Source organism: Sphaerodactylus townsendi, linkage group LG02, assembly GCF_021028975.2.
Source record: "Sphaerodactylus townsendi isolate TG3544 linkage group LG02, MPM_Stown_v2.3, whole genome shotgun sequence".
Taxonomy (NCBI): Eukaryota; Metazoa; Chordata; class Lepidosauria; order Squamata; family Sphaerodactylidae; genus Sphaerodactylus; species Sphaerodactylus townsendi.
Window position 1 is genome coordinate 9,114,714 of NC_059426.1, and position 70,348 is coordinate 9,185,061.

The 70,348-nt window shown below is 54.0% G+C and overlaps 2 protein-coding genes across 2 annotated transcripts; one reads left to right on the top strand and one right to left on the bottom strand.

Annotated features, from left to right (window-relative positions):
* Positions 1-4,129: 4,129 nt before the first annotated feature.
* LOC125427012 (major facilitator superfamily domain-containing protein 6-like) lies at positions 4,130-52,347 on the bottom strand. Its single transcript, XM_048485965.1, has 7 exons — positions 52,317-52,347; positions 26,357-26,454; positions 15,422-15,583; positions 13,764-13,862; positions 10,751-11,031; positions 4,482-4,500; positions 4,130-4,273 (listed from the first exon to the last, which is right to left on the bottom strand). Exons 2-7 carry the CDS (start codon positions 26,370-26,372, stop codon positions 4,260-4,262), a joined length of 591 nt encoding a protein of 196 aa, XP_048341922.1. The 5' UTR covers positions 26,373-26,454; positions 52,317-52,347; the 3' UTR covers positions 4,130-4,259.
* LOC125427011 (major facilitator superfamily domain-containing protein 6-like) lies at positions 30,449-32,067 on the top strand. The gene has a single exon (XM_048485964.1). It carries the CDS (start codon positions 30,499-30,501, stop codon positions 32,065-32,067), a length of 1,569 nt encoding a protein of 522 aa, XP_048341921.1. The 5' UTR covers positions 30,449-30,498.
* Positions 52,348-70,348: the final 18,001 nt, after the last annotated feature.

A 70,348-nucleotide genomic window follows, 5' to 3' on the forward strand; every position in this document is an offset into this window, starting at 1 on the left:
TGTCCTCCTGACTGCCCCGCCAATTAAAGTCACTCATTTGGTGTGTTCATAAGACAGGGCCTTTTCCGTGGTGGCCCCACATAAATGGAGCACATGACCCCCCCGGCTTGTCAGTTCTCAGGAAGTAGTTGAATACAGTTTCATTTAGGGCTGAATTTTGCCTGATTTAGCTTTTGCTATTGGGAGCCTTAATTGGAGTTATTAAACTGTGACTTTTACGGATTTCATAATTCTTTTTACTGTTTTTTACAATGTTCTATTTATATGGTAGGCTGCCTTGACTTCTGCCAAGTGGGAAAGGCGGCTAATAAACATTGAAAATAGAGTGAAATAAATGGCTGATTTTCAGTGAGTACTTGTGCGCTCTTTAAAGGCCAAGAACATAAGAACATAAGAACTAGCCTGCTGGATCAGACCAGAGTCCATCTAGTCCAGCTCTCTGCTACTCGCAGTGGCCCACCAGGTGCCTTTGGGAGCTCACATGCAGGAGGTGAAAGCAAGGGCCTGCTGCTGCTGCTGCTCCTGAGCACCTGGTCTGCTAAGGCATTTGCAATCTGAGATCAAGGAGGATCAAGATTGGTAGCCGTAGATCGACTTCTCCTCCATAAATCTGTCCAAGCCCTTTTTAAAGCTATCCAGGTTAGTGGCCATCACCACCTCCTGTGGCAGCATATTCCAAACACCAATCACACGTTGTGTGAAGTAATGTTTCCTTTTATTAGTCCTCATTCTTCCCCCCAGCATTTTCAATGAATGCCCCCTGGTTCTAAGCCAAAAATCATGTTCCAGCCAAAATCACGTTCAGCCTCCCATCTTCATGGCACTTTGCCGCTTATTTTAACAGACAGGCTATTTGGCACCCTCGAGCCGTTACAGAAACCAGAAGACCAAAGAAGCGTCCGTACGCAGCCATGAACAGTGCATCGTTTCCTTTTTATTTCATCACTACAGCTTAAAACAAATTTCACAAATATGAAAACCCGTGTACAGTTCCGCTGCCCACCTGGAACGAATGGACAGATTCAAAAGACAACCCAGGAGTGTAAACGTATATGCACTACAGCCTCTCAAGACGGGCACGGCCCTCGCCTTCCAGCGGGCAAGCTCTTTACAAGTCAGCCGGCCCGTTGCTTTTTTGTTTTTAAATAGCCCCCTTTAAAGCCCACCACCTGGCTCCTCACTTCCTGTCCAACCCTGCCCACCCCCTCCCACAGATATAAACAGAATAAATACATTTTTGATTTTTTCTTTAAAGGACACTTAGACGAGTCATGAGAAATTTACAGTACAGTACATTTAAGTTGAAGTGCAAAAAAGAAAGCTAGTGGCTACTCTCTGGTGTTTGATTCCCAGGTATCCCTGGGCAAATTCTGCTTCAGCTCCCTCAATCTTCCCTTAAGGCCGTGGTGGCGAACCTTTGGCACTCCAGGTGTTCATGGACTACAATTCCAATCAGCCCCTGCCAGCATGGCCAATTGGCTATACTGGTAGGGGCTGATGGGAATTGTAGTCCACAACATCTGGAGTGCCAAAGGTTCGCCACCACTGCCTTAAGGCTTAGGGAAACAGAACGCCCCGGGCTACGCCTTATTTCCCAGTCCGTGGGCTCCCTTTTCACCCCTCCCATCCACCTCTGTGGCATCTCCGTTGTGGATCCTGCAGTTAACAGTCAAAGGCAGTGCGCACGTCTGTTGACCTGAGGCCTCCAACTCTAACTTGGCCTAGAGTTTGCGAAGGATTCGCTGGCCTCTGCCGCCACGGCTTTTCTTGACCACATCGAGGACAGCCGTCGGTTAGCTCTTCTCAACAAACCAGTCCAGGCAACGCTGGGGGGGACAGCTCCAGCACAGATATGAGCAGGCAAGAAGGCAGGCAACTTCTAGGACCCACCTCAGCCATTTGCCACCTGACTGGGTGGGAACTAGTGAGATTTGGCTCCACGCAGGGCCCCTTGAAAGTGGCGATATAGCCAATGCGGCATCAGAAGGGCTGAATCAGAGAAGCCCACCAAAGCTATAGACACCACCTTCCCCCAAACCAAAGGACTACAGCAGGGGTGGCCAACCTATGGCGCTCCAGATGTTCATGGACTACAATTCCCATGGCAATTGGCCATGCTGGCAGGGGCTGATGGGAATTGTAGTCCATGAACATCTGGAGCGCCATAGGTTGGCCACCCCTGGACTATAGCTTTGGGCTAAACATCTGGTCTCAGTAGTACATGGCAGAAGAATCATCCAACACACAAGAGACCAACTCGGTCAAGGTCTGACAAAATATAAAAGCATAAAACAATTGACTCTAAAAGGCAGAGTGGCTCCTGTTACTCCTTACATTCGCGCCTATAATTCTGTTATCGTAACCGTGTTCTCCCTTTCCTCCTCGCTCTGTTACGGCCCGCTAGGCCTTTCCCGATACTCCCTCTGCCCTCCCAGACGCTTTATTTACAGAGAAACGCAAATTTAAATACTTAAATATAAATATTTAAACATAAATATTGAAATATTTCCCCAAATTAGCCAATTTTATTCGGTATCCTTAAATTACAGCGCCTTGACTTGCATCCTACCACTCTGGTCAGCAACGTCAGAAGCTTTTCTCCCACGGAAGGTGGGTCTTCTGTGGGTAGAAGGCCTCGTAGACTGGAGGAAGGCGTCAGCAGGATACAAGCTGTTGGTTCCTTCAAGGGACATCTTCAGCAGTGTTTGGTACTACCTGCAACTGACAGCTGTCTGGAGTCAGCAGATGGCACACACCCCGTATGGGCTAGAGCCAGGGGTCTGCAACCTGTGGCTCTCCAGATGTTCATGGACTACAATTCCCATCAGCCCCTGCCAGCATGGCCAATTGGCCATGGTGGCAGGGGCTGATGGGAATTGTAGTCCATGAACATCTGGAGAGCCACAGGTTGCAGACCCCTGGGCTAGACTCAACATCCCCCACCCCACAACCGATAAAAGTAATTGGTACTAACCATGTTGGGCCACCTGTATGAGTCCCAAATGCAGGCAAGGGGGTGTTTCCCCCCCCCCTCCACAAGTTCTACACCGACACAAGAGACTTTTTGTAAGTGAAACTCTTGCTGTACTAGGGCTGCTGTATCCCCTGGGAATGCCCTCAATCTAAAACAATCCCACTTGCAGCTCGATGTCCCGCTCGAAGTCCTATGCCTTCAACTAGCACTCGTCAAAGCAAAGAAACACACACCAAAGCACTTCTCGATCACTCTCCTCTTTCTGAAATTGTCCTTCTCGACTGTCCTTGGCCTGGGGACAGAAGGATAAACGGCAACCTTGTCGGCTTGAGGAGTTCCCAGTGTATGTTTAACCCGGAACCTTACCAGCCAAAACTTGGTTTCCAAGAAGTCTTTATGAAAGACAGATCTCTATCCTGCTCCTTCATTTCGGTACTGGCTGGTATTTTTCTTGGACATTTCAGTCGTTTGTCAAGTTTTGCAGCATGAAACTTAAGACGAGCGGAGGAAATGTACCGATTTTCCCTTCCCTAGAATAGGTCTGCAACTCCGCGTAAGCTTCAGATGTTCGCGAGCTACATATTCCCATCAGCCCTCGCCACTGGCCATGCTGACAGGGGCTGATGGGAATCAGTTCCATGAATATTCTCCGGTTTTAGGTTGCAGACCCCTGTCCTAGAAACTAACGCAAAGCATTCTCTTTTTTTCAATCAAGCTGGAGGTAACTGCGATGCAATGCTCCCCTTGGGAAACTTAAAGCACACTTTCATTTCCCTCCCTTTTGTGGAGAACAAATTAAAGTAAAAAAAAAGAAATCAAGATCAGCCTTTGACGCCCGGATATAGGCCAAGCCAGCCTTTCTATAAAGGTTGCAAAATTGGTCAAGTGAAATATCAGAGCTGCTGGTTTCTAGTGACACGTCCTCTTCCGCTGAGCCGTTCCCAGCTTTCAGCCCTCCCTAAAACTGGCCAGTCGCATTCAGTCACAGAAAAGGCCTTAAATATTTTAAAAGCTTGTCAGGTTACCGTGGCGGTGGTGGTGACGGGAGCCGCAGTTTCAGGCTCTCCGGCCAAGAGCAGGATTCGGTGTAGCAGGTAGGATGCAACAGACTCAATTTGAGTGCTCACCCACAGGAGGCGGAGCTTCGCTGTCCGAAGGAACTGGGTCCGGTATGGGGTTGTCGGGGCTGGATTGGGGGCCGGGGGGAGCCGGAGCGTCTCCAGAGGCATCACCGCTTCTCAGATTCGGAGACTGGTTTGAAGGCGTGCTTGGCACACAGCTAGGGCTATTGTTGGCTTGCTAAGAAAGAGAGAAAAATAGGAAAACACACATGAAGTGAACATTTGCCGGGGCGAAGGAGGTTCTCCCCAGGGAACACAGGTATTGTGCCATTCCAGGTAAGCCAGGCAGGTTTCCTTATAAACAGCGCACGAATCAGACAGCCACACAGACATGAAAGCAAGAAGTAAAGCCGCCGAGAGTTCAAAAACAAGGCCGCCTGACTTACCTCCCTCATCTCTTCCTAACTGCTCTTCCGCAAGCAGCATGTAGGGAAAAAACTCATTGTATTTCAAGGTTAAAAACTACGGATTTCTTTAAACATGCGAGAGAAACAAAATATTCCAATGGTTTGTTGACGGGTTTCGAGTTCCCGTTTCTGTGTCAAGTGCAGCTGCGCTTAGTTCCTTGACACGTTTTCTCCCCTGTAACCTGTCACATACCCCAGTGAGTCTCAGCGTTATCTATCTATCTATCTATCTATCTATCTATCTATCTATCTATCTATCTATCTATCTATCTATCTATCTATCTATCTATCTATCTATCTATCTATCTATCTATCTATCTATCTATCTATCTATCTATCTATCTATCTATCTATCTATCTATCTATCTATCTATCTATCTATCTATCTATCTATCTATCTATCTATTCGATTTGATAAACCGACCTACCCCCAGAGGGAGCATAACTATGAATATTTCGGTAGGCAGGCTAAGCAGCCAGCAATAACCATGGGATAAGTCGCCATCTGCGGATTTTAAATTGCTATCTAAATTCTGTAAAATTTTAAATTGCTATCAGATTGTTGTACTGTTATTATTTATATTTGATACGATGTACACCCCCCTGAGCCCTCCAGGGAAGGGTGGTCTAAAAATGAAATAAATGGAATGGAATGGAATGGAATGGAATGGAATGGAATGGAATGAATGAATGAATGAATGAATGAATGAATGAATGAATGAATGAATGAATGAATCCATCAGTACATCTTCAAGGTCGCTTCTCTAATATCCCACAAAATGCGCGTTGCTGTCGTTTCTGTCCTAATACAACTGATTCACTTTCTCATATTCTGCTTCACTGTTCAAAATACAACATCAGAACTGATTTGAGAACTGTACTGCCACCAATGTGAGTTTATGCGTTCTTTTCTGAGTATAGGTTATTTAAAATGGCTCACACAGCTTCTCAATAACTCTAATGCTGATATCTCTGAAGCTGTTGCTACATTTTTACTCTGTGTACTGCAAGTTGTGCAATAATGATCTTTTTATTGTATTTGGAACTCATGACACACTCCGGTTTTATGCCTAATAAAGGTTTTGGATTTGGATTTGGATTTGGATTTGGATTTGGAATGAATGAATGAATGAATGAATGAATGAATGAATGATTGGAAGCGGGTGGGGGAAAGAAGACATCTTGGAACCAGCTAACTCCATGGTTTTAAAAGCCATTCCCACCAGAAGTTGCAAGTAGAAGGTTCCCATGAAGGTCAGAGCCTTAATTACTGCATTATCATCTGACATGAACAAATGTTAATTTCTATGAAATAGGCCCACAGAAGAAGAAGAAGAAGAAGAAGAAGAAGAAGAAGAAGAAGAAGAAGAAGAAGAAGAGGAGGAGGAGGAGGAGAAGGAGGAGGAGGAGGAGTTTGGATTTATATCCCCCCTTTCTCTCCTGCAGAAGACTCAAAGGGGCTGACAATCTCCTTGCCCTTCCCCCCTCACAACAAACACCCTGTGAGGTAGGTGGGGCTGAGAGAGCCCCGAGAAGCTGTGACTAGCCCAAGGTCACCCAGCTGGCGTGTGTGGGAGTGCACAGGCTAATCTGAACTCCCCAGTTAAGCCTCCACACCTCAGGCGGCAGAGCTGGGAATCAAACCCGGTTCCCCCAGATTAGATACACGAGCTCTTAACCTCCTACGCCACTGCTGTTGGCCACCCCTGCTATAGTCCTTTGGTTTGGGGGGGAAGGGGTGTCTACTTACTTAGCTTTGGTGTGTTTCTCTCTGAAGTTCAGCTCCTCCCTGACTTATTGGCTATATCGCCACTTTCATAAATTCTGTGTGGAGCCAACTCCCACCAGTTCCCACCCAGAGATTCCCGAAAGCTGTGGTCCACACACCGAAGCCAGACAGTGTGCCGGAATCCTTCTGCCAAACCGGGTCTCATGCCTGCAAGCTGACCAACGTTCTCTGGTTTTCTGCGCTTATACCGCCACTCAAGGACAAATTAGTCTCTCATCTCAGCTCCTCGATATCCCTTCTTCGATCGGGCGGTATACAAATTAAATAAATAATAATAATAAAATAATAATAATAATAATAATAATTCCATGAAGATGCCGATGGGAGCGGAGCAGTTACTGCTGCTGGAGCTGAATGCAACATATTCACAACCAATGCTTTAAAGCAGGGATCGCCAATGTGGTGCCCATGGGCACTGTAACACTCACCGTAACTTCCTCTGTGCCCACTAAAAACTTTTGGAGGGTGGGAGGGGCTAGGAGGGGCTCCTGAAGGGTTATGCAGATTTAAAAGCATCCTATTAAACAGCTTCTGCCTGAAATATCGCAGAGTTACTATTAAGAGATTCACATAAGCTCGCTCTCCAATATTCAGTGGTTGGTCTGCCTCCTGTAGAAGCCATTTTGGGGTGGTGCCCACCATCATGGCACAAAGTCCAAAGATGCCAGGAAACCCAAAAAGGCTGGGAAAATTTAAAGCACAGTCAATGCATCTGATCTGGCTCTTAAATACAGGTCCCTTTTCACGGGGCATGGCTTCCTTTCCGTATCTACCAGTGAAATTAAACAAAATGGAATCTCAGGCTTGGGGAATTCTTTGCTCCCCGTTGCATTTTTAGATATGTGCCAAACGGGTCTCTCAAAAACCAGCTCCACCAAACCCCTTTTCTGGGCATCAGCACAGCTGGGGGGTTCAATCATTTTGTCAAAACCATGCGTAATTCTTTTCTAATCGTTGCAGAAGTTACCGAAACACCACCAACAAATGACTGGGGAGCTTGGCGATGAAATCATTTAAAAGCAGCTCTTGCGACACTGTCAAGTCTGACCGGTTAACCTTTGGATTACCAAGAGGCCCCCAAATAAATGGGCACAATTAAAAAGTGTGTGTGTGTGGTGTGTGTGTGTGTGTATAGTACAGTTAACCCTTCCATATCCCTTCCACGATCTAGAAATCCACGATAAAATATTTTTGGCCCTCTCTTCATACCAGAGAAATCTGATTTTTTTTTTTGCTTTTTTGCTTTTAACTTTAAAAAAGAAATTATGTCTATTTATGGTACCAAAATAAAATATGTAACATGCTGGATATTTTGCACAGCGCCACAATACAGATTTTTTGTATGCGTTTTAAGTTTCTAAACTTTTTTCTTAAGGCCATCTCGCGCTCTCCGCAACTTACTGCCCCAGTTTCTTGCTTCAATTTCGCGTGGCCACTTTCGCTTAATCATATCAATATATTACGAATTCCATTTTCTTGCCATGTTCTCAGCGGCAGGAGTGTTATCAGATACCCAATCTCCTGAGTATTCTCTGATGTGCTCTTTTTGTGAAACCACTGTTGCAAATTTTTTATACTGGGAATTCCAGTGAAGGTTTGACTGCATTTCTAACCCATGTTTGTTTTAAAAATTTCGGTCCCTTTTTATATGCCAATAAAGGCTTGTGTTGTGTTGTAATATATCACAGCTGCGATGGGGAAAGTCACGAAGTAAAAGGGACAACTGTCTAAAACCAAAGGAAGTCAGTCATTTTTTTCCAAATCTATTCATTTAAAAAATACGGACTTGCTAATTAAAACAGACTGACGCTACTGATGAAGCCTGATCGATTGTTCCTTTAAAGGCCAGTCCCCTCAAAACTTTTAATTTTCGCATGCTAATACTTTCTTTTTCTAAGCAAACTCACGTGCAATAATATTTTTGGTCTGAGCAAGGTTTTGGCTCCAGTATTGATGCACAGCAGTAGGAAGTTCTAGAGCCGTGGTGGCGAACCTTTGGCACTCCAGATGTTATGGACTACAATTCCCATCAGCCCCTGCCAGCATGGCCAATTGGCCATGCTGGCAAGGGCTGATGGGAATTGTAGTCCATAACATCTGGAGTGCCAAAGGTTCGCCACCACTGTTCTAGAGTCTTCTTGGCTGTGGCCGAACGGAACATTCTTTCAAGTGAGACCCGGGCCCTACAAAACAGAGCTGATCCACCTGGCCTACAATTGAGGGCAGCAACAGGTTTTCAAACTGGACTGGCCTCCCTTTGCCTTCCTCTTCCCCTTTACTTTTTTATTGCAGTATTGATTATGTCTGTTATTTTGTCCTCTCCTCCCCAATTGATTCTTACCTATTAGTTATTACCAGAGGCGGGATCCAGCAGGTTCTCACAGGTTCCCAAGAGGAGGTTACTAATTATTGGTGTGTGCCGGTGGGGGGTGACTAATGGGTGATTTTGCCGCGATGATTTTTTGCCTTGAATTACGCCCCTCCTCCTCTCAGCAGTAGCAGCCAAGCAGAACTTGAAGCAGCTCTAGCAGGAGGGGCACCGGGCGTGCATGGCAGCCTAAGCCATGGGGCATTCGCTTTCCACGCCTGGCGATCCGGCACAGCTGCGGCGTCCCTGCCACAGCCCCGCCAGGAATGTCCCCACTCCTGAAATTCGCCATGCACTCGCTGTGTGCTCAGCCCAGCCCCATTGGCGCTACACCACAGTTTGAATCCCACCACCATGGGAACCTGTTACTAAAATTTTTGGATCCCACCACTGGTTATTACCCAGACGTACAGGGACATATTGAATGGGATGGTTGATGTCGTTGTTATATGAATAATGTTGTCAGCAGCCCTGAGCCCATTGACAGGGAAAGGCAGGCCACAAATCAAACAAACAAACAAACAAACAAATAAGGATGAACTCCAGAAAACAAGACTGAATCCTTTGTTGGGGGCTTCGGAAATGTTCTCTGTGCAGGTTTTAAGGATGCTTCTCACATAGGTAGCATACAAATCTGCCACAACTGGCAATATAATCCTAGCTGCCTGCTCATATAGTAAAACAGAAAAACAAGGTCTTGTCTACTTACAGGATTATATTATATAGTTTCTGGTGATTCCTAGAGCTACTCTTGTCACTTCCAGGGAGCACCAGGAACTCTATGGTTAGAACTTCCCGAAGGCTGGCAGTCAAGGGATTTTTTAAAATTCTCCCTACGATTTTTCTCCCTTGACCGTAGTTTCTGCCTACCACAACTGCCTGGAGGTCACCTGACATAAGTAGGCAACTGGGAACCTTATACATAAACCAGGGATAATCAGGGGTAGGGAACCTGCGGCTCTCCAGATGTTCAGGAACTACAATTCCCATCAGCCCCTACCAGCATGGCCAATTGGCCATGCTGACAGAGGCTGATGGGAATTGTAGTTCCTGAACATCTGGAGAGCCGCAGGTTCCCTACCCCTGGAATAGCTCAATTCATGAAATGTCCTAAGTCTATATTGTATACACTGGCTACTCCATTGTTCAGCTTCTCCAAACATTCAGTTTTGCAAAACAGGTCTCGGATCTCTCTCTTAACGTTAAAGCAGGCGTACATTCGGCGATCGGTGCATATATAAATAGGCCACAATAACGTTCACTTTTGAAGAATACATTTGTCACTCGAGTATTTTGCCCTGGAATACAAATATTGAAACAGTGGGGGCACGGCTGTCCCTCTGGTGCCCCAAAAGCAAATGCCAGTTCACTGGAACCGACACACGAGATGTCGGATTTGTGGGGTTTTTTTTTGGTTTTTTAAGCCCACTGATTTGTAATCAACCATCAGCAACACGTATGTGAGGTACTATCAGAAGAGCAAACCAAGGTCGCTCCTATCCCTCCCCGCCTAGAAGAAGATAGATATTTATAGGCTACATAAGAAAATACATGACTTTGGACCATAAGAAAATACATCAATTTGGGTCCTTTCAATCTGGCCATCTGCCGCTAACAGTGGCCGGCAGGAGAGAGGCATTCTGTGGTTTGCGGCCGGCAGCTGTTGATGCGTTGCCTCCGAATATAATCAGGGCTGTTTCGTATATAGCTGCGGAGAAGCTGATTGTCTCTAAGTTTCCCTACCTACTTTAAAAAGCTCCGACAGTTCAGCCCGCCACCACATCTGGCGGCGATGCGGCTTGCCGCAGTGCGCATTTTGCGACGCGCGTGTTTTGTTGGTTCGCTCGAGCCAACTGTGCCGGGAGGGCGCCCCAACAGAACTCTGCACCGCTGTAACATAGATGCTCAAGCGACCCTAACTACTTTCAGCTCCTGAGGTTTTTCAAAGAGGGAGCTGGGAGATCCCTATTTGCTGGGAGCCGAGTTCGTGTTTCACCACCTTAAGGCTTCCAGGAACAGACCCTGCAGCTCTCGCTTCTGAAGAGTGACCCGCTCTTAGAAATAGCTTTTCTGCAGTAAGGGCTGGGTTACCTGCAGAGGTTGGTTCTCGAGGGCCTGGCTGCTCTTGGAGAGCTGCACCATCTCCTTGATTTGGTAGATGGCGTACGTGAGAGTCACCCACGGAGAAGAACTGATGCCCCAGGCGGGTTTGTTCACGTCCTCCTGCTCTTCTTGGTATTTGGTCTTCTTGGGCGGGAGCCTGGGCTCTGGCCGAGGCAGGATGTCTTCCGTCTGTTGCTGGACGAGATTGATTGTAGCGATGGGCACCGGGCTAGAAGGCACTGGGATCCTTTCGGCCAGCATGGCCTTTTCTGGGAGGGAAAAAAAACAATTAAGAGGTCAGCCATCACCCTAAGGAAAAGAAATGAAGTAAATTGCTCATTAGAATCCTTCCTATGGGATATTGAAGGAGAAGAAGAAGAAGAAAGAAGAAGAAGCCAATCGAGTACCGGGTCATGTTTAAAGTTTTGGTATTGACCTTCAAAGCCATTCGCAGCCTTGGCCCTGCTTATCTGAGGGACCGCATTTGGCCAGCCGGGATGATGTCAACCCCGCCATAAGAACATCTGGCCTCCCGTGGGTACATAAAGGGGGAAGGAGGGGCTGAAGCCATCTGTAGTTTTAGTATTTTATATATTATTTTATTGTAAATTATGTATTTGATGTTTTAAATTGTTTTAGTGTTGATGGACACCGCCCTGAGCCTTCGGGGAGGGTGGTATATAAATATAAATAATAAATTAATTAATAAATAAATAAAAGAAGGAAGAAGAAGAAGAAGAAGAAGAAGAAGAAGAAGAAGAGGAGGAGGAGGAGGAGGAAGAGTTTGGATTTATATCCCCCCTTTCTCTCCTGTAGGAGACTCAAAGGGGATCACAATGTCCTTGACCTTCCCCCCTCACAACAAACACCCTGTGAGGTGGGTGGGGCTGAGAGAGCTCTGAACAGCTGTGACTAAGTAAGTTGCTTATTGGCTGTTGCTAGCAGATTACTGGAGAGGCAGCGGAGAGGCAGCAACTGCCCGTGTAAGCCAAGCAATGGCAGAGTTCATTCTGACCGTGCAGAGCCAGGGCTGGACTGAGGGCTGCTAACACACGTGTTTAAGATACAATCTTCAATCTTTGAAACACAATCCTCAAAATCAGCAACAGCAGAACACGTGATAAACCAGGCTGGGCACAGAATATTATTTGAAAACACAGGAATTCTGGACTACTCTGACAACCACTATGTCGGACTACACAGAGAAGCCGTTGAAATCCACAAGCATATGGACAATTTCAACAGAAAGGAAGAAACCATGAAAGTGAACAAAATTTGGCTACCAGTGCTGAAAAACACTAGAATCAAGACAGTGATTAATGAACACCCCCCAGACAAAGGATGTCTCCAGGCAGTAAGCAATCAAAGGGCTAGCAAACACCACCCACCACTCTAGGCAGTAAGCAATCAAGGTAACCAAAGGCCAGGCTTCCACAATGCAGATGCCCTCACTAATCTTCATGGTTACTCACATGCTAAATGGGTGGACCCCACCCAACACATGCAAATCAAGCTTGCTAATCGCACCCTTTACACTTTTTAACAGGCAAATAGGAGATTAAGAGCTCGTGTATCTGATCTGGAGGAACCGGGTTTGATTCCCAGCTCTGCCGCCTGAGCTGTGGAGGCTTATCTGGGGAATTAAGATTAGCCTGTACACTCCCACACATGCCAGCTGGGGGACCTTGGGCTAGTCACAGCTTCTTGGAGCTCTCCCAGCCCCAACTACCTCACAGGGTGTTTGTTGTGAGGGGGGAAGGGCAAGGAGATTGTAAGCCCCTTTGAGTCTCCTGCAGGAGAGAAAGGGGGGATATAAATCCAAACTCCTCCTCCTCCTCTTCCTCTTCTTCCTCTTCTTCTTCTTCCCCCTCACCCTGGACATCCGACAGGTGTATACACTCCACTTGTTTTACTCCCATCAGATCCTCTGAAGATGCCAGACACAGATGCAGGGGAAACGTCAGGAGAAAATGCTACCAGAACACGGCCATACAGCCCAGAAACCCCGCAACACCCCTGTCATGGAATGATGCTATCGCTACAGCAAAGGGAAAATCACCTATGACTGTGAAAAGCATCTTGGGTCTTTGATCCTATGCGAAGGTGTCAGGGCGCAATTTCAAAGGCCTAAGTTACCTCATGGCCTGAGCAGAGTTTTCCTGAGAGGGGGAAAACCAAGGATTTTAGATTCCATCTCAGGGGTTTGTCCGGAAAGGATCTCTCTACCAGAAGCTCCTGGTGAGGGAGGACAACGAACCTCTAAAAGGAACTTTCTGCTAAGGGAACTGTGCTAAGATTTTGTTATTTTCGCTTGAAATAAAAAACACCTTATGAAACTTAGCAGGTTGCAGTATGGTTCTCCAGTTGCACAGTGGCAGATAGGAAGGCGCTCCAAAGGGTGATCACTACTGCACAGAGGATTATCGGCTGCCCTCTCCCCTCCTTGGAGGAACTCTGTAATTCCCGAAGCCTAAAGAAAGCCCAAAATATTCTGAGAGACCCGTCTCATCCAGCACACTCTCTTTTTGAACTGTTACCATCCGGCAGACGATACAGGTCTATCAAAACTAGGACAAAGAGGCTTAGAGACAGCTTCTACTCTAGAGCTGTGGCTGTGCTAAACTCCGCAGCTTCGTGTTGATGTGTTTGGGGCTGTGTAGGGATGGGTGGAGGAAGGGGAAAGGGAGGATGGGGTATGAGCCTGAAATTGTGTGCATCGAGGAATGCTGCTGTAAATTTCGTTGTGCGTGCACAATGACAATAAAATGCTTATGCTTATGCTTATGGATGGGAAAAGAACTCACAAGCGATTGCAAGACTGCACCCCACAATCTAGGGAAAGGTCGCGACACCAATCTTCAAACTTTAAAATAATAATCAATTTGAAAGCAAACAAACAGACAAGTAAATAAATACATTAGCGTTCGACATCAACGGGAGTTTCGGAGCAGATTCACAAAGGAGCTCTGCAAAGAGTCCACGGGTAACTGCGGCTGCTCACCTTCAAGTTCGTCAGGAACTGCCAGCCACTGGATCAAAGCAAAAAGCAAGAGGATCACGAGGAAGGCCATCCCGATCCCTCTGAATGTTGACGCCGCCCCTGCGGGGAGAAGACCATTTAGCACCCAGCCTTTATCCTGCTCAAAAGAGGAGGAGGGGCGGATTAAAACAATACAGAACAATCAAGCGGCTGCATGAATCTTGGCAAAACAGGAAAGTTGGCCCACTGTCACGATCAGCCTATGTCTGGTTTGATCCTGCCACGTCTCTCCCGCCTGGGATGTGGGATTCTTTCTCTCCTCATCGCCCCCCCCCCCCCCGCCCTTGTTACTACGGTTGGGTGCATTTTCTCACTCTTTGTGCTTTGGCTTCCCGAATGCTGCCCTATCAGCTCATCAGGCACCTGCTGCTGTTGTTCCGCCAGTCGTTTGGAATGTAGGTTGTTCTGACCACTGGGGAAGGCTGCCCTGCCTCTGGATCTTGCCTCTGGACCACGGGACTGGCGAGGGGTCATTCCCCCCCTTGGGAACAGGTCGTCAGGGGTGGTGTCATGTGACGTGGGGCATGCTGGGCCTTTTCTAGGGCCCGTTTTGACACTTTCCCATCAGTCAATCTAATGGGCAGATTTCAAAAAATCCCACAGCATAGGAGACTATGGCCCCTTCCACACACACATAATAATGCATTTTCAAACCACTTTCAGAACTGTTTGCAAGTAGATTTTGCTATTCCGCACAGCTTCAAAGAGCACTGAAAGCAGTTTGAAAGTGCATTATTCTGCATGTGCGGAATGAGCCATAGTGTTTGCAACTCAGGGGAAGTGGACTCTGTATTACATATCCTATTGCATTGTGAGCTCGATAAAGGGGAAAGGGAGGCTCTAATTTATCCATTGTTCATCCAGTACAGAAATTTAACTATAGCTAATTCCAATTCAGTCCTTATGAGAATTTTACTGGAAGACCGAGTTTCTTTTATATCTCAGCAGGGAGCTAAATTTTGTATGCTGGCACATAATAAGCGAAGAATCATGTTAGGACCAAGAGCCAGACCACATGATGGTGACCGTAATAATGCTACACGCTAGTAATAATACAAGTAATACAATAATAATACAAGTAATAATGCTACAGAGTGACAGTAATAATACAATACAGTAATAATACAAGTAATAATGCGACAGACAGACAGACAGACAGACAGACAGACAGACAGACAGACTGGACTGACTGGACTGACTGGACTGACTGTGGGTCAGGGTCTTGTTACTGGACAGTCCAGAGGCACGATACCCACATAGTGAAATGGGGAGATGAAAGGGCTCCCCAAACAGATCTGGTGATTTCCATCAGCAGCCTCTGGAAGACAGGGGATGGATTTACTTAAAGAAAACCACCAGGACCCGGGGGCGTAGATGCAATGGGGACATCCGGGGCAGCTTGTCCTGAGAGCCGCCATCGCAGTCACATTTGAAGAGCACTTCCAAGGTTTTGGCGTTCTTAAAGGAAATGTACCGGTATGCTATTCCCCTTGGAGAAATTCCGAGAGAAATTCTGTGCCCGGATCATCGGTCTGTGACTGACACCTCTGATGGCAAACAAAGAAATGCTCACAATGGACAAAAGGACCCCCCCCCATACAGCCCCCCATTTCTCTTACCAAAGTAGTTGACCAGGACACCGCCAACCATTGCGCCGCACCCTCGGCCCAAGCCCAGGTGAAGTCCCTGGAGAATGCCCTGAGCGGAAGTTCTCAGCTCTGGAGGCACTGCAGCACTCAGGTAGGAGATACAAGCCGCCCAGATGGCCGCGTGAGTCATACCTGTGGAGAACAAACAGTTTAGGAAAACCAGGCGGGGCTTTTGCTCAGCTGGCCTTCTGATTGGCTGTTGTATGAGGAAATTATGTTGTGCACCGCCCAGAGCCCTCTGGGGGTAGGGCGGTATACAAAACCAATAAATAAATAAATAAATAAATGAACGAACGAACGAACGAACGAACGAGCGAGCGAGCGAGCGAACACAAAAAACATTGCTTTGGCAGCAGCTGCCCCCACACTACAAGGATCTTCACTTGTGAGATTGAAGGTAAGGTGTAGTTGCCTTTTCGCAGCTGGCTCCGCCTCCTGTGGCGGCCATTTTGTGGCAGCTGCACCCACCACACTGTACCAGAATTCCAAAGGTGTCCACAGGCCCAAAAAGGTTTGGGGACCCCAACATGCTCCTTGTGTATTTTTAATCATATGCAAGGTCCTGAGGAAACCTTTGCCCAACTTGTTTATCCTGACCACACATGCCTGTGCCCGAATCTCTGTGCTTTGATCCAAGTGTGGAGAGAATCTGAACCCTATTTTGATTAGAGCCCACAGGTCTTTTATGCATGTGTGGTGTCCTTCACATTAAGTTCACATTCCCTTCAGGTTGAATTCCCAGTTGTGCACACGTTTTGCCCTCTTCTGCCCCCTCCTCCTCCCCCATACCACCCCCATACCAGTGGCGTAGGAGGTTGAGAGCTCGTGTATCTAATCTGGAGGAACCGGGTTTGATTCCCAGCTCTGCCGCCTGAGCTGTGGAGGCTTATCTGGGGAATTCAGATTAGCCTGTGCACTCCCACACACGCCAGCTGGGTGACCTTGGGCTAGTCACAGCTTCTCAGAGCTCTCTCAGCCCCACCTACCTCACAGGGTGTTTGTTGTGAGGGGGAAAGGGCAAGGAGATTGTAAGCCCCTTTGAGTCTCCTGCAGGAGAGAAAGGGGGGATATAAATCCAAACTCCTCCTCCTCCTCCTCCTCCTCCTCCTCCTCCTCCTCTTCTTCTTCTTTGCTACATTACCCAATATTAAAACTATCAGAAGGGCTTTTAAAAAACCAATTTTAATGCTAAAGGCAAAACTGACATGAAATTGGCACGGCCTAGTGAAGTAATGGGCTAAACCAAAAACAGCGCGCGTGCACACACACACGCGCACACAAAGGTGCAGGCAATCGCCTCAAATTAAGGTTGCATGGAAAGAGCAAGGAAAAGGCGGGCAAAATGGTGGGTCAGATACGCTAGAGACACTTCGCAGGCGGAGAATCCCTGTGTAAACAAATAACCCACTGCAAAGCAAACAGCCACTGGGTAAATAGTGCATACATTCATGGCCATATTTTACTTCTCTTTTGCGTTTTTGGTGTGATTTTTTTAAAAAACAAAAAACTCCAAGAGGATTTTTCGGCTCACAGATGCTTTTTAGAGAAAACAGTCTTCCTTCTCCTTGGGCAGGTGGAGAGAGAGGATTTTCCAGGCCCAACAATACTTTGCTGGCATTCCTTTGTGTCGACTGCGGAAGGAACTCTCGTCGTTGGGTGAGACCTGTTCGGACTTATCGCACTTTTACAAGGTAGGTTTGCTACCTATGAGGTGGCCCCGGCTGCTCCACCCTTGGTGCTGGCAAAGAGCCACAGTAAAGAGCCGGTTCTGTGCCACAGGTAACCCTGTTTACCCAACGGGATTGCTACGGCTCTATTTCATCCCTTCCTTGGTACATTACATTCAAAAGCCCTGAGCCCTTCGGGGATAGGGCGGTATACTAAATTTAATAAATAACAACAACAACAACAACAACAACAACATTGTTAAAATCACCAAAGATTCAACAACAACAACAACAACAACAACAACAACAACAACAACAACAACAACAACAACAACAACAACATTGTTAAAATCACCAAAGATTATGATGGGAAATGTGGGCAAGGTGAACATACAGAAGCAACCTTTTCTCACATGTGGGGGTAAAAAAACAAGGAAATATTGGATTATGATTTACAATGAAGAAGGAGGAGGAGTAGGAGGAGGAGTCTGGATTTATATCCCCCCTTTGTCTCCCCTTCCCACACAACAAACACCCTGTGGGGTGCGTGGGGCAGAGAGAGCTCCATAGAGTTGTGACTCGCTAGCCCAAGGTCTGTGAGGGGCTCCGGGGGCAGCTGCGGCTGACCTGCCTTCTCCTGCAAAACAGAGAGGGGAGAAGGGCAGGTGGGCACCACAGTGGCGTAGCACTAAGGGGATGTAATGCACCAGGTGCGGGGGCGTGGTGGGGGCGTTTCAGGGCATGGCGGGGGCATGGCAGGGGTGCAGGACGCACGCATGCCCTGGGCGCAGTTCCCCCTAGCTCCGGCCCTGGGGCACCAGCTCCATCATGCCACCTACAGTTTCATGACGGCTTGGGCAGCAGCAACCAGCCCTCAAGAAAGAGGGAGGAAGATGTCATGGGCTTTGAGCCGGCTCAAAATGCTACCCACAGGCCGGTCCTGATGAAATTACAAGCAGTCTAGGGAAGACAGACAACAAGAACCAGGTTTGGGGGAGCGGCAGGTGAAGAGTTTGGATTCGTACCCCGTATTTCTCTCCCGTAAGGAGTCTCAAGGTGGCTTACGAACTCCTTTCCCTTCCTCTCCTCACAACAGACACCTTGTGAGGTAGGTGGAGCTGTTTGGAAAGAACTGTGACTAGCCCAAGGTCACGCAGCTGGAATGTAGGAGTGTGGAAGCACATCTGGTTCATCAACTAAGACTCGGCTACTCATGTGGAGGAGTGGGGAATCAAACCTGCTTTTCCAGATTAGACTCCACTGCTCTTGACCGCTATACCACACTGCCTCTTGAAGGGATTGAAGAAACGTGGCTGCTAGTATAGACAGGGCCCGCCCAATGTCTGACGTGGCCCACAGAAGAGGCAGCTACAGAGCATGTATGAGTGGGGTCCCCGTGGCCATTCTCCAAGGTGGTCTCGACTTGCCCCCAGCACTCTGCCCTCGTCCCCTGCAACGAAATCAGCTAGCACAGTTTGTTGGTTTATTTATTTAATTCATTTGTACATCCCACCTTTCTCCACAGTAGGGACTCAAAGAGACACATAGCATTCTCCTCTCCTACACTTTATCCTCACCACGACCCTGTGAGGTAGGTTAGACTGGGAAAGCCTGACCGGCCCACAGTCATGAAGCGAGTTTCCTGGGCATGAATGGGAATTCGAACCCGGGTCTCCTATTATCTAAAATCATCTACACTTGTAAAAGGCCCATAATAGCATGCCTTATACATCCAGTACTGCAATTACAATCCACAATGGGTTCCAGTGGGACACTTTTTTGACACTTAAAAACACACGTGTTTTGTCCAAATGGCTTTCTTCAGTGGGAAAAAGTAACACAGTAATACAGTGTTTAGCTACCAGACTACAAATGGCAATTATAATATTTTTTATGACTGATACCAATTGTTGCAGAGTTGTTTATATTGGCACCCAGAATTCATTTGCTCCAGCCTAAAAGAATTTCCTATAACTGAGGATTATAAGATTTTGCCCTAGCAGAATGGGGAATGATTGGCACATGGCATTATACTTTTTAAGAGGACTATTTTGTGTGGAAGACCGGAGTGCCAATATAAACAACTTTTCAACAATTGGTCTCAGTCACAAAAAAAGTGTTATAATTACAATTTGTAGTCTCATAGCTGAACACCCCATCACTTTACCGTATTTACGAGTGTAGATGATTTTAATTGGTAATAAATACGTATGTGTTTTTGATATTCAGTGGTTTTATATTTAGTGGTCCCTTAATTTCTTGACCCTCTAGGTCAGTGACGGCAAACCTTTTCGAGACCGAGTGCCCAAACTGCAACCCAGAACCCACTTATTTATTGCAAAGTGCCAACACGGCCATTGAACCTGAATACGGAGGTCTTCGTTTAGAAAAAACGGTTGGCTCCGAGGCGCGCATTCCTCGGGAGTAAGCTTGGTGGTAGTTGCTGGCTTTGCTTTGAAGCAACCGTGCAACTCTTCCAACAGGTGAATCATGACCCTAAGAGGGTTTACTCAGAAGCAAGCCCCATTGCCAGCAACCAAGCTTACTCCCAGGTAAAGGATCACACTTTAGTTCTTTACCTGAAAATCAGTGGGGTTTAACAGCGCTTAACAGGGTTACCTGCACTGCTTCCCCAAAACTAGGTCTTAGGTTTAATGTTAATAATCAAGCCCAGTGGCCCAGGCCAGCCTAGATGTGTGGGGGATGGGAGGGCGACTCTGTTTGCTCGTGCCCACAGAGAGGGCTCTGAGTGCCACCTCTGCCACCCGTGCCATAGGTTCGCCATCCCTGCTCTAGGTACTTAATTTCAGCTGCATTCTTCCTCAAATCCCACAATGACAGACACTTAGCACATCCTACAAGGAAGATCAAGTCAAACCATGAGGCTAATGCCGGTTAGCCGCCACGTGGTGCAAAAAGCACACGCCATCCCTGTCACAGGAACACAAAGCGCAGGCAAACATCTCACCCCTGCTGCATACAAGCTCAGGTGGGAGGTCAGCCACAAGGCAAAGCTGTGTAATCCATTCCCTGCGAGCCTCCTCTGACGCATGCCGGATAAACAGGCTCTCCTGACATAAGACCAGGCCTGTAACAGACCTTGCTGGGGAGAACAGAGACGGCAGAGAAGGAAGCCAAAGGAAAGGAACTGTGCGAAAAGCAAAGGAGTTGCTGGCAATGAGGCAGAAGCGGAAAGGAGGGACCCCGTAGCTTGCAGAGAAGCAAGCTAGAAGGGGTTGGTCGACAACTCACAGGATCAGGTTCCCAAAAGCCACCTCAGGGGTGCAATAGACTTGGAACTGTTCGGCAAGGACCGCAGAACCATCCTCCAAAGAGCTCCTCGGGAAGAGCATTTGCAAATCCCCAATTTGGAAGGAAGGATACATTGGCTCACCAGCTATTCCATTGCACTAAATTTGCTAAAATTAGATCTAAATATGTCCATCTACACCCTCTCTTCCAATCTGAGTTAACAGATTCGATTAGATTATTTCTCTTGTTGAAGAATTCTGATTCTGTTTTTTTGTGAAGAGGTTGCAAGCTTTGTTATGGAAATAATTCAGAGCCGGTAATAATATGTATTTATCTGAGGTTATCCTTTTTGCCTTTTAAAATTTTTACGTTTGTTGCGTTTTGTTGCTGTTGTTCTACGTATGCCAATAAAGGCTTTGCTTTGCTTTGCATTTGCCAATCGTACGCATGGTGTTGTTTGGATTTTGTGTGAATAGTAACAAGCCTTTATTGGCATAAAATAAACATACAAAATAAGCATACAAAATTTGCCCATTATTGCTCACAGTTATAGACACTGGTACTAAAATATATACATGGTCCTTCTGTAACTATAGGACATTCCTTCAGCTAAGTTGACTCACTTAAACGTCATCGGATACTGACAGAAGCTAGAAAAATTACTGCTGGCTATATGTGGTCATAATACATAGACATTGATTGGTATTCATCTGGACTTACGTCTATTATCTTTAGCAGAAATTTTGCTACATTCTCGCACACTGTGGGATACATGTTGTTCAAAAGCATAGGTATCTTAAGAGCATCGGTTAGATTGTTATACAGAAATGGGATAAGTGCAGATTGCGACATTCTGATTTTTGCAAACCTCACACAATGAAAGAGGGTATGATCGAGTGCCTCCACCTGACCCATATTGCATGGGCATAGCCTCCTCTGTTTATCAATTTGTTGATATCTGCCATAGAGCAGCATAGAAGGCATTAGATTGAATCTGGCCAGTGTTAAGGCTCTTCTTAATTTAGGGTTGGTGATCCAATGTGAATAATTGGCCATGTGTCCTCGGATTTTGTGTGGATTAAGTTATAATATCTGATCTCGGGTTATCTGATCTCAGCCTCCCCCCGAACAGGGAGTACCTGAAATCAAAGGGAGGGAGGCGATGGAAGGAAACGGCTGGTTCTTTGGGTGGAACCACAAAAGGTACAAGGAGTAACCGTACTTTTTGAACAATGTCTCCTTACGGTCAGGAGAGCTGGGAGTTGAAGGGAATTAAACCCCTCCACCAGCAGAGGACGAAAGCAGAAGAGAAAGAGGTTTTTCTGACCTTCTGTCCATCAGTGGCTGGCCACTGAAAACTGCCCTCTCTCCAAACTGCATTCCTCCCAAAAGTGGAACAGGCAGGGATCGCTGACGTAGCAGACATTATTCCACAGATCCGAGCAGGCAAAACTCCCTCTTGGTTATAAGGGCACAGAACTGCCCGCTTGGCTATCAGAAGATGTTAGGCCATGCCAATAAATAAGCAGACAATCGATCCAACTGATACTGTTCAGGACTTATAATAAATGGTTGTGGGGGGAAAACAGGCTGAGTTTCAAGCTCCCAGATTTTTATTTATTTATTTTAACACTGTGGTCCTAGGAAAATGTGACTCTCGAGCACAGGAGACGGCCATTCGTATTAGAAGAAGAAGAAGAGTTTGGATTTATATCCCCCCTTTCTCTCCTGCAGGAGACTCAAAGGGGCTGACAATCTCCTTGCCCTTCCCCCCTCACAACAAACACCCTGTGAGGTGGGTGGGGCTGAGAGAGCTCCGAGAAGCTGTGACTAGCCCAAGGTCACCCAGCTGGCGTGTGTGGGAGTGCACAGGCTAATCTGAATTCCCCAGAGAAGCCTCCACGACTCAAGCGGCAGAGCTGGGAATCAAACCCAGTTCCTCCAGATCAGAGTGCACCTACTCTTAGCCACTGCTCTTAGCCACTACGCCACTGCTGCTCCTGCTGCACAAAATTGCTCTGAACTGAAGGTGCTCAAAGCTAACTGCCAGGCGTATGCAGGGAACCCCCCAAACAGCATGAAGAACCCCACGTTTGCTGCCCTCTAAATGAGCCCCAGGGGATACATGGCCAGCTAACGGAAGACATCCACCTGTACAGTTTTTCATGACACCCGGACAACAGAGTACGGCTCATGAAGCAGTTTGGCACCCTGGCTGGGGGTGAAAGCACAAGTCACGGGTTGCAGTTTGGAGGTAATGACAAACCGTGGTTTGCTGGAGTCATTTTTGAATTCTGCGTGCAAAGAGAGGGGAGTGGGAAAACGACAGGTCAAGGATTCCACAGGCTCGTCTGCCGTCGTCGAGGGACCTTGCCCTCTGTTCGTGTCCAAGGGAGACTGGAAGAGTGGAAGAGCTGGGTAGAAGAGCTGGGGGTGGTCCTGGGACCCCTCTGCCCGGGGACTCTCAAAACCTGGAAACGCCCCTGCGCCTGGGCACTCCTGTGGGAAGCTGTGCTACGTCCCGTGCAAGAGACCGCACGGCACAGAGTCCCCAGCTAGGACTTGGAAAACTGAGGTTCCAATTCCTGCCTGGCCTTCAAGTTCCCTGCAGGACCCTGCTCAGTTCCTGTCTCTCCACCTGCTTCATAGGGGCAGTGTTGCACAGTCGTTAGTCAGAAAGAAAACTGAAAGGTGCGCTTCTTGCAAGAAAGCTATGAAAATCTACATTCTTCAGAGAGTTCACTCGCATTGCAAATGTCCTCTTCTCTTCTGTGAGTATGTGAAGTGCCGTCAAGTCGCCGCCAATTTATAGTGACCCCAGGAAGAACTTTGAAGGCAAACGAGAAACAGAGGTGGTTTGCCAGTGCCTTTCTCTGCAGAGCCTTTCTTGGTGGTCTCCCCTCCAAGTACTGACCCTGCTTAGGTTCTGAGATCTGAGAAGTAGTAGTGGTATGCCATTGCCTGCCTCTTGAGAGTCTTTCTTGGTGGTCTCCCATCCAAGTACTAACCCTACTTAGCTTCCAAGATCTGAAAAGCAGAGGTGGTTTGCCAGTGCCTTTCTCTGCAGAGCCTTTCTTGGTGGTCTCCCATCCAAGTACTGACCCTACTTAGGTTCTGAGATCTGAGAAGCAGAGGTGGTTTGCCATTGCCTTTCTCTGCAGAGCCTTTCTTGGTGGTCTCCCCTCCAAGTACTGACCCTGCTTAGGTTCTGAGATCTGAGAAGCAGAGGTGGTTTGCCATTGCCTGCCTCTTCAGGGTCTTTCTTGGTGGTCTTTCATCCAACTACCAACCCTGCTCAGCTTCCAAGATCTGATGAAATTGGCCTATACCAGGGGTGGCAAACCTATGGCGCTCCAGATGTTCATGAACTGCAATTCCCATCAGCCCCCAATTGACCATGCTGGCAGGGGCTGATGGGAATTGTAGTCCATGAACAGCTGGAGCGCCATAGGCTCGCCACTACGGGCCTACACTGTGCTGCTTTCCCTCCCCCTTCTCTTCGGAACCAACCCAGTCGAAGGTGAGAACCTTGAGGGTGATGTGAAGCCAGGCATCTCCAAACGCCTCCCGATTTCAAACAGCAGATATCGGACCCTTCAACCCAGCCTTGCCTCAGTTGCCCTTTTTGCAGCTGTGAATTTCCTGCTCACGTCGACATCTTACTTTACAGACCTTCACTTCTGCTTTGATATCCGTAAACTGGCTCTGTTTGAAACAGGCTGAATAGGAAAATGGGAGCTGGGAGGGGGAAACGTGGAGGAGAACTGGCTATTACTGAATTTGTCACTAGCTATTCATTTCCTTTAATGGCTAAGAAATAACCACTCTCTTTCAAAGGAGCAAGACAGGAAGCCAAGTGTGCTGGAGACGTCAAAATGCTCTGACAGAACCCTAACGGAGCTTGCCAACCGCCCAGTCTTGTTTGCTCCCGTCTCTCTGTTTGGATACCGGGCGTGTGCCACCCTTTGTGCCCGTTTGCTGAGGTCAAGCCCTGGAATCTCATACCAGCTGCAGAATCCACCCCTGGAAAACAGTATCCTATTATCGCAACCACAGTAAGGTTGCATGAAAAGGTAAGAGTCTCTGGGTTCAAGTCCAATTCGCACTTTTTTTGCCATCAAGTCACAGCTGACTTACAGCAACCCTGTAGGGCAGCGTTTCCCAACCTTTTCGAGGTCAGGGTACCCTTGACCTCACTCTTCATATCTCACGGTACCCCTGCTGCCACCCTCCACCTTCCCCTCCTATTGCCCCTGTTTGCCACACCCCCCACCTTCCCCTCCCAGGGTGAAGGGAAGCACTGGGGGCGGGGGTGGCTGCTGACCTTGCGGCAGGCCCTGCCCCATGGGCCAGCTCCATGTCCTTGCTGGCGCCGGTGGGAGACACCACACAAAAAATGAGGGGGGGGGGGGGCAGTAGTGTTGCCGCGGTACCCCTGGGACATGCTCCACGCGGCACCTCAAGGGTACCACCGGTACCCTGGTTGAGAGAGAAATGAAAGCTGCCGTAGGGTTTTTTCAAGACCAGAAGAGACCTTGGAGAGAGTGGTTTGTCGTCGTCACCGCCTCCAGCCTCACGCAAACTCTGAAGATTAGCGCCTGGGGCGTCTCCCATCCAACAACCGCGGGGGCCAACCCTGCTTAGCTTCCAAAATCTGAGGAGATCAGGTTAGCCTGGGCACCTTTAGAGATCAACAACATTTTGGGGGCACAAGCTTTTGGGAGTAAAAGCTCTTTGTCGGATAGGGTCCTCCATTCCTACTTGTACCTGACAAAGGTCGTTTCAATTCTTCAGAGGTTATACCAGCCATTCTCAAGCAGGATTCCGTGGTACCCTGGGGTGCCGTGAGCGTGTCCCAGGGGTACCGCAGCAACACTACTGCCCCCCCCCCCTCATTTTTGTGGTGTCTCCCACCGGCGCCAGCAAGGACATGGAGCTGGCCCATGGGGCAGGGCCTGCCACAAGGTCAACACCACCCCCAGTGCTTCCCTTCACCCTGGGAGGGGAAGGTGGGGGTGTGTGGCAAGCAGGGGCAATGGGAGGGGAAGGTACTTAGAAAACTGCCTTTATTCTATTAGTTATTGGAAACAGGAAATACAGAAGAGAGTTTAGTTTGCTGCAGATCAGCAAGAAGTTCACAGGATGGGAATTTGGCCAGCAGATGGTAAGAAGAGGTTGCATTTTCAGACTGGAGCTGGATCCAACAGGGGTTAACTTAAAGCTTCCAAAACATTCCCTTACAGTCAAGGTAACAGCTGCTTTTCCCTTGCTCCTGGAAGAGGTATAAGATGAGCTTTCTGGGCATGGTTAAGTAATACAAATGAACTGGACAATTACAAATGGGAGGAGAGGGGGCATCACTCTCCATTTGATTTCATTTGTAAATACACTCTTAAAAAACCCAGAACACCTTACGCAGAAGTTACAAGCAACAGTATTAGGAAATCCAATTATACAAAAAATACTACATATAGGCTGGGGTATATAGATTTATTTTTGGTAACATACATTTAAGTGGCACTAATTACACAGTAACTATAAGGTAACTAACATGAAACCACAGAACTGTCACTTTCCATAGCTGGATGGGACTTTGGTCATTTCAGAGTGATCACATTTTTCAACTACCAATTTATACTTCAGAGCCTTGGAGAGGGGGCAGAAAGAAGGTCAAGCTTTCCTCTATGTGAAAACACTGAAGTTACTCAGGGCCTCATCTGCAGCCATGTCTGTTGCATCTGGATAGGCTAGAACATGTTAGTTATGAAGTAGGGAGGGGAAGGTGGAGGGTGGCGGCAGGGGTACCGTGAGATATGAAGAGTGAGGTCAAGGGTACCCTGACCTCGAAAAGGTTGGGAACATCTTCTTCATCTCTAAGCTGCTAGTGGACTCTCATCTAGTTCTTCTACTACAAACCCTCCTGAACATGAATCATGAATCGTTCAAGCTCCTGGTTTGTGCATTCCACGGCAACGCATGTCCTTACCTTGAAGGAGTTCCATCGGGAGAACAGTCCAAGCATTTTCCAGATAGGAGATGTAAATATATCGAGCTGTGTTGCAGGCAAGGGCGATGTACAGGACCCTAAAGGAGGAAAAGAAGGAAAGAGGTTGGCTCCTTCAACACGTTTCGGACCTTGCAGGGTATAACCAAAATCTACTTCCTCAGAGTTGTTCGCATTAGCAGTTTTATTTTAATCTAAACATTGTTATTTATTTACAAAATTTATATTCCGCCTTTCTACCCTCACAAGGGCTACAAGGCAGCTAACAATGTTAAAACGTACCAGATAAAAATCACATATTAAAAAGCCATTAAAATCAATCCCCCCCCCACATAAATCATTAAAACAAATACGTTAAAATACACATAAAGAGATTAAAAAGGCAATTAGAAACTCTAGTCAGGGAAGAGTCATCGCTGATAGAATGCCAAAAAAAAGAGAAAAGTCTTCAACCGCTGGAAGAAGCCAGAAACTTCTGGTCGCCACATCTGGTCGCCACATCTCATAAAGGATATTGAAGAGATAGAAAAAGTGCAGAGAAGGGCAATGAGGATGATTGAGGGACTGGAGCACCTTCCCTATGAGGAGAGGCTGCAGCGTTTGGGACTCTTTTGTTTGGAGAGGAGACGGCTGAGGGGGGATATGATTGAAGTCTATAAAATTATGCATGAGGTAGAAAATGTTGACAGAGATAAATTTTTCTCTCTTTCTCACAATACTAGAACCAGGGGGCATACATTGAAAATGCTGGGGGGAAGAATTAGGACTAATAAAAGGAAACACTTCTTCACACAACGTGTGATTGGTGTTTGGAATATGCTGCCACAGGAGGTGGTGATGGCCACTCACCTGGATAGCTTTAAAAGGGGCTTGGACAGATTTATGGAGAAGTCGATTTATGGCTACCAATCTTGATCATCTTTGATCTGAGATTGCAAATGCCTTAACAGACCAGGTGCTCGGGAGCAACAGCCGCAGAAGGCCATTGCTTTCACATCCTGCATGTGAGCTCCCAAAGGTACCTGGTGGGCCACTGCGAGTAGCAGAGAGCTGGACTAGATGGACTCTGGTCTGATCCAGCTGGCTTGTTCTTATGTTCTTAAACAGAAGAGGACACAAGTCCCCCTGAGGAGAAAGTTCCACAGCTTTGGTGCTACAACCAAGAAATTGCCACCTGGCTAATCTGAGAAGGTGGGAACACCAGAAGCAGGTATTCCAAAGATGATCACAGTGGTCAAGCAGATTCTTAAGGGAATACACAGTCCTCCAGGTATGTCTCAAACCAAACAGAAGAGGCAGAAGTCCTAGACTCCAGAGCCAACGTGGTATGTATAGCAGTTAAGAACAGTGAGCTCCAATCTGAAGAACCAGGTCAGATTCCCCACTCCTCTATAGGGCTTTCCCCACTACAGAAGGGAGCTAAGGTCGACTCGGTTCCCTTCAGTGGAGGGCGATTCCAGGCTGTCCCCACAGCAACTGAGTTGGTCCCCTGGAACCGAGCTAAGTGGGCGGGATCATCTTGGTGCCTGTTTCGCTCCTCAATCGTGATTGGAGCTTGTGCTACGGTGGGAAACGGGAGCGTTCTCTCTCTTTTTTTACAGTTTTTACAGTTTACAGTTTACAGTTACATGCGCTTTCTGCCCGCCACGACTCTCCTGTTCTGCGCATGCCACAAAAGCGGCTCGTGGTTGGTTTAACGGATGAGGTGTCATTTCGATGCTTCCCCACTTCGAAGCTTCGAAGCGGTATCGACCTTGTTCCGGCAGAAAAGTGTAGTTCATAACTGCGACAAGGATGTCGCAGTTCGGGGGGGGGGGGCTGAGACAAAACAATGTTGAGCTCGGTGGCAGTGGGGATTCACTGAGGCGAACCTAGGTAGAAACCAATTCAACTCTGTCAGTGGGGAAAGCCCCTATATGAGTGGTGGACACTTATCTGAAACTGGATTTGTTTCCCCACTCTTACATTCCTGCCAGGTGACCTTGGGCTAGTCACAGGTCTCTCCAAACTCTCAAAGTATCTGTCGTAGGGAGAGGAAGGGAAAAGGAGCTTGTAAGCCGCCTTGAGTCTCCTTACAAGAGACTCCAAACTCTTCTTCTTCTTCCGGCCCAGAGACTCAGGAGCCGGCAACTTGGTAAGGTTGCCAGCTCAAGGTATATTCTTCCTGTAGATTTGGATAAGGAGCCTGAGAAGGATAGGATAGGGGGAGGGGGCAGAAGGGTCCACCTTCCAAAGCTGTTATTTTCTCCTTGGGAACTGATCTCAGTAGTCTAGAATTCAGCGGTAATTACAAAAGATCGCCAGGCCCCACTTGGAGGAGAACTTGGCAGAAGGGTCAGAGGAAAAGGCACCATAGATCCAGAGGTGGGATCCAGCAGGTTCTCACCAGGTCCCGAGAGTGGGTTACTAATTATTTGTGTGTGCCGAGAGGGGGTTACCAATTGGGTCTGCTTTTCCGTTAGAAATTCCATTAGGTCCAAAAATCATAAAGTCCTGTTGTTTCCTATGTGGCTGGTTAGCGAAGGTAGAAAATGGGATAATTCTTCCTGTTGGGCTGTTTTGAAAACATGTTTTAGAAATATGGTAAAGTTCCTTGTTTGAGGAAAGGATCCTTCTTTTGATTTCTAGAAACAAAATTAAGTATTTGAAAGTATTAAGTATTTGGCAGGCAGTCAATTAGAGGAGAAGTAGTTGTTTCTGTTGGCAGTAGACGATAGGACTTGCTATGATGAGTTTAAATTATGGACAGAAAGATACCAGCTGGAAATTAGGAACTTTTTTTTGTAGTGAGAGTTTTTTACAGTAACAGAGAAATTATTAATGCCCCGCCCCCGGAATGCCCAGCCACGTCCCCGTCGTGCCCCGCCCAGCCCCACTGGCGCTACGCCACTGTTTGACTCCCACCACCATGGGAACCTGTTACTAAAATTTTTGGATCCCACCACTGCGTAGACCTTTTTTCTCTGCCTGTGACAGAGCCCTGCACAAAATGCTGTTTATTCCTAAAATCTATTGGTTAAAGAAAGAAAGAGCAAAAGGAAGAAACAAAAGGAAGGTTGAAGGGGGGGAAATGACCTTGTCCTTAGCTTTTCTGGCAAAGCAAAAGGAAAAACAGGCCAAGCCAGCTTATGACCAGTTTACTATTTAAAAAACAAAACTCCTTTTCAGCTCCAGTCTTAGAAAGCCTTCCTTCTGACTCAGTGAAGGCCTTTTGCTTGACCCCAAAAAAATGAAATACCACCAAGGTCTTCTTCTGTACAGCCCCACAGACCTTGGATCTCATGGGCCGATCTTCCGAGAATCAAGCCAAAGTCAACTTTGAACAGACCCAGACCCAACATCTGAAGACTATTTAGCAAATAAACATTTTCAATGTCTGCCACTAAAAATGGCATCTTTGAAAACGGCCCGGGTATCGTTCTCCCAATCCTGGCATGACCTAAAATCTGCCAGATAATCAAGCACTGTGTTTACAGTTAATCCCGAAATGGGGACCGTTGTCTGTACTCATTTCCACTTTTCAGTTCTCGCTGCAAGTATCCATCTGGAAAATCAGCCAATCCCTTTATTTTCATTTTCCTCTTGAGAAACCCTTTCCCCCTTCTTCCTGCAAGGAATCATTGTTGATACTGGCCAAACATGGATTATCTAAGGCAGGGGTAGGGAACCTGCGGCTCTCCAGATGTTCAGGAACTACAATTCCCATCAGCCCCTACCAGCATGGCCAATTGGCCATGCTGACAGAGGCTGATGGGAATTATAGTTCCTGAACATCTGGAGAGCCGCAGGTTTGGGGGGGTGGGGGGGGGGGGGGGTTGTGGGGGGGGGCTGCCAGGGGGGGAAGGGGAGGGGGGGGGGGGGGGGGGGGGGGTGATGGGGGGGGGGGGGGTGGGGGGGGGGGAGGCTGATGGGAATTGTAGTTCCTGAACATCTGGAGAGCCGCAGGTTCCCTACCCCTGACCTAGCGGGTCACTTAACCACCATCACAGCTGAGTTGCGTTACATTCTTTCTTTGCATATTCCCAAGTGCTGCTTTATCCAGTTGCGTGTTTCTTTTTGTGTTTCCACAGGTTGTTTACAGTAATCTGGAGGCCCACCTGTGCCTCTCATGCCTACAGTAAGCCATGGCGACTGATGATAAAGTAGCCATTTTAACGGACGATGAAGAGGAGCAGAAGAGGAAATATGTGCTGGCTGATCCTTTCAACGGGATCCCCAAGGAGCAAGATCCCCAAGCCGAAAGCGACACGCCGTCAACGGAGACTACCACCACCACCATTCCTGATGAAGAGCTGGACTGGCTCGAAAAGCATTGTGTGGTCGTGAACAATGACCTCCTGGTCTCTAAAATGTTTTATTTTTTCTTTTATGCTGCGTATGGTTCCCTCTACCCGTTGCTCCCCGTGTATTACAAACAACTGGGCATGACTCCCAGCCAGAGTGGACTCCTGGTGGGCATCAGGTACTTCATTGAGTTCTGCAGCGCCCCCTTCTGGGGAGTGGTGGCGGACCGCTTTAAGAAAGGGAAAGTGGTCCTCCTCTTCTCCCTTCTATGTTGGGTGCTGTTTAATTTGGGAATCGGGTTTGTGAAGCCAGCCACGTTGAGGTGCACGCCAAAGTTCCCACCCTCAGCACGTCCCACCAACGCCAGCCACCTTTCTACAGTAGCCCCACAAAACCTTTCTTTTTCTTCACCGATCACTGTGGCTGGGGCTACGTTACCAAAGAGAAGAGAGAGGAGAGACCTGCCGCCTTCCGGCTTGCCACCAGTGGGCCCAGTTTTATCTGTAGTTACTGAACCCACGTTGTACCCATCTCCCGGTGGAGACTGGAAACCGTCTCTAAAAGATGAAAGGAATATTGTTACCGGCAGCACTGCAAGGCCCGACTTGGTGATTACCACGGGACATTTTGGAAATACGACCCATGCTTCCACGTCACCTGCAGTCCCCACAAAGACAGTATCTCCCGCTCAGGTCTCTCTCGTCTATGATCACAGGGAAGTGGAGGCTATCTTCCTGCTTATACTATTAGTGGTCATCATAGGAGAGTTTTTCAGTGCCTCGTCAGTTACCATTGTTGACACCGTTACCCTGCAATACCTCGGCAAACACCGGGACCGCTATGGGATGCAGCGCATGTGGGGCTCTCTCGGCTGGGGGCTGGCCATGCTGTCTGTGGGGATTGGGATCGACTCAACCCGTATCGAGGTCTCTGTGGAAGGCCCGGGTTGCAGACCTCCCGAATACAAGAATTACCGGATCGTTTTCATCGTCTATGGGGTGTTGATGACTCTGGCGTTGGTCGTGGCCACCCAGTTTCGGTTTCGCTACAACCATTACAAGCAGGAGGAGGAGCAAAGCAGCGAGGCGGAGGGCTCCCAGGGGGACAGAAATCCATCCACGGACTCCTCCTCCAACGAGACCCCCAGTGACGTGGATCAGGCGCAGTCCTTTAACTTTTGGGATCTGATCAAGTTGCTCTGCAGCATCCAGTACGGCTCGGTGCTCTTCGTGGCTTGGTTTATGGGCTTTGGATATGGCTTCGTGTTTACTTTTCTCTTTTGGCATCTGGAGGATCTAAACGGTACCACCACGCTCTTTGGCATCTGTTCTGTCCTAAGCCACATTTCCGAGCTGACACTGTATTTCTTCAGCCATAAATTGATCGAGCTGATTGGCCACATCAGGTAAGCGAATATTTGAAGGGAGCGTTTCATATTTCTATAATGAAAGCAAGCCTGGGAGAGCCACATAAGAACATAAGAACTAGCCTGCTGGATCAGACCAGAGTCCATCTAGTCCAGCACTCTGCTACTCGCAGTGGCCCACCAGGTGCCTTTGGGAGCTCACATGCAGGAGTTGAAAGCAATGGCCTTCTGCTGCTGCTGCTCCCCAGCACCTGGTCTGCTAAGGCATTTGCCATCTGAGATCAAGGCGGATCAAGATTGGTAGCCATAGATCGACTTCTCCTCCATAAATCTGTCCAAACCCTTTTTAAAGCTATCCAGGTTAGTGGCCATCACCACCTTTGTGCCACGCTTGTTTCAGTAAAACCTGGGTTCTTTTCTCCAATAACTCCAACCAGCTGTTATTGAAAAACAGAAATCAAAGAAATCAAAGAAATAAAACATAGATGCAGTTAAGGGATTGCTTAGCTGGTTACATTCCTTTTGGTTCTTTGTCCCCATTCCGGGAACCCATGGCCCAGAGATGCTTCTCTGACCATGTCTCAAGATGGAATTCCAAAAACCTTTCTTTTCCCCTTCTCAGGAAAACTCTGTTCAGACCACGAGGTAACTTAGGCCTTTTAAGTTGCATCCTAGCACCTCTGCATAGTTTCCTGTCCTCCCTCCAGGAGATCAAAAGGCAAAGATGCTTTTCACAGTCACATGTGACTTCCCTTTGCTGGGGTTAGCATCATTCCGTGACACGCCCCTTTTTGAGATGAAGTCTGTAAACTCCATGTTCACATACTTCAGCTTCTTAATAATACTGGTTGCATAATATCATATGTTTCTAGCTAATACATGGTTCAGCTAACTATTTTCCATCACAATTTCTATGTGAGAAACAGAGCTGTCCAGCAGGGGATTTTTGTAATGAGGACTGTCGTACAGACAAATGGTTCAGGAGGACACTTTGTGAAAGGAACAGTGTTGTAGTTGGTTCCAGTGTTTCCCAATGGATGGATCAGGACCCAAAACCTCCCTCCTTTGGGGGAGGGCGGTATATAAATATGATAGATAGATGGATAGATGGATGGATGGATAGATAGATAGATAGATAGATAGATAGATAGATAGATAGATAGATAGATAGATAGATAGATAGATAGATAGATAGATAGATAGATAGATAGATAGATAGATAGATAGATAGATAGATAGATAGATAGATAGATAGATAGATAGATAGATAAAACTGGGTTGTGAAATCTCACAGGCCAGCTTTCTCTAATGAAGACGAAGAACAGATTGAATTTATACCCCACCTTTCTTTCCTGTAAAGAGACTCAGGGTAGTTTACAAACTCCTTTCCCTTCCTCTCCCCACAACAGACACTTTGTGAGGTAGGTGGGGCTGAGAGATTTCGGACAGAAGGTGACTAGGCCAATGTTGTCCAGAAGGAACGTAGAAGTGTGGAAACAAATCAGGTTCGCCGAATAAGAGTCTGCAAGTGGAGTATATATACCTGTGGAATGTCCAGGGTGAGAAAAGGAACCATTTGCACTGGTTAAAAAGTGTTAAGGGTGCAATTTGGATCCCACTTCACACATGCAAATTACACTTGCAATTTGCACCCTTAACACTTTTCATTAATGCAAATGGTTCCTTTTCTCACAGACTGGGCATTCCACAGGTATATATACTCCACTTGCTTTACTACCATCAGATCCTCTGAAGATGCCAGCCACAGATGCAGGCAGAACGTCAGGAGAAAATGCTACTGGAACACGGCCATACAACCTAGAAAACCCCCCAAAAAAACATTTGACACAGGCATCATTGAAACACCTTTAACAAGAGTCAAAAACGGAGTTCAAGTACAAAGTATAGATTAGGAGGTAGGGATCACTAAGGGGATGCGATACAAAACAAAAGAGTCTTCATCCATTGGTGGAATATGGCAGCAGAAGGGGGCAGACAAATTTCCCTGCTTCTGGAATTCCTTTTCTGCATTGTTTATATGCATCCCATGCTTTGTTTCTTTGTGCGTTGCTTTTCTAGCTTTTATGATCCTAACCCTATCGGGTGTTTTGTGCTTTGCAGTCCCATAGTTTCATATCATGTGATCCGCCTTGAGAAAGTAAACAGATAGCTACATTCATGAAGTGAAATGAACAAATAGCGGTTGTCGACTAAAATGAGTGTAAAGGAACACACCCTGAAAGCAATACAGGAACACCTGTACATCTTTGCTAAATTTTTTAGGTGTAGTATTATTCTGGCATTCTTTTAAATTAAATAATCAATTCGAGGACACAGATGCTGTTTGAGAATCTTCCCGTTGCTAACTGTTAGTGATTCCTTTCCATCCCCAAATCAAACTTTTTACAGATTTATTTTATTTTTCGACTTTTATCCCGCCCCGTCCCCACAGGGAATGGTTTAAGACGATGGTTTGAGATGACAGCCATGCTAAGTTGCTGGTTTTGATAACATTTGGTGGAAATGGCTGTTTGAAGTCACGATGATAAAGAAGATAGGAGGACAGATAATTCTTTGAAGTTGGTTTGTGGTTGGCAGCGGCCAACCTCACTGGAGGTACAATTTGGGGAGAGGACAGATGAGTAAATGGGAGAAACGTACAGACACAGTGGTGTGTGGTATTCGTAAACACAAATCTTAGGTGGCAAGTGCCCGTGGGAACTAGAACTTTGGTGGATCAACCAGAATGATTGTGACTAGTCTTGAGATTTTGGTGCTTTTTCCTCTACTTAAATCCTGGAATAGAATCACGGAATCATAGAGTTGGAAGGGACCAGACAGGCCATCAGGGTCTGCAACCTGCGGCTCTCCAGATGTTCATGGACTACAAATCCCATCAGCCCCTGCCAACATTGCCAATTGGCCATGCTGGCAGGGGCTGATGGGAATTGTAGTCCATGAACATCTGGAGTGCCACAGGTTCGCCACCACTGTTATAAAGGTATACAACCCTTAAAATGTAACTATATTTATTCAATAAATTAGGCTCCCCCCCCTTCTGTCCTTAGGACCTTCTCAGGCAGCTGTAAATTGTTACTATATATTCCTTGTCAGAAATGATTGGGCACCAGAAGCTTTTTAACAGAAAAAAAAAAGGAACTAGAAAAAATTTATTAAAACTGAGTTATTTGGCATTCCCACAAACAGTTTCAATATCAGACAGTTGTTTACAGAGTGATGTTGGTGTTTCAGTTTTGACCCTGCTACAAGATGCGGACATGTTTCTTAGCCCCTAGTGATCTGTTACAAATAACTTTAAAAAATACAGAAAGCTTTTAAATGCTGTCAGTTCACTTTAGGAATTTATAATTCCAGTTAGGTCAGTGCGCCTTCTAATGCTAGAGTTATCAGAACTCCATCGCCTCGAGTGAATACTTTTAGCCTGAAGTAAAATCTTAGCAGTTTGATCTAACACCAGACTAAGGGTAATCTACCAGAAGATTATTCCCTATTTACAGGGATTGCAGATGGTTGATTCCCAGCCGCCCTGGTCTCTGTTCTGCAACTGGTCTATGCTAGCTCTGTATGTTGTGTGCTACCCCGTTTCCCCGAATATAAGACATCCCCTGAAAATAAGACGTAGTAGAGGTTTTGCTGAAGTGCGAAATATAAGGCATCCCCCAAAAGTAAGACGTAGCAAAGTTTTTGTTTGGAAGCATGCCCGACAAACAGAATACAGAAAAATAAGTCATCCCCTGAAAATAAGACATAGCACATCTTTGGGAGCAAAAATTAATATAAGACACTGTCTTATTTTCGGGGAAACATGGTATTTCTGTGACACAGGCAAGAATTAATTTGTCACCAATAAAGGTTCTGTCAGGCCCAAAGTGTAGCTCAGATGTTGATTGCAGTTGGTTTCAGGGGCCGTATAATTCTAGTTTCGGCCTATCTAAACTGGCTCCCAGTTTGTTCCTGGGAGCCAGGACCAATTCAGGGTGCTGGTATTTACCTTTGAAGCCCTATATTCCAGTCCTCCCCAGCAATTCCTTTGCTAGCTTTCACCCAATGTCCGGAGAAGAGGAGGTTGTGAGGGCTCATGATCGCTCTCTTTAAGTATTTGAAAGATGGTTACTAAGCGGAGGGCAGGGAACTGTTCCTATTAGCCGCAGAGAACCGGATTTCGTAACAATGGGTGTAAATTGCATCGTTGTGAACTGGTTTCTTGTTTCTTTAAGCTTTTCGCTTTAGAGTTTCCAGGTCACGCTGGAGAATTTTAGTCACATCCACTTGGAACTGGTCTGGCCGGTGATTTGAAAGTAGAAGAACAGGATCTTTTAATTTTTATTTTATTTTTTTCTGCGAAATGTCACCTGTGAAACATTTTGTGACTATTGTGCTGTTTCGGGATGTAACTGTCAAAGAGTACCTGAATGACCCAAGACAGGTTTGAGAGAGCACGAAGTTTTCTCCAACATGTCAGACTTATCCCTTAGATCAGGGATAGGGAACCTGCGGCTCTCCAGATGTTCAGGAACTACAATTCCCATCAGCCTCTGTCAGCATGGCCAATTGGCCATGCTGGTAGGGGCTGATGGGAATTGTAGTTCCTGAACATCTGGAGAGCCTGGGGGGGGGGTGGGGGGGGGGGGGGGTGGGGGGGGGGGGGGGTGGGGGGGGGGGGGGGTGGGGGGGGGGGGGGGTGGGGGGGGGGGGGGGTGGGGGGGGGGGGGGGTGGGGGGGGGGGGGGGTGGGGGGGGGGGGGGGTGGGGGGGGGGGGGGGTGGGGGGGGGGGGGGGTGGGGGGGGGGGGGGGTGGGGGGGGGGGGGGGTGGGGGGGGGGGGGGGTGGGGGGGGGGGGGGGTGGGGGGGGGGGGGGGTGGGGGGGGGGGGGGGTGGGGGGGGGGGGGGGTGGGGGGGGGGGGGGGTGGGGGGGGGGGGGGGTGGGGGGGGGGGGGGGTGGGGGGGGGGGGGGGTGGGGGGGGGGGGGGGGGGGGGGGGGGGGGGGGGGGGGGGGGGGGGGGTGGGGATCCACAGCTCAGGCGGCAGAGCTGGGAATCAAACCCGGTTCCTCCAGATTAGATACACGAGCTCTTAACCTCCTACGCCACTGCTCCTCCTCCTACGCCACTGAAGGAGAAGGTGGAGGGGTTGGGGGGAAGTTTTCCGTCCCCCCAGGCACTCGCCCCAGTGGTGGGATCCAAAAATTTTAGTAACAGGTTCCCATGGTTGTGGGATTCAAACAGTGGCGTAGCGCCAATGGGGCTGGGCGGGGCACAACGGGGGTGTGGCCGGGCATTCCGGGGGCGGGGCATTAATAATTTCTCTGTTACTGTAAAAAACTCTTGCTGTCAAAAAAAAGTTCCTAATTTCCAGCTGGTATCTTTCTGCCCATAATTTAAACTCATTATAGCAAGTCCTATCGTTTACTGCCAACAGAAACAACTACTTCTCCTCTAATTGACTGCCTGTCCAATACTTAATACTTTCAAATGCTTAATTTTGTTTCTAGAAATCAAAAGAAGGATACTTTCCTTAAACAAGGAACTTTACCATATTACTGAAACATATTTTTAAAACAGCCCAACAGGGAGAATTATCCCGTTTTCTACCTTCGCTAACCAGCCACATAGGAAACAACAGGACTTTATGATTTTGGACCTAATGGAATTTCTAACGGAAAAGCAGACCCAATTAGTAACCCCCTCTCGGCACACACAAATAATTAGTAACCCACTCTCGGGAACTGGTGAGAACCTGCTGGATCCCACCTCTGACTCGCCCTATGCACAGGGCACCTCCCTATCCCGTTATAGCTACGCCTCTGGATATGGCTCAAAATCTTCTGAGGGACTGCTGTTCCTCAAGATCTTCTGCACTACAATTTATTAACCTACTTGTTTCCCTAGAAGGCACTGCTGGCAAAAATAAATAAATAAATCAGATTTGTTACCACTGATGCCCTCTACAACAGCAATAGCTTTCCCTGGAAACCCTTTACAGAAATTATGTCTACAAGTGATCTTGCTCAGGGAGCGAGTCTAGGAATATTTTCCTGGGAGTAACGATCCATGAATAAAATAGCACTTGCTTCTCAGTAGACCTGTTTAGGATTTCTCCCCCAGGATTTTTATTGTAAGATTCACAGCGGTTACCACAAAGGGGGGAAAAACTTAATTCAGGCACTGGCAATAAATACAGACTGTATTAGAAACTGGCAGTAATAACGCAAAGGTCTCTTTTTGTCAGGGGGCACATTATGGCCGGGATCCCATGAGCACATGCACAACGCTTTTCTAGTATGAGACAGCGAATCCCGAATTGGTTTTTTGTGGGTTTTCCAGGCTGTGCGGCTATAGTCCGGCAGTTTTTGTTCCTAATGTTTCGCCCGCATCCACAGCTAGCATCATCAAAGGCACGTCAAGGCGATTACATGTCTCAGAAGACGCCAGCCATAGAGGAGGCTGAAATGCTAGGAGCAAAAACTACCAGACCATGGCCACATAGCCCAAAAACCCCACAACACCCAGTTGAAAGCCTTCGACAACACTTCCCCTGGATGCTGTTCCCGAAGATCCCCCAGCCTCCATGATTCAGGGACGCAAGCCAAGGGCATCCTGAAGAACTCCCCCAATTGTGACACATAATATGCCATATATCTAGGCCAATTGGCCATGCCAGCAAGGGCTGATGGGAATTGTAGTCCATGAACCTCTGAAGCACCAGAGTTGGACAACCCTGATCTCGGCTATTTCACAGTGTGGAGAAAGGCTGGTATGCAGCATCCTCCAAAGAAATATCTGGCAGATTCCTGGACTGCTCATTCTACAAGACAACGGGCTCCCCCGAAACCCTTTAAAGCGTTGGAGGCAGGAAACAAAACATTTCCTCCATGGAGTTCCGCATTGTTTTTTCTCCTCTGGTTCTGAAAACATTTCATTTCCAGCCTCAAAACGTTTTCAGGGAATCCCCTTTCCAAAACAATTGTTTAGTCTGAAATGTTTTCAAACTGGTTTTGCATACTGCGTGATCTATTTTCAACGTTCGCCACGCCTCTGTGCTGTCCCCGAATTTCCGCCTCGGTGCCATTTTATCACGTTGCTCAACTCACCCTTCACCTGCTTATTTTCCTTATTTCTGTTCGCGGTTTTGGTTTTTTTTTACTTTGGGGGGCTTAATCTTCAAAGCATGTGTAACCTCTATCTGTGGGTTCTGTGGGGCAGAACTTGGAATGAGTTTACAACAACAAATTTCAAAAACAAAATGGTTTACTTTCTTAACATAGAACATCAAACATCAACATTTAACGTCACACTTCAAGGTCCTGTTCAGGTTTCATTTCAAGTCCTTCTAGTTACGTCTTCTGATATTCCCAAGTCCAATTCTTTCTGCAAGCGGGTTGGCTCCTGAAGACTCCAAGGGCATAGTGAACAGGATTCAACATGATGAAGGTTTCCAGGAGAACTCTCACCCATTACAACCACAAAAAACCCTTAACAAGGTGTTGAGGGCTTATACAAATCAAGGTCCAAGTCTGGTAGCCTTGTCTCCTCCAAACTACATGAGCTCTGCAGCCTTCTGCTGCTTTGAGTCTCCACCCCTTTCTGGGTCAACCCATTTTGAGTATGGGGGTTACACATGCATTCTACGAGGGGTAGAGAATCGTAGCCCAAAGCTGTGAAGTACTGAAGCATCAATTCCACAATTAACTCAAAAAAAGGGGGAAGACTTGTAATGGCGGCCAAGAATGGTTTTGAGGGAGTGCGGACATACATTTGGCAGGGGGGATTGAAAACATTTTACAAACGTTTTAGTTGATTTGTGCAGAAAGGGGCCAATATGCGATAAAATATTGCGCACTGCCTGACAGGATGATACAGACGTCACAGCTCACCACGGGGAACTTGGATGTTTCTACAGGTTTATCAGTAAAGCCTCTCTGGTACGAGTTAGCATTCTGTGATACGGTATTTTGTAATGTTGTTCATTCAGTCTAAACCATTCCTTTTCAAATTACATTTGACTTCTTGGAGCCTCTGGATCCTGCCTTGTTTTTTTTTTTACAAGATCCTTTCTAATTTCATTTAAAGACGGTCTGTTACAATGGTAACATTCCTAAATGGGTCTTTTACTCAGTTAACCCCAGGAAATCGTATTAAGTTTTGCTACCGCTTTCCTGGTTTCAAAAATAAGAGTCCAAACAAACAGTGTAGTTTGCCAGATGCACTGAGATACAGCCTTGTGAACTTCTCTGAAAGAGACAATTTTTCAGATGTTTTGCCAACTGGACTCAAATCATGAGAAATGTTGTTCAACTGTTTTTTTTAAAAAAAACTTCTGAGGAACCCAGAAAAGGCTCGAATTTAGATGCCAGCTTTCTTTGCAACTAATTTTTCGTTCATCAAAACCCCCTTACTGTTCCAACCATGCCACAGAATGGGCTTGGAAATGTATTTATTTCATGTATACTCCACCTTTTTTCCCTAATGGGAAATCCAAAGTGGCTTCTGTTGCTCTCGCCACCTCCATTTTCTCTCCACAACAATCTTGTGAGGTAGGTTAGGCCAAGAGTGCGTTGGACTGGCCCAAGATCACCCAGCAAGCTTCCATGGCAGACTGGAGATTCACACCAGATGCTATTCCAGCATTTTATTTATTTATTTATTTATTTATTTATTTATTTATTTATTTATTTATACTTTAAATTTCTATCCCGCCCCGTCCCCGAAGGGCTCTGTTGCATTCACGACTACAACACACTTGCTCTCAGAATACCAGTTTGCTTGAAACGAATGCAACAGATTTTTGTCCAAATATTTTTAAGCTCGCAAGCTTAGCTGACAAAAGGTCCACCATTTCTTATGCTGTCATGAAATTCTGCTTTATAGCCTCAATGAAAAGGAGCACTCTGTTGAATAAGGGTCATGTTACAATAGCTTAGGAGCAGCAGTGGCGTAGGAGGTTAAGAGCTCGTGTATCTAATCTGGAGGAACCGGGTTTGATTCCCAGCTCTGCCGACTGAGCTGTGGAAGCTTATCTGGGGAATTCAGATTAGCCTGTGCACTCCCACACACGCCAGCTGGGTGACCTTGGGCTAGTCACAGCTTCTCGGAGCTCTCTCAGCCCCACCTACCTCACAGGGTGTTTGTTGTGAGGGGGGAAGGGCAAGGAGATTGTAAGCCCCTTTGAGTCTCCTGCAGGAGAGAAAGGGGGGATATAAATCCAAACTCTTCTTCTTCTTATGTATTTGATGGCATATAAGGTTATGTAACATACCAATTGTTTTTTTTTCCTTATGTTGAATGTTGGGATGATGTTATATGTCTATTCCTTTTTATTATCATGTACACCTGCATTTACATGGTTCTCTCTCTCTCTTTTAAAAAAACGGGGGTCAATTTAATTTATTTTTTTTAACGAGGGTTCTTAGGGGTAGGGAAGGCAAATACGACTATGAATAATTTATTTACAGTCAATGACCAGTATAAAAAACCATCTTAAAGTCATTCATCACCATCAATGCAGTACTTACATTAACTAAAACATAGACTAAAAGTTCATCACCCTTGCAAGAGGTGGGAAGACAAGTAAACAAGACGGCATTGAGCTCTGCTTGAATGGCTGTTCACTTGGAAGACCAGATGCACCACTGTGCGGAAGATCTGCATCAGGGGCATCCAACTCTGGCGCTTCAGATGTTCAGGAACTACAAGACACACCAGCATGGCAGGGGCTGATGGGAATTGTAGTCCATGAATATCTGGAACATCTTCAGATGCCAGCCACAGATGTAGGCCAAATGTCAGGAGAAAATGCTGCTGGAACACGGCCATACAGCCTGTAAACCCCACAACACCCCAGTGATTGGGGCCGTGAAAGCCTTCGACAATACACAAAATAAATGGTCTTTCAGACTGAATGTCAGACAACGTCATGTATTCATTTTGGACTTGTGCAAGGGGTTGGGGAATCTTCCACTTAACTCCCCTTTCACTAGAACACTACAACCTGTTGAGTATGCCAATTCTTCCCTCCCTCTTTGGTGTTCCTTCTTTTTTTTTAATGGACACCCCTGCTAGCCTTGATCGGAATGGCCCAGACGCAGGGATGTAGGTATAGATTTTTTATGGGGGGGGTTCGGGGGTGGGGCCACACCCCCACCCGCCCCTATGGCATGGCCACTCCTCCACAATCCCCGCCCCTGGCCTAACGTTTATAAAAGCAGCTCTCCGAGGTCGGGGATGGCAGACTCCCCTGCCCTGCCCTCCCCTGCCCCTCCCCTCTGGGCAGAGGCATAGAGGGAAAATGGAGCCTGGTGCAAAATCTGAGTTTTGCGCCCTCCCCCCGGGCAGCCACTGTGATGCTGGAATCCAGCCCCAAACAGCATCACTTTCAATGGTGTTTAAACTAGAGAGCCCAAATTCTCCTTTTAAATCCACCTTAAAGGGAGAATCTGGGGTCCCTAGTTAAACAACATTGAAAGTGATGCTGTTTTGGGTGGTATCAATAAGAGACTCTCCTGATAATATATCCCAGGTTTGGTGAAGTTTGGTTCAGGGGGTCCAAAGTTATGGACCCTCAAAAGTGTAGCCCCCATCTTCTATTAGCTCCCATTGGAAACAATGGAGGATGGGGGCACCCCCTTGAGAGTCCATAACTTTGGACCCCCTGAACCAAACCTCACCAAACCAATGTAGTATCATCAGGGGAGTCCCCCAAACAATCCCTGAAAGTTTGGTGCTGCTAGCCCAAACAATGCGCTCCCTGCAGGCCAAAAACTGAAAAAGCACTAAAATGTTTTAAAAACCCACAAACGGGTAGGCGGAGCTTCGGACATGAATGGGGGGAGGTTCAAACCCGAGAAAACCCCCCCCTTACCTACGTCCATGCCCAGACAAGCCTGATCTCATCAAATTTCAGAAGCTAAGTAGGGTCAGCCCGGATTGAGTACTGGGATGGGAGACCACCAAGGAAGTACAGAGTTGTTACACAGAGGCAGAGAAATGGCAAGCTACCTCTGCATATCTCTTGCCCTGAAAACCCTACAAGTGTCATCCTAACCACCACCATGATTGCCTGCTTCCCAGAGAGTCGCGAGCGCGCTTAATCAGGATCAGGTTTCTTTCGGGGGGGAGGGGGTCCTATTTAAAATTTGCTCATATTTTTGCACATCCGATTAAACACCCCAAGTAGGAAGGACCCTACCTGATCTGCGGCTTTGGCAGCTCCATTTCATTGCCTGACAGATCTCACTCAACACTTCTACATTAGGAAGAACAAGGTGAGAGTCGACGCAGAACCACGGGGAGGGGGGGAAGGAACGCCGTAGAAATCCTCCCCCTCCATCCTCTCTCCCCCCAAGCTCTTGGGACAGTTAATTTCCCCCTCCCCCTTGTTTCCCCTTTAACTGACTTCCAACTGTTTTTGAATTCCAGACTTCTCAAGTATAGTCCGTCCTCATTGGGAGCAGCAGTGGCGTAGGAGGTTAAGAGCTCGTGTATCTAATCTGGAGGAACCGGGTTTGATTCCCAGCTCTGCCGCTTGAGCTGTGGAGGTTTATCTGGGGAATTCAGATTAGCCTGCGCACTCCCACACACGCCAGCTGGGTGACCTTGGGCTAGTCACAGCTTCTCGGAGCTCTCTCAGCCCCACCCACCTCACAGGGTGTTTGTTGTGAGGGGGGAAGGGCAAGGAGATTGCAAGCCCCTTTGAGTCTCCTGCAGGAGAGAAAGGGGGGATATAAATCCAAACTCTTCTTCTTTTAGGGGTCTTTCTCTCTTTTTCTCTTGGTTAACTTAACAGTCATATTTTCCTGCATGCTTCGGGAGCTCCCCAAGAGGGTACACCCTAGTTTCCTGTGAATGTCCCAATTTTGCAGCATTTTGGGATTCAGCAATGCGATGATAAAGCCTTTCTTCATGTTCGGCAGGGCACAAAAGCCTGCAATAGTTTATACTTCTGACGTGGTGGGTGAAACAAGTACGGTTTTCCCGTGTCGTGATAATTTGCACTTATCATGAAATTAAAAACCTGGATTCTTTCAGACTAACGATGAACAAAGATACATCCCCAACAGAGCAGCTTCTTAAAGCCTGAAGCTGTAGGCGGGTCACCTCGGAGGGATTCCAAGTTTGTTATGAACTATATATTAATATTCGAGGTATGAGAATATTTGTATTTGATTGTTGAAAGGGGGGGGAGTTAAAGAAAAAGGGATGCCATGGCCTACATTGAAGGATGAATTACATCCGTAGGGACCTTCAGACAGCTAACATCCTTTTACAAGTTTTTGCCCCTGACCACTCCACCCCCCTCCAGCCCCATTTTTGATAACTGCTATTGCCAAACCACTCCTTTTCTTCCCCCAGCCCCGAAGACAAGTGTTTTTTTAAGCCACTAAAATATCGACATTTTAACTTATCATTGTAGCGATAGGTCAAGTAGGTTCTCTGCATTCTCAGTTTCCATTTAAAAAAAAATCTCTAGTCCTTCCGTTACACACACATAAGGGAAAAGGAATATCGCCGTATCATTTACAATAGTATCATTGCAACATTATATCTATATATCAATACTTTAGTGCAGTGGTGGCGAACCTATGGCACGGGTGCCAGAGGTGGCACTCAGAGCCCTCTCTGTGGGCACGCGCAAACAGAGTCCCCCCCCCCCCCCATCTAGGCTGGCCTGGGCTGCTGGGCTCGATTATTAGCATTAAACCTAAGACCTAGTTTGGGGGAAACAGTGTAGGTAACCCTGTAAAGCACTGTTATACCCCACTGATTTTCATGCAAAGAACTAAAGCGCGATCCTTTACCTGGGAGTAAGCTCAGTTGCTGGCAATGGGGCTTGCTTCTGAGTAAACCCTCCTAGGGTTGTGATTCACCCGTTGGAAGAGTTGCACGGTTGCTTCAAAGCAAAGCCACCGACTGCCACAAAGCTTACTCCCAAGTAACACACGCCTTGGAGCCAACCTTTTTTTCTAAACTAAAACCTCAGTGTTCAGGTCAAATTGCTGTGTTGGCACTTTGCGATAAATAAGTGGATTTGGAGTTGCAACTTGGGCTCTCGGTCTCGAAAAGGTTCGCCATCACTGCTTTAGCGCTCTTTAAAAAACCCAGCCATGACAGCGAAATCAATATATGAATGTGCAAAAAAACACAAGGAGAGAAACTTTGATGCCACAGATATTGGTAGAATCCTCCCTTGAAAATCCTGATTTTTTTAAAGGCACGTGCGGAAGAAAATAAACCGATTGCACAACTATGGAAACGCACAGAGAGGACAGAAGTGCGGAAGAACCATGTCCAATGATTGCAGATCGACTGGCCAGGAAAATCAGGAGTAAGCCTTGAAAACCCGCCACGTTCGGGAGATGCCAGCCCCCGCTAATGGCTCTCCTTGGCAAACGCATCTGACCACAAGTCCACCGGGCTGCTTCGACTCGCAACTTCACCGACCAAGGAAGTAAACAAATTGGAATGCATTGTTATCAACCCAATACTGTCATATGCTTAATAATGCATGAGTAATAAGAAGGCAGTAGGCACTGTTTGAAATTCATCCTCCTAATGCCGCCAACAGGAACCACATCACCGACATCTGCAGTTAAACTGAATTCTTTTCTTTCTTTCTTTTTTACACCACTAGGCAGACCAATTTCAGGGGAGATCTCAAGGGAACCGGAAGCGCAATTAGCTTGTTTATGCCGAAGCCTGAGTCCAGCAAGACTTGATTCCTAATGGGCACTTCACGGAACAGCCACGCTTCAGGGGACAAAAGCCCATAATCTGATCAGTTACAGAAATGTAGGCCCACGGCAGAATGATCGGAGCCCTCCAATACGGCTTTGGGATTTATCTCTTGCAAATAAAACGTTTACAAGACAGGTTTATGTGGCATTGCTTGTCACTGAGAAGATAAATAGGCGGTCTGAATTCCTGCAAGGCTGAGCTACCAAGCCACGCAACCCTCTTGAGAAACTGAGCCACATTTTAGTTTGGGAACGGAAAAAGTACCGAGGAGGGCAACCAAGATGCCTAAGGGGGTAGAGCACTTCTTCCTATCAAAGCCCTCCGGAGGTGGGGGGTATAACTAACTAACTGATTGACTGACTGACTAGAAGCCCATTCTTCCTCAAAGAGACAGGCATGATTCTAACAAACAAACTAACTAATTAGTTAGCTAGAATCACGCCCGTCTCTCTGAGGAAGAATGGGCTTCGTTACATGCTTCACCAGGATACTTGAACTGGTTGTTGTGGGTTTTCCAGGCTGTGTGGTCGTGATACACTTCTGACAATGCCAGCCACAGATGCAGGCGAAACATTAAGAACAAGATCTACCAGACCACGGCCACACAACCCAAGAAACCCACCGCAACCAGTTGAAGCTGGCCGTGAAAGCCTTTGAGGATACTAGAACTTTATTACACGCTTCACCAAGATACCTAAAACAGGAGTGTCCCACAAATCCTCACCTAGCCCTGCAACAGACCACCTGCATTATCAGAAAGACCTCTGTGGGCAACATGTAGTTTCTCTCAGACAATATGAGACCGGATGTACAAACAGTACAGCTTCAGTTGGTTCAGCATCAGCCCATTCCAATCACACACACCAGCGTGTATCCTCAGGGGCGGAAATAATCTCTACCAGGCAGACGTACTTTGGTCACACAATGAGACAACAAGAGTCACTGGGAAAGATAAGAACGCTACCAAAGGCTGAAGGCAGCAGTGAAAGAGAAGAAGAGAAGAAAAAAAGCTTGGATTTATACTCCACCTTTCTCTCCTGTAAGGAGACTCGAGGCGGCTGACAAGCTCCTTTCCCTTCCTCTCCCCACAACAGACACCTTGTGAGGCAGGTGGGGCTGAGAGAGTTCCGAAGAACCGTGACTAGCCCAAGGCCACCCGGCAGGAACGTAGGAGTGGGGAAACGAATCTGGTTCACCAGATAAGCCTCTGCCACTCAGGTGGAGGAGTGGGGATTCAAACCCGAGCCTCCAGATTACAGTCCACCTGCTCTTAACCACTACACCACACTGAAAGACCCAACAGTAGACTGACTTTAAGGGAAGCCGTAACTCTCAGTTTGTAGGACCCGAGCAAGGCTCAAAAAAGATGTTTTCAAGGACATTCATTCGTAGGGTCATCACAGGTCAGAAGCAACTTGACGGTCCTTAACACACATACACCGAACTTTTCTCCCAGTCCCCTAAACCAGTGGAACATACGGCCCTCCGTCCTACCTGGATAATCTATACATGTTAGGGGTCACTTGGGATTTTAAGGCAGCCCCTGCCTCCCACTTACAACTGTTTCTGGCAGTCAACAGAGTCTGTTCATACTGCTTACTCTGGTCCCAGAGTCTTCCCTATGAATGCGTGCCATAACCCCCTATATCAGTGGTGGCGAACCTATGGCACGGGTGCCAGAGGTGGCACTCAGAGCCCTTTCTGTGGGCATGCGTGCACAGAGTTCGTCATGTGATAATAGTGTAATTATTTCAGGGAGATTATTAGCATTAAACCTAAGACCTAGTTTATTAATTTTATTTATTTATTATATTTTTAGACCGCCCTCCCCAGAAGGCTCAGGGAAGGAGTGTGGTTTTGGGGAAGCAGTGTGGGTAACCCTGTTAAGCGCTGTTAAACCCCACTGATTTTCATGGGAAGAACGAAAGCATGATCCTTTACCTGGGAGTAAGCTCGGTTGCTGGCAGTGGGGTTTGCTTCTGAGTAAACCCTCCTAGGGTCGTGATTCACCTGTTCGAAGCGTTGCACAGTTGCTTCAAAGCAAAGTCACCAACTACCACGAAGCTTACTCCCGAGTAACGCGTGCCTTGAAGCCAACTATTTTTTTCTATACTAAAACCTCAGTATTCAGGTTAAACTGCCATGTTGGCACTTTGCAATAAATAAATGGGTTTTGGGTTGCAGTTTGGGCACTCGGTCTTGAAAAGGTTCGCCACCACTGCCCTATATCATATCCGCATGACATAAACGCTCCCCAGAAATATGCTGTTTATGGCCTAATTGTTTTACTCATGGCTCGAAGGGCTTTCAACAATGATCCAGCACAGATTAAGAACCAGCGTCCTAAATTCGAAGCGTCTGGGCCTACCGATTCTTTGGCACCTGTGAAGTGGTTGCGAGAACACACCGTTTTAAGAATAAGTTGGGATTACAGTTTTAGAGGGTAGCGGTCTACAGTCACGGAACCGGATTCAAGTCCGGCAGCACCTTAGAGACAAGTGAGATTTTTAAGGCACGAGTTTTCGACAGTCAAATCCAAAGGGAGAGTTGACTCTTGAAAGCGTATACCTTGAAAATGTTATTGGCCAGATCTAGCTGTAACTATACTCTCTCTCTCTGACTTGGTTTTTAACTTGATGGTACCCTGTTTCCCTGAATATAAGACATCCTCGGAAAATAAGACATAGTAGAGGTTTTGCTAAAGTAAGGCATCCCCCCAAAGTAAGACGTAGCAAAGTTTTTGTTTGGAAGCATGTTCGACGAACAGAACACAGAAAAATAAGACATCCCCTGAAAATAAGACATAGCGCATCTTTGGGAGCAAAAATTAATATAAGACACTGTCTTATTTTCGGGGAAACACGGTATGTACTTGGCGGCCTTTCGTGACCCTCTGTGGTTATTACAAGTCCCTGGAATGTGCATCACATCCTACCAACATTTTTTGAACGCAGACAGGGGGAGAAAAAGCTACAGGTATGTTTGTTTTGGGAGCTTGCTGGCATTTGGAAACAACAAAGGTCTGGCACGGCAAAAGGAGACAGATGCTACTTTAAGAAGTAAACAGGAGCCTGGTTATCTTCAAGCGGAACGAGCTTTTTATTTTCCCATAACTCACACGGCCCGTTTGGTCAGATGCAACAAGATTCAGCTTTAAGTGTCTCCTTACCAAGAGAGTTCTGGTCTTCAAAAGCACACATTGGAATAAAATCTTGTTTACCTTTAAGGTACTATCAGATACCTTATTTTTTGCTACCAATATAAACATGTCTGCCGAGTTGACACGCATCTGACAAAGTGAGTTTGGACACGCAACAGCTGATGTCAGACTCCATTTCTGTTAGTGTCAGGACTGAGCCTGTCAAGTGACGGATGGGTTCGAATGGGAACCGTTTGGCTTGGTGGGAGGGGGCAACGGGATATAGGTGATGGGTTTGCGCGGGAACGCTCTGAAATAAAGGCTTTAGAACAAATCTACAGTTTCCGTGATTTCCAGATCCGAGGCTTGACAGTCTCCAAAGTGCTCCCATAACTCCTAAAATTTGGTTTCAGGATATAATAAATGGGAAGATGTTTAGATTGTTTCAAATAAAGCCAGTTTAGACTAAAATTGTTGGTGTATAGTATGTTGGTGTATAGTATGTTGTGAGCCGCCTCGAGCCCTTCGGGGATGAGGCGGCCTATAAATCCAACCAATAAATAAATAAATAAAATTAAAAAAACCAAACACACCAAGGCTATATAAACACTATCCTTATGAGGCTAAAGAAACGCTCTGAAATAAAGAAACTGGGAACAAATCCTACGTTTTCCAGTGATTTCCAGATCCGAGGTTTGACGGTCTCCAAAGTGCTCCCATAACTCCTAAAATTTGGTTTCAGGATATAATAAATGGGAAGATGTTTAGATTGTTTCAAATAAAGCCAGTTTAGACTAAAATTGTTGGTGTATAGTATGTTGTGAGCCGCCTCGAGCCCTTCGGGGGGATGAAATTTCCTCAAATCCAACCAATAAATAAATAAATAAAATTAAAAAAACCAAACACACCAAGGCTATATAAACACTATCCTTATGAGGCTAAAGAAACGCTCTGAAATAAAGGCTTCAGAACAAATCTACAGTTTCCGTGATTTCCAGATCCGAGGTTTGACGGTCTCCAAAGTGCTCCCATAACTCCTAAAATTTGGTTTCAGGATATAATAAATGGGAAGATGTTTAGATTGTTTCAAATAAAGCCAGTTTAGACTAAAATTGTTGGTGTATAGTATGTTGTGAGCATATAGGCCTTCGGGATGAAGCCTATATTAACTCAATAAATAAATAAATAAAATTAAAAAAACCAGCCGCACCAAGGCTATATAAACACTATCCTTATGAGGCTAAAGAAACGCTCTGAAATAAAGGCTTCAGAACAAATCTACAGTTTCCGTGATTTCCAGATCCGAGGTTTGACAGTCTCCAAAGTGCTCCCATAACTCCTAAAATTTGGTTTCAGGATATAATAAATGGGAAGATGTTTAGATTGTTTCAAATAAAGCCAGTTTAGACTAAAATTGTTGGTGTATAGTATGTTGGTGTATAGTATGTTGTGAGCCGCCTTGAGCCCTTCGGGGATGAGGCGGCCTATAAATCCAACCAATAAATAAATAAATAAAATTTAAAAAACCAAACGCACCAAGGCTATATAAACACTATCCTTATGAGGCTAAAGAAAAACCAAAGCCTGCATACTCTTACGTGCCGTTTCAGGCCAAAACAATGAACATTCTGGGGGTGACAAAGAGCTCCATTGTGCCGGCCTACAGCAGACCCATAGTGAAGGGGAACTGAGCACGGGGCACGCACAGGAGCGCCCCTGCACTACCCCCGCACCGGTGCATGCCCGGTTCAAGATGCCCCCTTGTCCCCTGGGCGCTACGCCACTTGCCTACGGTTGCCAGCTCTGGGTTGGGAATTTCCTTGAGACTCAAGGGGCGGAGCCAGAAGGGGGTGGGGCTTGGAGAAGGCAGGGACCTCTTCAAAATATAATGCCATACAGTGGCGTAGGAGGTTAAGAGCTCGTGTATCTAATCTGGAGGAACCGGGTTTGATTCTCCGCTCTGCCACCTGAGCTGTGGAAGCTTATCTGGGGAATTCAGATTAGCCTGTACACTCCCACACATGCCAGCTGGGTGACCTTGGGCTAGTCACAGCTTCTCGGAGCTCTCTCAGCCCCACCTACCTCACAGGGTGTATGTCGTGAGGGGGGAAGGGCAAGGAGATTGTCAGCCCCTTTGAGTCTCCTGCAGGAGAGAAAGGGGGGATATAAATCCAAACTCCTCCTCCTCCTCCTCCTCCTCCTCTTCTTCTTCTTCTTCTTCTTCTTCTTCTTCTTCTTCTTCTTCTTCTTCTTCTTCTACCCTCCAAATAATCCATTCTGTAGGAGTCTGATCACAGTGACCTGGAGATCAGCTGTAAATTCAGGAGCTCTCCAGTCACCACTCTGCCCCTTCCCCTCAAGGTTGGGTGGGCCACGACCAGACCACAGGTGCCCCTCCCACTCCTGCCCAGAGTGGGTGGTCCAGGACCGGAAGAGGGGCCCCTCCCCTCCCACCTGTATCGATCTGCATCTGAATATCCAAAAATGATTGGAATAGGATGCAATTCCTCCAAAGTCAAACCCAAATGTGACACAGGGGGGTGGTACCCAAAAGTCAAATTACCAACTCAGTCTTACTATGGGCAGTAACAACAACACAAGCCTCTATTGGCATATAAAACAGGACAAAATTTTAAAACAAAACAAGTACTATGGGCAGTAGCATCGCTATTTACTCAAATCTTACTAGGGGTGCCTTAAAAAAGAATGATTCGCACCTTGTTAGCCCAACAGCCACAGCCCAAGGTTTACATCTAGTCGGGTGATGGTGAACTGCAGATGGCGCAATATTCAGGGATGCTGATCTCTGTGGCCTGGAGATCCAGCGGGAAATCCGGGAGATCTCCAGCCGCCAGCTGGATGTTGGCATCTCCAAGCCAGTCCGGGCGAAGGGAAGGGGGAGAAGAGTTCGGCTTCGTCCCCCGACTTCCTCCCCCGCAAGGAGCCGCGCAAACCCCTTCGCCCCCCGCCACTCCCCGGCGGCGCGTCGCCGTCCCTTTCCGCCCGGCGGCGCCCGGCGCGTCGCCAAAACAAATCGCCCACCGCGGACCGGGGAGGGCGCGCTCCCTGCCTTTCCCGGGAGTAAGCCCCGTCCACTAGCCCGGGGCCTGCTCCCGAGTAGACCTCCGCCACTTTTCCTCCTTGGCGGCGATCCAGGCAGCGGCCACAGGAGCCCTGCGTCGGGCCGGCCGAGGGAGCCGCCCACGAGCCGAGCGGCGCCGGCCAAGATCCGAGGCCACGTTTTGCACCGGGAGCAGGGACGCTCCGCCAGCCCGACCCGATCCGCAGCCCGGCCAGGCCGCCTCCCGCCGCCCGGGCTCCCCTTCCCCGCCGAGCCCCTCCCCGGACCGGCGCCGGGAGTCCGCCGGCCTTTTGTTCCTCCGGTTGGGGAGCGCGGACTCACCTCGGGGGACGCGGCGCTCCGGGCACGGCGGGGCGGCGCGCAACATCGCCAGGAGCGCACGGAGCAGGGCGCACCGCCGGGAGGGAGAGGGGGGGGGGCGCCGCGGAAAGGGACCTCCCCGGCTCCAGAGGCAGGAAGGCAGGATGGCAGAAGGTGCAGCCGCCAGGTGCAGCCCGGCGCTCCGCCTCCCCGCCTCGCCCCGCCTCGCCCGGCCTCGCCTCCCTCTCGCCTTCCCCAGCGGGGCAGCGACTCCTGCTGGGCCCCTCCGCCACTGCCTCCGGCTGAGCTCCCCCACCTGTGGCTGCCCTCCGAGCCTCGGGCCATGTGCAGAGAGCCGGGTTGAGACCTCGAGAGGCCCGAAGCGCTGCAAAGATGACGGGATCCCCCCCCCCCTCCGTGTGCCCTCGAAGTCTCAGGCCATGTGCAGAGAGCCGGGATAAAACCTTGAGATGCCCTAAGTCAGTGGTGGTGAACCTTTGGCACTCCAGATGTTATGGACTACAATTCCCATCAGCCCCTGCCAGCATGGCCAATTGGCCATGCTGGCAGGGGCTGAGTAGTCAACTCTGGAGACAAGTCCTCCTATGGCCCTAAGTGCTGCAAAGATGAGGGGATCCTCCCATGTGTGCCCTGGAAGCCTCAGGCCATGTGCAGAGAGCCGGGTTGAGACCTTGAGAGGCCCTAAGCGCTGCAAAGATGACGGGATCCCCCCCCCCGTGTGCCCTCGAAGTCTCAGGCCATGTGCAGAGAGCCGGGATAAAACCTTGAGATGCCCTAAGTCAGTGGTGGTGAACCTTTGGCACTCCAGATGTTATGGACTATGGGAATTGTAGTCCATAACATCTGGAGTGCCAAAGGTTCGCCACCATGGCCCTAAGTGCTGCAAAGATGAGGGGATCCTCCCATGTGTGCCCTGGAAGCCTCAGGCCATGTGCAGAGAGCCGGGTTAAGACCTTGAGAGGCCCTAAGTCAGTGATGGCGAACCTTTTCGAGACTGAGTGCCCAAATTGCAACCCAAAACCCACTTATTTAGTGCCAACACAGCAATTTAACCTGAACACTGAGGTTTTAGTTTAAAAAAACCGGTTGGCTCCGAGGCATGCGTTACTCCGGAGTAAGCTTAGTGAAGCAACCATGCAACGCTTCAAATGGGTGAATCACAATCCTAGGAGGGTTTACTCAGAAGCAAGCCCCATTGCCAGCAACCGAGCTTACTCCCAGGTAAAGGATCATGCCCAGGCCAGCCTAGATGTGTGTGTGTAGGGGGGTGATTTTCCACCCCCCTCCCGCATGATGAACTCTGTGCATGAGTGCCCACAGAGAGGGCTCAGTGCCATCTCTGGCACCCGTGCCATAGGTTCACCACCACTGCCCTAAGTGCTGCAAAGATGAGGGGATCCCCCCCACGTGTGCCCTTGAAGCCTCAGGCCATGTGCAGAGAGCCGGGTTAAAACCTTGAGAGGCCCTAAGTGCTGCAAAGATGAGGGGATCCCCCCATGTGTGCCCTGGAAGCCTCAGGCCATGTGCAGAAAGCCAGCTGGAAAGGGGGATGGAGCCAGATTTATTTATTTATTTAGGACTTCTAGCCCACTCATTCCCAGAAAGGGCTCAGGGTGGCGTATAAAACTATATATATATATATTCCTTATCTGGGAGATAGTGAAAAATTCCCCATTGACTCTGTTAGCCGTATCCTGCTATAATGCCCTTTTTAAATATACCATTAGGACAAATATGTTGTCCCCCTTACAGCTATTGAATAATACTTTTTGTGCCATCACTGAATTACTTGCCAGATTTCTATGTTACATTATCATGGGGGGGGGGGGGGGTGGGGGGGGGGGGGGGTGGGGGGGGGGGGGGGTGGGGGGGGGGGGGGGTGGGGGGGGGGGGGGGTGGGGGGGGGGGGGGGTGGGGGGGGGGGGGGGTGGGGGGGGGGGGGGGTGGGGGGGGGGGGGGGTGGGGGGGGGGGGGGGTGGGGGGGGGGGGGGGTGGGGGGGGGGGGGGGTGGGGGGGGGGGGGGGTGGGGGGGGGGGGGGGTGGGGGGGGGGGGGGGTGGGGGGGGGGGGGGGTGGGGGGGGGGGGGGGTGGGGGGGGGGGGGGGTGGGGGGGGGGGGGGGTGGGGGGGGGGGGGGGTGGGGGGGGGGGGGGGTGGGGGGGGGGGGGGGTGGGGGGGGGGGGGGGTGGGGGGGGGGGGGGGTGGGGGGGGGGGGGGGTGGGGGGGGGGGGGGGTGGGGGGGGGGGGGGGTGGGGGGGGGGGGGGGTGGGGGGGGGGGGGGGTGGGGGGGGGGGGGGGTGGGGGGGGGGGGGGGTGGGGGGGGGGGGGGGTGGGGGGGGGGGGGGGTGGGGGGGGGGGGGGGTGGGGGGGGGGGGGGGTGGGGGGGGGGGGGGGTGGGGGGGGGGGGGGGTGGGGGGGGGGGGGGGTGGGGGGGGGGGGGGGTGGGGGGGGGGGGGGGTGGGGGGGGGGGGGGGTGGGGGGGGGGGGGGGTGGGGGGGGGGGGGGGTGGGGGGGGGGGGGGGTGGGGGGGGGGGGGGGTGGGGGGGGGGGGGGGTGGGGGGGGGGGGGGGTGGGGGGGGGGGGGGGTGGGGGGGGGGGGGGGTGGGGGGGGGGGGGGGTGGGGGGGGGGGGGGGTGGGGGGGGGGGGGGGTGGGGGGGGGGGGGGGTGGGGGGGGGGGGGGGTGGGGGGGGGGGGGGGTGGGGGGGGGGGGGGGTGGGGGGGGGGGGGGGTGGGGGGGGGGGGGGGTGGGGGGGGGGGGGGGTGGGGGGGGGGGGGGGTGGGGGGGGGGGGGGGTGGGGGGGGGGGGGGGTGGGGGGGGGGGGGGGTGGGGGGGGGGGGGGGTGGGGGGGGGGGGGGGTGGGGGGGGGGGGGGGTGGGGGGGGGGGGGGGTGGGGGGGGGGGGGGGTGGGGGGGGGGGGGGGTGGGGGGGGGGGGGGGTGGGGGGGGGGGGGGGTGGGGGGGGGGGGGGGTGGGGGGGGGGGGGGGTGGGGGGGGGGGGGGGTGGGGGGGGGGGGGGGTGGGGGGGGGGGGGGGTGGGGGGGGGGGGGGGTGGGGGGGGGGGGGGGTGGGGGGGGGGGGGGGTGGGGGGGGGGGGGGGTGGGGGGGGGGGGGGGTGGGGGGGGGGGGGGGTGGGGGGGGGGGGGGGTGGGGGGGGGGGGGGGTGGGGGGGGGGGGGGGTGGGGGGGGGGGGGGGTGGGGGGGGGGGGGGGTGGGGGGGGGGGGGGGTGGGGGGGGGGGGGGGTGGGGGGGGGGGGGGGTGGGGGGGGGGGGGGGTGGGGGGGGGGGGGGGTGGGGGGGGGGGGGGGTGGGGGGGGGGGGGGGTGGGGGGGGGGGGGGGTGGGGGGGGGGGGGGGTGGGGGGGGGGGGGGGTGGGGGGGGGGGGGGGTGGGGGGGGGGGGGGGTGGGGGGGGGGGGGGGTGGGGGGGGGGGGGGGTGGGGGGGGGGGGGGGTGGGGGGGGGGGGGGGTGGGGGGGGGGGGGGGTGGGGGGGGGGGGGGGTGGGGGGGGGGGGGGGTGGGGGGGGGGGGGGGTGGGGGGGGGGGGGGGTGGGGGGGGGGGGGGGTGGGGGGGGGGGGGGGTGGGGGGGGGGGGGGGTGGGGGGGGGGGGGGGTGGGGGGGGGGGGGGGTGGGGGGGGGGGGGGGTGGGGGGGGGGGGGGGTGGGGGGGGGGGGGGGTGGGGGGGGGGGGGGGTGGGGGGGGGGGGGGGTGGGGGGGGGGGGGGGTGGGGGGGGGGGGGGGTGGGGGGGGGGGGGGGTGGGGGGGGGGGGGGGTGGGGGGGGGGGGGGGTGGGGGGGGGGGGGGGTGGGGGGGGGGGGGGGTGGGGGGGGGGGGGGGTGGGGGGGGGGGGGGGTGGGGGGGGGGGGGGGTGGGGGGGGGGGGGGGTGGGGGGGGGGGGGGGTGGGGGGGGGGGGGGGTGGGGGGGGGGGGGGGTGGGGGGGGGGGGGGGTGGGGGGGGGGGGGGGTGGGGGGGGGGGGGGGTGGGGGGGGGGGGGGGTGGGGGGGGGGGGGGGTGGGGGGGGGGGGGGGTGGGGGGGGGGGGGGGTGGGGGGGGGGGGGGGTGGGGGGGGGGGGGGGTGGGGGGGGGGGGGGGTGGGGGGGGGGGGGGGTGGGGGGGGGGGGGGGTGGGGGGGGGGGGGGGTGGGGGGGGGGGGGGGTGGGGGGGGGGGGGGGTGGGGGGGGGGGGGGGTGGGGGGGGGGGGGGGTGGGGGGGGGGGGGGGTGGGGGGGGGGGGGGGTGGGGGGGGGGGGGGGTGGGGGGGGGGGGGGGTGGGGGGGGGGGGGGGTGGGGGGGGGGGGGGGTGGGGGGGGGGGGGGGTGGGGGGGGGGGGGGGTGGGGGGGGGGGGGGGTGGGGGGGGGGGGGGGTGGGGGGGGGGGGGGGTGGGGGGGGGGGGGGGTGGGGGGGGGGGGGGGTGGGGGGGGGGGGGGGTGGGGGGGGGGGGGGGTGGGGGGGGGGGGGGGTGGGGGGGGGGGGGGGTGGGGGGGGGGGGGGGTGGGGGGGGGGGGGGGTGGGGGGGGGGGGGGGTGGGGGGGGGGGGGGGTGGGGGGGGGGGGGGGTGGGGGGGGGGGGGGGTGGGGGGGGGGGGGGGTGGGGGGGGGGGGGGGTGGGGGGGGGGGGGGGTGGGGGGGGGGGGGGGTGGGGGGGGGGGGGGGTGGGGGGGGGGGGGGGTGGGGGGGGGGGGGGGTGGGGGGGGGGGGGGGTGGGGGGGGGGGGGGGTGGGGGGGGGGGGGGGTGGGGGGGGGGGGGGGTGGGGGGGGGGGGGGGTGGGGGGGGGGGGGGGTGGGGGGGGGGGGGGGTGGGGGGGGGGGGGGGTGGGGGGGGGGGGGGGTGGGGGGGGGGGGGGGTGGGGGGGGGGGGGGGTGGGGGGGGGGGGGGGTGGGGGGGGGGGGGGGTGGGGGGGGGGGGGGGTGGGGGGGGGGGGGGGTGGGGGGGGGGGGGGGTGGGGGGGGGGGGGGGTGGGGGGGGGGGGGGGTGGGGGGGGGGGGGGGTGGGGGGGGGGGGGGGTGGGGGGGGGGGGGGGTGGGGGGGGGGGGGGGTGGGGGGGGGGGGGGGTGGGGGGGGGGGGGGGTGGGGGGGGGGGGGGGTGGGGGGGGGGGGGGGTGGGGGGGGGGGGGGGTGGGGGGGGGGGGGGGTGGGGGGGGGGGGGGGTGGGGGGGGGGGGGGGTGGGGGGGGGGGGGGGTGGGGGGGGGGGGGGGTGGGGGGGGGGGGGGGTGGGGGGGGGGGGGGGTGGGGGGGGGGGGGGGTGGGGGGGGGGGGGGGTGGGGGGGGGGGGGGGTGGGGGGGGGGGGGGGTGGGGGGGGGGGGGGGTGGGGGGGGGGGGGGGTGGGGGGGGGGGGGGGTGGGGGGGGGGGGGGGTGGGGGGGGGGGGGGGTGGGGGGGGGGGGGGGTGGGGGGGGGGGGGGGTGGGGGGGGGGGGGGGTGGGGGGGGGGGGGGGTGGGGGGGGGGGGGGGTGGGGGGGGGGGGGGGTGGGGGGGGGGGGGGGTGGGGGGGGGGGGGGGTGGGGGGGGGGGGGGGTGGGGGGGGGGGGGGGTGGGGGGGGGGGGGGGTGGGGGGGGGGGGGGGTGGGGGGGGGGGGGGGTGGGGGGGGGGGGGGGTGGGGGGGGGGGGGGGTGGGGGGGGGGGGGGGTGGGGGGGGGGGGGGGTGGGGGGGGGGGGGGGTGGGGGGGGGGGGGGGTGGGGGGGGGGGGGGGTGGGGGGGGGGGGGGGTGGGGGGGGGGGGGGGTGGGGGGGGGGGGGGGTGGGGGGGGGGGGGGGTGGGGGGGGGGGGGGGTGGGGGGGGGGGGGGGTGGGGGGGGGGGGGGGTGGGGGGGGGGGGGGGTGGGGGGGGGGGGGGGTGGGGGGGGGGGGGGGTGGGGGGGGGGGGGGGTGGGGGGGGGGGGGGGTGGGGGGGGGGGGGGGTGGGGGGGGGGGGGGGTGGGGGGGGGGGGGGGTGGGGGGGGGGGGGGGTGGGGGGGGGGGGGGGTGGGGGGGGGGGGGGGTGGGGGGGGGGGGGGGTGGGGGGGGGGGGGGGTGGGGGGGGGGGGGGGTGGGGGGGGGGGGGGGTGGGGGGGGGGGGGGGTGGGGGGGGGGGGGGGTGGGGGGGGGGGGGGGTGGGGGGGGGGGGGGGTGGGGGGGGGGGGGGGTGGGGGGGGGGGGGGGTGGGGGGGGGGGGGGGTGGGGGGGGGGGGGGGTGGGGGGGGGGGGGGGTGGGGGGGGGGGGGGGTGGGGGGGGGGGGGGGTGGGGGGGGGGGGGGGTGGGGGGGGGGGGGGGTGGGGGGGGGGGGGGGTGGGGGGGGGGGGGGGTGGGGGGGGGGGGGGGTGGGGGGGGGGGGGGGTGGGGGGGGGGGGGGGTGGGGGGGGGGGGGGGTGGGGGGGGGGGGGGGTGGGGGGGGGGGGGGGTGGGGGGGGGGGGGGGTGGGGGGGGGGGGGGGTGGGGGGGGGGGGGGGTGGGGGGGGGGGGGGGTGGGGGGGGGGGGGGGTGGGGGGGGGGGGGGGTGGGGGGGGGGGGGGGTGGGGGGGGGGGGGGGTGGGGGGGGGGGGGGGTGGGGGGGGGGGGGGGTGGGGGGGGGGGGGGGTGGGGGGGGGGGGGGGTGGGGGGGGGGGGGGGTGGGGGGGGGGGGGGGTGGGGGGGGGGGGGGGTGGGGGGGGGGGGGGGTGGGGGGGGGGGGGGGTGGGGGGGGGGGGGGGTGGGGGGGGGGGGGGGTGGGGGGGGGGGGGGGTGGGGGGGGGGGGGGGTGGGGGGGGGGGGGGGTGGGGGGGGGGGGGGGTGGGGGGGGGGGGGGGTGGGGGGGGGGGGGGGTGGGGGGGGGGGGGGGTGGGGGGGGGGGGGGGTGGGGGGGGGGGGGGGTGGGGGGGGGGGGGGGTGGGGGGGGGGGGGGGTGGGGGGGGGGGGGGGTGGGGGGGGGGGGGGGTGGGGGGGGGGGGGGGTGGGGGGGGGGGGGGGTGGGGGGGGGGGGGGGTGGGGGGGGGGGGGGGTGGGGGGGGGGGGGGGTGGGGGGGGGGGGGGGTGGGGGGGGGGGGGGGTGGGGGGGGGGGGGGGTGGGGGGGGGGGGGGGTGGGGGGGGGGGGGGGTGGGGGGGGGGGGGGGTGGGGGGGGGGGGGGGTGGGGGGGGGGGGGGGTGGGGGGGGGGGGGGGTGGGGGGGGGGGGGGGTGGGGGGGGGGGGGGGTGGGGGGGGGGGGGGGTGGGGGGGGGGGGGGGTGGGGGGGGGGGGGGGTGGGGGGGGGGGGGGGTGGGGGGGGGGGGGGGTGGGGGGGGGGGGGGGTGGGGGGGGGGGGGGGTGGGGGGGGGGGGGGGTGGGGGGGGGGGGGGGTGGGGGGGGGGGGGGGTGGGGGGGGGGGGGGGTGGGGGGGGGGGGGGGTGGGGGGGGGGGGGGGTGGGGGGGGGGGGGGGTGGGGGGGGGGGGGGGTGGGGGGGGGGGGGGGTGGGGGGGGGGGGGGGTGGGGGGGGGGGGGGGTGGGGGGGGGGGGGGGTGGGGGGGGGGGGGGGTGGGGGGGGGGGGGGGTGGGGGGGGGGGGGGGTGGGGGGGGGGGGGGGTGGGGGGGGGGGGGGGTGGGGGGGGGGGGGGGTGGGGGGGGGGGGGGGTGGGGGGGGGGGGGGGTGGGGGGGGGGGGGGGTGGGGGGGGGGGGGGGTGGGGGGGGGGGGGGGTGGGGGGGGGGGGGGGTGGGGGGGGGGGGGGGTGGGGGGGGGGGGGGGTGGGGGGGGGGGGGGGTGGGGGGGGGGGGGGGTGGGGGGGGGGGGGGGTGGGGGGGGGGGGGGGTGGGGGGGGGGGGGGGTGGGGGGGGGGGGGGGTGGGGGGGGGGGGGGGTGGGGGGGGGGGGGGGTGGGGGGGGGGGGGGGTGGGGGGGGGGGGGGGTGGGGGGGGGGGGGGGTGGGGGGGGGGGGGGGTGGGGGGGGGGGGGGGTGGGGGGGGGGGGGGGTGGGGGGGGGGGGGGGTGGGGGGGGGGGGGGGTGGGGGGGGGGGGGGGTGGGGGGGGGGGGGGGTGGGGGGGGGGGGGGGTGGGGGGGGGGGGGGGTGGGGGGGGGGGGGGGTGGGGGGGGGGGGGGGTGGGGGGGGGGGGGGGTGGGGGGGGGGGGGGGTGGGGGGGGGGGGGGGTGGGGGGGGGGGGGGGTGGGGGGGGGGGGGGGTGGGGGGGGGGGGGGGTGGGGGGGGGGGGGGGTGGGGGGGGGGGGGGGTGGGGGGGGGGGGGGGTGGGGGGGGGGGGGGGTGGGGGGGGGGGGGGGTGGGGGGGGGGGGGGGTGGGGGGGGGGGGGGGTGGGGGGGGGGGGGGGTGGGGGGGGGGGGGGGTGGGGGGGGGGGGGGGTGGGGGGGGGGGGGGGTGGGGGGGGGGGGGGGTGGGGGGGGGGGGGGGTGGGGGGGGGGGGGGGTGGGGGGGGGGGGGGGTGGGGGGGGGGGGGGGTGGGGGGGGGGGGGGGTGGGGGGGGGGGGGGGTGGGGGGGGGGGGGGGTGGGGGGGGGGGGGGGTGGGGGGGGGGGGGGGTGGGGGGGGGGGGGGGTGGGGGGGGGGGGGGGTGGGGGGGGGGGGGGGTGGGGGGGGGGGGGGGTGGGGGGGGGGGGGGGTGGGGGGGGGGGGGGGTGGGGGGGGGGGGGGGTGGGGGGGGGGGGGGGTGGGGGGGGGGGGGGGTGGGGGGGGGGGGGGGTGGGGGGGGGGGGGGGTGGGGGGGGGGGGGGGTGGGGGGGGGGGGGGGTGGGGGGGGGGGGGGGTGGGGGGGGGGGGGGGTGGGGGGGGGGGGGGGTGGGGGGGGGGGGGGGTGGGGGGGGGGGGGGGTGGGGGGGGGGGGGGGTGGGGGGGGGGGGGGGTGGGGGGGGGGGGGGGTGGGGGGGGGGGGGGGTGGGGGGGGGGGGGGGTGGGGGGGGGGGGGGGTGGGGGGGGGGGGGGGTGGGGGGGGGGGGGGGTGGGGGGGGGGGGGGGTGGGGGGGGGGGGGGGTGGGGGGGGGGGGGGGTGGGGGGGGGGGGGGGTGGGGGGGGGGGGGGGTGGGGGGGGGGGGGGGTGGGGGGGGGGGGGGGTGGGGGGGGGGGGGGGTGGGGGGGGGGGGGGGTGGGGGGGGGGGGGGGTGGGGGGGGGGGGGGGTGGGGGGGGGGGGGGGTGGGGGGGGGGGGGGGTGGGGGGGGGGGGGGGTGGGGGGGGGGGGGGGTGGGGGGGGGGGGGGGTGGGGGGGGGGGGGGGTGGGGGGGGGGGGGGGTGGGGGGGGGGGGGGGTGGGGGGGGGGGGGGGTGGGGGGGGGGGGGGGTGGGGGGGGGGGGGGGTGGGGGGGGGGGGGGGTGGGGGGGGGGGGGGGTGGGGGGGGGGGGGGGTGGGGGGGGGGGGGGGTGGGGGGGGGGGGGGGTGGGGGGGGGGGGGGGTGGGGGGGGGGGGGGGTGGGGGGGGGGGGGGGTGGGGGGGGGGGGGGGTGGGGGGGGGGGGGGGTGGGGGGGGGGGGGGGTGGGGGGGGGGGGGGGTGGGGGGGGGGGGGGGTGGGGGGGGGGGGGGGTGGGGGGGGGGGGGGGTGGGGGGGGGGGGGGGTGGGGGGGGGGGGGGGTGGGGGGGGGGGGGGGTGGGGGGGGGGGGGGGTGGGGGGGGGGGGGGGTGGGGGGGGGGGGGGGTGGGGGGGGGGGGGGGTGGGGGGGGGGGGGGGTGGGGGGGGGGGGGGGTGGGGGGGGGGGGGGGTGGGGGGGGGGGGGGGTGGGGGGGGGGGGGGGTGGGGGGGGGGGGGGGTGGGGGGGGGGGGGGGTGGGGGGGGGGGGGGGTGGGGGGGGGGGGGGGTGGGGGGGGGGGGGGGTGGGGGGGGGGGGGGGTGGGGGGGGGGGGGGGTGGGGGGGGGGGGGGGTGGGGGGGGGGGGGGGTGGGGGGGGGGGGGGGTGGGGGGGGGGGGGGGTGGGGGGGGGGGGGGGTGGGGGGGGGGGGGGGTGGGGGGGGGGGGGGGTGGGGGGGGGGGGGGGTGGGGGGGGGGGGGGGTGGGGGGGGGGGGGGGTGGGGGGGGGGGGGGGTGGGGGGGGGGGGGGGTGGGGGGGGGGGGGGGTGGGGGGGGGGGGGGGTGGGGGGGGGGGGGGGTGGGGGGGGGGGGGGGTGGGGGGGGGGGGGGGTGGGGGGGGGGGGGGGTGGGGGGGGGGGGGGGTGGGGGGGGGGGGGGGTGGGGGGGGGGGGGGGTGGGGGGGGGGGGGGGTGGGGGGGGGGGGGGGTGGGGGGGGGGGGGGGTGGGGGGGGGGGGGGGTGGGGGGGGGGGGGGGTGGGGGGGGGGGGGGGTGGGGGGGGGGGGGGGTGGGGGGGGGGGGGGGTGGGGGGGGGGGGGGGTGGGGGGGGGGGGGGGTGGGGGGGGGGGGGGGTGGGGGGGGGGGGGGGTGGGGGGGGGGGGGGGTGGGGGGGGGGGGGGGTGGGGGGGGGGGGGGGTGGGGGGGGGGGGGGGTGGGGGGGGGGGGGGGTGGGGGGGGGGGGGGGTGGGGGGGGGGGGGGGTGGGGGGGGGGGGGGGTGGGGGGGGGGGGGGGTGGGGGGGGGGGGGGGTGGGGGGGGGGGGGGGTGGGGGGGGGGGGGGGTGGGGGGGGGGGGGGGTGGGGGGGGGGGGGGGTGGGGGGGGGGGGGGGTGGGGGGGGGGGGGGGTGGGGGGGGGGGGGGGTGGGGGGGGGGGGGGGTGGGGGGGGGGGGGGGTGGGGGGGGGGGGGGGTGGGGGGGGGGGGGGGTGGGGGGGGGGGGGGGTGGGGGGGGGGGGGGGTGGGGGGGGGGGGGGGTGGGGGGGGGGGGGGGTGGGGGGGGGGGGGGGTGGGGGGGGGGGGGGGTGGGGGGGGGGGGGGGTGGGGGGGGGGGGGGGTGGGGGGGGGGGGGGGTGGGGGGGGGGGGGGGTGGGGGGGGGGGGGGGTGGGGGGGGGGGGGGGTGGGGGGGGGGGGGGGTGGGGGGGGGGGGGGGTGGGGGGGGGGGGGGGTGGGGGGGGGGGGGGGTGGGGGGGGGGGGGGGTGGGGGGGGGGGGGGGTGGGGGGGGGGGGGGGTGGGGGGGGGGGGGGGTGGGGGGGGGGGGGGGTGGGGGGGGGGGGGGGTGGGGGGGGGGGGGGGTGGGGGGGGGGGGGGGTGGGGGGGGGGGGGGGTGGGGGGGGGGGGGGGTGGGGGGGGGGGGGGGTGGGGGGGGGGGGGGGTGGGGGGGGGGGGGGGTGGGGGGGGGGGGGGGTGGGGGGGGGGGGGGGTGGGGGGGGGGGGGGGTGGGGGGGGGGGGGGGTGGGGGGGGGGGGGGGTGGGGGGGGGGGGGGGTGGGGGGGGGGGGGGGTGGGGGGGGGGGGGGGTGGGGGGGGGGGGGGGTGGGGGGGGGGGGGGGTGGGGGGGGGGGGGGGTGGGGGGGGGGGGGGGTGGGGGGGGGGGGGGGTGGGGGGGGGGGGGGGTGGGGGGGGGGGGGGGTGGGGGGGGGGGGGGGTGGGGGGGGGGGGGGGTGGGGGGGGGGGGGGGTGGGGGGGGGGGGGGGTGGGGGGGGGGGGGGGTGGGGGGGGGGGGGGGTGGGGGGGGGGGGGGGTGGGGGGGGGGGGGGGTGGGGGGGGGGGGGGGTGGGGGGGGGGGGGGGTGGGGGGGGGGGGGGGTGGGGGGGGGGGGGGGTGGGGGGGGGGGGGGGTGGGGGGGGGGGGGGGTGGGGGGGGGGGGGGGTGGGGGGGGGGGGGGGTGGGGGGGGGGGGGGGTGGGGGGGGGGGGGGGTGGGGGGGGGGGGGGGTGGGGGGGGGGGGGGGTGGGGGGGGGGGGGGGTGGGGGGGGGGGGGGGTGGGGGGGGGGGGGGGTGGGGGGGGGGGGGGGTGGGGGGGGGGTGGGGTTGGGGGGGTGGGGGGTGGGTGGGGGGGGGGGTGGGGGGGGGGGGGGGTGGGGGGGCGGGGGGGGTGGGGGGGGGGGGGGGTGCCTCACCCACTGCTACCACGCAATACACATCCAGCTCATCCCTCACCACACCTCACTCTGCCCTCCCTCACATCCAACCACCACTTACCCACTTCCTCCACCTATATTTGCCACAGCTCTCTTTTACTAAAAGCGAGGCTGGAGTTTGCCCTGTTCTTCTAAGAAAATCCGCGGGGTGGGGCGCTATTTGAAACTAACTCAAGCGGCTCCGCTTCTTTTGCACGTGGCCCTTTAAGAACCCAGGGAGCTGGCCTCGATCTGAGTGCCTCACCCCCCTGCCTCTGCTGCCTGACTGGGATAGCCTCCTTGCCCCAGTTCTGCCTTACCCAAGCCAGGACTGTGCATGTCAACCAGCCTCATGGACAGCGGGATTCGCACTCTGGACAGTTCCGTTGTGGAATGGGAAGGGTTACCTTATACTAAAAACACAAGGCACCACCATATAACGATGTGCATTGAAAAGGGAAAGAGGGATTCCATTTGACCACCCCAAAAGGCTATGATGCGGATCATTGGACCTGCATGGACATCTGTGTGCGTTGCGGACTGTGATGAGAAGGACAATTGCCACAGCAACGCGTGGTTGGGCCCCGCTAGTATTTAATATAAATATAATCACCTGCATGAGAAATTAATCACTCCAGCAGCTGAAGCTACAATGGCCCTAAGCAAAAAGAAGCAACGTTCTTTCCTCTTGTCTGATAAGGATCCAGTTCTCACCAGCTCTGATGCTAAGTTTCTATCACGGATACTAGAAACGAAGTCTTGTCAGATAAGACAATGGGAGCGCTCTCTAACCTTTAATTTTATTTCTTTTTATAATCTACTAATTTTAACGTTTAATCATCTTATTTTTATAAAGGTGTCTGTATCTGTATTTATCTATAGTATGACGGAATTATACTATCAAAGGTTGTTAAAGTGTAAAAACATAAATAATAACCCTAAAAAGATTTCTCGGTGGGTTTAATTAGGTCTCTTGTCTTCTTAAATGTCATTTTCATTTGATTTTCATTTTGCAGCTTAATTCTTGTGAATGTATAGACTTGGTCAGGGTTGAGTCTATTTTCACTTTTCCTTGCGGGAAACGATTCATCTCTAGATTGGATTCCTGGCAGGTGACTATTAAAAGAGCAGCAGTGGCGTAGGAGGTTAAGAGCTCGTGTATCTAATCTGGAGGAACCGGGTTTGATTCCCAGCTCTGCCGCCTGAGCTGTGGAGGCTTATCTGGGGAATTCAGATTAGCCTGGACACTCCCACACACGCCAGCTGGGTGACCTTGGGCTAGTCACAGCTTCTCGGAGCTCTCTCAGCCCCACCCACCTCACAGGGTGTTTGTTGTGAGGGAACAAGGGCAAGGAGATTGTAAGCCCCTTTGAGTCTCCTGCAGGAGAGAAAGGGGGGATATAAATCTAAACTCTTCTTCTTCTTCTTCTTCTTCTTCTTCTTCTTCTTCTTCTTCTTCTTCTTCTTCTTCTTCTTCTTCTTCTTCTTCTAAAGAGACGGGCGCTCTGGAGAGAAGAGGTCATCAGTCACATTTTTAAGCCTGTTGTTCATTGTGTGACCTCCTTTCCCCAACACTTTCTTGATTGATACCATCAAATAAGATCCTGTTTCTTGAGCGCAGATCAATCCCCAAACTCGCCCAGCCAGTTACTGAGAGGCGAATGTCACGGATGGGCAGGATGTTAAACAAGTCTGAATGGGAATCTGCCCTCATTTATACAGTGAGGTGGAATTTATGGTTGCCGACTTTTAAAACCAGGAACTAACTCTTCCCTTCCTCTAGTTCTTGCAAAAGCACATTGAACCATAATGAGAAAGGAATAGGACTGTCCCTTTGGCATGATTTCAGCACATCTATTAACTGAATGGCACAGGGAGAGGATTTAGCAATAAACGTCTGAAGCAAGAGTCCCCAGCACGGTCTCCACGGACACTAACTGAGACTTTTCCTGGCCCTATCAAGTGTTTTTTGGGTCAGGTGGGTCTTTTCCCAACAACACCCACCCTCACGTTCACAACACCGCTACAGCCAAATACTATCAACATACATTACAAACCACACTATCACCTTGGACTACTAACACCCTGTGCTTGGTGTCGTGCTCTGAAGTGGCAGGATGAGTCCCCAGGAATGTGCTGCAATGGCGGTACAGTCCAGCTGCCTGCCCTTCAACCCTACCCTGAACCTCTTCACAGCCTTCTCACTCATCAGCATCCAATGGCAGAACACTTCTTTTCTGCATCCTGAAAATAAAATGGCTGCTTCCACATGACATCTTTTGGAGCCCACCAGGTGAAAGAGAGCAATAACACATTGGATTAGAAAAAGACAACTACAGGAAGCTGCTGCAAAATATGCAAAACCCATCAGTCCACAGACAGGCTGTGAGGAATATGCTGCATGTCACCCCAAAGTTCACAAACAGGCTGTAAAGAAGTATGTTGAATGTCACCCTGAAATTCATAGAGAGCCTGTGATGGCGTATGCGTAGCAAAACACGGGCGCCCTGGTAGTTCTTAATATTTCTAACTAAGAAACCTTAACCTATACCTCCATATAATGTAATAACTATCTATTTTATATGTCAGTATAAAGCAAGATCTTTTTTGTAATTTGTCTACCTCTATTTCATGATACATAATTAAGCCAAAATTTTAATTTTTGGTCCTCCTACTACACTTTCAAGATACTCGTCACAGCAGGTGTTGTCCTAGGGTAAGCTGACCAGATGTCCCGCTTTTGGCGGGACAGTCCTGCCTTCAAACAATTTGTCCTGCGTCCCGCGGGTTATTTAAATTGTCCCGATTTTTGGGAGGCTGCCGCACTGCCTTCTGGGGCGCAAGGCAGTGCGGCAGCCTCCCCCGTGCGCAGCCGCAGGAGCACGGCCTTCTGGGGCTTGCCGTTTCCCGCCCTGTGACAGCACTCGGCCTTCTGGGGCTTGCCGTTTCCTGCCCTGCTTTCGAAGGAGGACTCCCTCCCCCTCTCCCATAGGGGCATATTGTCCCTATGTCCCATTAACATCCCTCCTCTCCCCAAACCACATTCTCCGCAGGATCCATCCACAAAATCTACACATATTTTCCAACCGGAGCTGGCAACCATATCATTGGATGAGGCTTGGACCGAGATCAGTCCCCCCTGGAGAAAACAGCTATCAAGGAGGGTGGTTTTTACAGCGTCATAACCTGCTGACGACCTTCCTTTCCACAAACCCCACCTTCCTAAGTCTCCGCCCCTAAATCTGTAGGAATTTCCTGTCCCAGGGCTGCCAAACCGAAGGAGCGGTGGTGGTTCTTGCTTTCTGCAAGATAGCGCCAAAGCAGTTATAAATGTTTAATATCCTCTCATTATTTCTCGCTGGCCTATTTTCCAGACCGAATCTGTAGCATTTGCTCTAACCGTCTGCGAATTTATTTTTTGCAAGAGGAAAGTCACCCCTGGCAGAAGGCAAAGATTTATTGATTTGCTGTTTACATAACACAGCCGCAGCTCCTGTGATAAAAGCCCTTCAGAAGTGTTATTAGACAACCAAAACAATATTTACTGACACCAGGCAGGTTACTTTCAGATGAAAGGCCTTGCAAATTAAAAGAGCAAAGGGCCGAAACAGATGAAAAGGCAGAATGAAATTAAAGGGTACGTTTGCTATACGGCTTTCAGCTGAAACCAGTTCAGACCAATGGTCAAGTACTGGCTGCAGCCAGCGAGTTCAGGGCTTGTGAGAATGTCTCTGTAAGGGCATGGATGGAGGGAACTGCAGCAGAAACCGTGGTGCTTTCAAAAGAATTGTTGTTGCAGAGTTCACAGTGGGGGAGCGCAGGATTTATAGCCAAGTTTAGCTTGCCAGCCTCCAGGGCGGATCAAGAGATCTCCCAGAATTACAACTGATTCTCCAGACAGCAGAGATCAGTCGGGCGGATCTAGAGATCTCCAGGGCGGATCTAGAGATCTCCCAGAATTACAACTGATTCTCCAGACAGCAGAGATCAGTCGGGCGGATCTAGAGATCTCCAGGGCGGATCTAGAGATCTCCCAGAATTACAACTGATTCTCCAGACAGCAGAGATCAGTCGGGCGGATCTAGAGATCTCCAGGGCGGATCTAGAGATCTCCCAGAATTACAACTGATTCTCCAGACAGCAGAGATCAGTCGGGCGGATCTAGAGATCTCCAGGGCGGATCTAGAGATCTCCCAGAATTACAACTGATTCTCCAGACAGCAGAGATCAGTCCCCCTGAAGAAAATGGCTGCCGTGGAGGGTGGGATCCAAAAATTTTAGTAATAGGTTCCCATGGTGGTGGGATTCAAACTGTGGCGTAGCGCCAATGGGGCTGGGCGGGGCACGACCGGGGCACGGCTGCACTGCCCCCATTCCTCTGTTGCCTAAAGTGGTCTTCTATTTATTTTTAATAGTTTGATTTGCATGGCAAGCAACCTTGAGTTCCACCAAATAGAAAAGCAGCTCACAAATGCTTTAAATAAATACAGTGGAACCTCGGTTTTCGTTGGTAATCCGAAAAGAATTAATGAAAACCGAAAACCGACGAAAACCGAGGCAAACTTTTCCATAGGAATCAATGTAAATCCAATTAATCCGTTCTAGGCACTCCAAAAAAACATACCAAAAACGCATTTTTTGGGTGAATAAACATAGTGTTTAATGCTGAAAACACTAACAAACAATAACACTAGGACCAGCTTCAGAGCCAGTGGACCAATGTCGCACCAGAAAGCTGTCCAAAGAGGTCTGTTTCTGCCGCCTCTTTAAGATTTGTCTGAAATGGGGCAAGACATTGTCATTAAACAAGTTGCAGACACGGCCTGCAACAGCTTTGTCCAGGTGATTTTTCTTCACAAACCCCTGCACCTTACTGCAAATCGATGAAAACTGGGGCAAATCGATGAAAAACGAGATGATTTTTTCAGTGAAAACCGAAGAAAACCGAAACCGATGAAAACCGAAGGCAATGAAAACCGAGGTCCCACTGTAAATCGATTAAGGTTTGTGGATACTGGTAGTGACTCTCTGGATTTTTAGGCACTGATTACACTTTTCACTCAAGAGGCCAAGGGCTAAACATGGCGCCTTTTGCATGCCAGGGCCCCAGTCTGAAAAGCAAACCACATTCACGAGGATGTCTTCCAGAAGCAAATTATTGATCTCTGAAGATCCAAGACTGGTAGCGGCTCTCCAGGGTTCTAGGAAGAGGTTCCGGGGCAGGGATAAGTGGGTCACGACATTGTGGGCGCTGCTACGTTATGTTGACAGAAAACTTTGGTAAAACCATAGAGTTTGTGGCCATTCCTAGAGCTGCCTGACACCCCTTTCAATGGCCACTTTTAAAAATGAACACGGCCAATCCGCTGTCCTGTGGGACAAAAGCACAACACGGCCACACCCACTTTCTATACAGGTGCTAGGAAAGGTGACAGCAGCCACCATGTTACTCACAGGCATTATGTTGGGGATTCTTGGTTTAGGACAGTGATGGCGAACCTTTTTAAGACCGAGTGCCCAAATTGCAACCCAAAACCCACTTATTTATCGCAAAGTGCCAACATGGCAATTTAACCTGAATACTGAGGTTTTAGTTTAGAAAAAAACGGTTGGCTCTGAGGTGTGCGTTACTCGGGAGTAAGCTTGGTGGTAGTTGTTGGCTGTACTTTGAAGCAACCATGCAACTCTTCAAACAGGTGAATCACAACCCTAGGAGGGTTTACACAGAAGAAAGCCACATTGCCAGCAACCGAGCTTACTCCCAGGTAAAGGATCCTGCTTTAGTTCTTCGCATGCAAATCAGTGGGGTTTAACAGCGCTTAACAGGGTTACCTACACTGCTTCCGCAAAACTAGGTCTTCAGTTTAATGCTAATAATCGAGCCCAGCGGCCCAGGCCAGCCTAGATGTGGGAGCGATTCCCCCCGCCCATGATGAACTCTGTTTGTGCGTGCCCACAGAGAGGGCTCTGAGTGCCACCTCTGGCACCCGTGCCATAGGTTCGCCATCACTGGTTCAGGAGGTGCTTTAGGTTTGTTATGCTAAACCTGAATTCATTTTGTTTTTCTCAATACATTTCACTTTTGTTTAACTGTGTCACTATTAATCATTCTCGTGCTTTTGCTGAGCCACATAACATTTTAGCTGCCTCCCACACAGCTGGTTATCCTTGAAATGCAGAGGTGAAATAGTCACCCAAGTGAAGAAT

What these genes read in the sequence shown, in the direction of transcription:
- LOC125427012 (XM_048485965.1), bottom strand. An exon ending in TGTCCTGGTCAACTACTTTG is followed by an intron (nt 13,863 to 15,421) that starts GTAAGAGAAATG and finishes TTCTCCCCGCAG; the next exon opens with GGGCGGCGTCAACATTCAGA. An exon ending in AGTTCCTGACGAACTTGAAG is followed by an intron (nt 11,032 to 13,763) that starts GTGAGCAGCCGC and finishes TTTCCCTCCCAG; the next exon opens with AAAAGGCCATGCTGGCCGAA.
- LOC125427011 (XM_048485964.1), top strand. Translation starts at nt 30,499, where the DNA reads ATGGCGACTGATGATAAAGTAGCCATTTTAACGGACGATGAAGAGGAG.